At 35.0% G+C, this 72,089-nt stretch overlaps 7 protein-coding genes and 1 long non-coding RNA gene across 11 annotated transcripts; 6 read left to right on the top strand and 2 right to left on the bottom strand.

The window, feature by feature from the left end:
* The first annotated feature begins 519 nt into the window (after nt 1–519).
* Nucleotides 520–7,166, top strand: LOC148271412 (uncharacterized). The gene is made up of 2 exons (XM_088241423.1): nt 520–2,955; nt 6,939–7,166. Exons 1-2 carry the CDS (start codon nt 1,769–1,771, stop codon nt 6,946–6,948), a joined length of 1,197 nt encoding a protein of 398 aa, XP_088097549.1. The 5' UTR covers nt 520–1,768; the 3' UTR covers nt 6,949–7,166.
* An 11,577-nt stretch (nt 7,167–18,743) lies between these two features.
* LOC148271411 (uncharacterized) lies at nt 18,744–20,488 on the top strand. Its single transcript, XM_088241422.1, has 2 exons — nt 18,744–18,846; nt 19,974–20,488. The coding sequence occupies exons 1-2, from the start codon at nt 18,796–18,798 to the stop codon at nt 20,445–20,447; spliced, it is 525 nt and encodes a 174-aa protein (XP_088097548.1). The 5' UTR covers nt 18,744–18,795; the 3' UTR covers nt 20,448–20,488.
* Nucleotides 20,489–23,487: 2,999 nt separating this feature from the next.
* On the top strand, nt 23,488–37,070 carry LOC148271410 (uncharacterized). Its single transcript, XM_088241421.1, has 2 exons — nt 23,488–23,591; nt 36,522–37,070. The coding sequence occupies exons 1-2, from the start codon at nt 23,541–23,543 to the stop codon at nt 37,047–37,049; spliced, it is 579 nt and encodes a 192-aa protein (XP_088097547.1). The 5' UTR covers nt 23,488–23,540; the 3' UTR covers nt 37,050–37,070.
* Nucleotides 37,071–44,138: 7,068 nt separating this feature from the next.
* On the top strand, nt 44,139–46,336 carry LOC148271409 (uncharacterized). Of its 2 annotated transcripts, none has more exons than XM_088241424.1 (2): nt 44,139–44,660; nt 45,025–46,336. In XM_088241424.1, the coding sequence occupies exons 1-2, from the start codon at nt 44,297–44,299 to the stop codon at nt 46,293–46,295; spliced, it is 1,635 nt and encodes a 544-aa protein (XP_088097550.1). In that variant the 5' UTR covers nt 44,139–44,296; the 3' UTR covers nt 46,296–46,336. The 2 variants fall into 2 exon arrangements, with proteins under 2 accessions (XP_088097550.1, XP_088097551.1); XM_088241425.1 differs by having other exon boundaries at nt 44,533–44,746.
* A 7,048-nt stretch (nt 46,337–53,384) lies between these two features.
* LOC148271408 (uncharacterized) lies at nt 53,385–56,348 on the bottom strand. The gene is made up of 2 exons (XM_088241428.1): nt 55,930–56,348; nt 53,385–55,706 (listed from the first exon to the last, which is right to left on the bottom strand). Exons 1-2 carry the CDS (start codon nt 56,315–56,317, stop codon nt 54,793–54,795), a joined length of 1,302 nt encoding a protein of 433 aa, XP_088097554.1. The 5' UTR covers nt 56,318–56,348; the 3' UTR covers nt 53,385–54,792.
* A 192-nt stretch (nt 56,349–56,540) lies between these two features.
* LOC148271407 (uncharacterized) lies at nt 56,541–61,100 on the top strand. Its single transcript, XR_015825102.1, has 3 exons — nt 56,541–56,670; nt 59,711–60,895; nt 61,013–61,100. It is a non-coding gene; the product is annotated as an uncharacterized LOC148271407 (long non-coding RNA).
* Nucleotides 61,101–61,207: 107 nt separating this feature from the next.
* Nucleotides 61,208–64,417, bottom strand: LOC148271406 (uncharacterized). The gene is made up of 3 exons (XM_088241427.1): nt 64,327–64,417; nt 63,325–64,008; nt 61,208–62,526 (listed from the first exon to the last, which is right to left on the bottom strand). The coding sequence occupies exons 2-3, from the start codon at nt 63,968–63,970 to the stop codon at nt 61,619–61,621; spliced, it is 1,554 nt and encodes a 517-aa protein (XP_088097553.1). The 5' UTR covers nt 63,971–64,008; nt 64,327–64,417; the 3' UTR covers nt 61,208–61,618.
* Nucleotides 64,418–66,040: 1,623 nt separating this feature from the next.
* On the top strand, nt 66,041–69,650 carry LOC148271405 (uncharacterized). Of its 3 annotated transcripts, none has more exons than XM_088241430.1 (3): nt 66,041–66,092; nt 66,375–66,685; nt 67,627–69,650. In XM_088241430.1, the coding sequence occupies exons 2-3, from the start codon at nt 66,421–66,423 to the stop codon at nt 68,544–68,546; spliced, it is 1,185 nt and encodes a 394-aa protein (XP_088097556.1). In that variant the 5' UTR covers nt 66,041–66,092; nt 66,375–66,420; the 3' UTR covers nt 68,547–69,650. The 3 variants fall into 3 exon arrangements, with proteins under 3 accessions (XP_088097556.1, XP_088097555.1, XP_088097557.1); XM_088241431.1 differs by having other exon boundaries at nt 66,080–66,209; XM_088241429.1 differs by having other exon boundaries at nt 66,069–66,685.
* The last annotated feature ends 2,439 nt before the right edge of the window (nt 69,651–72,089 follow it).

Here is a 72,089-nt window from a genome sequence, read left to right as displayed (position 1 = left end):
CAAGTAGATTGATTAAGTCATTGACTTGTTAAAATAAAATAAATAGGGACAAAACAAGGAGATAGTGGGAAGGAAATAGAAGGAAAGTGATGAGGCGTGGTGGAGGATGAATGAAAGAAAGTAAGAGTGGAAATTATAAGAAACTAAATACTTAAATTTTGAAGATTTATTTATTTACCACTTTGTTCTTGGTGTTTTAAAATTGGTTTATGTTTCCCAAAATATCTTAGACAAAATTTAAAAGATTTTCAAAAAGGTTTTATCTAAATAATATCAGATATTACCGGCAGCAAAAATAATTAAATTTTAACAATGATAAATTTACACCGGTTGTTGCATTTTTTTGTAAGAGCAGAAAACGGTTCCATCAACTTATATAATTGCTTCGGTAAATTGTCACCTTTTGTAAAAACACTTTTTTGAGTTGATTTGACTCGAGTGACCTAATAAATAACGCTATTTGAAAATCGCTGGTACAGGACTGTGAGGAAAATAAATTGTTTCATAAACTTGTTTTTTTTTATTTATTTGCAGGGTGTCAGCGCTCGCGCTGTTCCATGTGGAGCTCCTCCACCATGCGGTGGTAAGGGAGGTTCATCAAGCGCCGCCAGCGCAAGCAGTGCAGCCAGCTCTTCTGGAAAGAGTTCCGCTGCGGCAGCCAGCTCAGCAAGCAGCTCGTCAACCAAGAGCGCAAGCGCTGCAAGCGCGAGCAGTTCTAGCTCCGCAAGCAACAAAGGATGCGGAAAGGGCGGTGCAGCTAGCGCAAGTAGCGCAGCTAGTGCTGCAAGCAGCGGAAAGAGCGCGAGCAGTGCGGCTAGTGCAGCTGCTGCCTCAAGCGCCAGCAAGAGCGCAAGCGCAGCAAGTGCAAGCAGTTCTAGCGCCGCAAGTAACAAAGGATGTGGAAAGGGTGGTGCAGCCAGCGCAAGTAGCGTAGCCAGTGCTGCAAGCAGCGCAAAGAGCGCAAGCAGTGCAGCCAGTGCAGCCAGTGCAGCTGCTGCCTCAAGCGCCAGCAAGAGCGCAAGTGCAGCAAGTGCAAGCAGTTCTAGCGCAGCAAACGGCAAAGGATGTGGAAGTGGAAAGGGAGGTGCAGCTAGCGCAAGTAGCGCAGCTAGTGCTGCAAGCAGCGGAAAGAGCGCCAGCAGTGCAGCCAGTGCAGCTGCTGCCTCAAGCGCCAGCAAGAGCGCAAGCGCAGCAAGTGCAAGTAGTGCTAGCGCAGCAAACGGCAAAGGATGTGGAAGTGGAAAGGGAGGTGCAGCTAGCGCAAGTAGCGCAGCTAGTGCCGCAAGCAGTGGTAAGAGTGCTAGCAGTGCAGCCAGTGCAGCTGCTGCCTCAAGCGCCAGCAAGAGCGCAAGCGCAGCAAGTGCAAGTAGTGCTAGCGCAGCAAACGGCAAAGGATGTGGAAAGGGCGGTGCATCTAGCGCAGCTAGTGCAGCTAGTGCCGCAAGCAGTGGAAAGAGCGCCAGCAGTGCAGCCAGTGCAGCTAGTGCCGCAAGCAGTGGAAAGAGCGCTAGCAGTGCAGCTAGTGCAGCTAGTGCCGCAAGTGGAGGATCTGGTAAGGGTGGATCATGCGGACCAAAACCCACACCTTGCCCAACTCCGGCCCCAACGCCTTGCCCAACTCCGGCACCTACTCCATGCCCAACACCAGCGCCTACTCCATGCGCAACACCAGCGCCCACTCCATGCCCAACCCCTGCACCGACACCCTGCGCAACTCCTGCACCAACTCCATGCGCTGCCCCAGCCCCTGATAACGGAGGATCTGACAATGGAGGATCAGACAATGGAGGATCTAACAATGGAGGATCTGACAATGGAGGATCTAACAGTGGAGGATCTGACAACGGAGGATCTAACAGTGGAGGATCTGACAATGGAGGATCTAACAGTGGAGGATCTGACAACGGAGGATCTAACAGTGGAGGATCTGACAATGGAGGATCTAACAGTGGAGGATCTGACAATGGAGGATCTAACAGTGGAGGATATGACAATGGAGGATCTAACAGTGGAGGATCTGACAATGGAGGATCTAACAGTGGAGGATCTGACAATGGAGGATCTAACAGTGGAGGGTCTGACAATGGAGGATCTAACAGCGGAGGGTCTGACAATGGAGGATCTAACAGCGGAGGGTCTGACAATGGAGGATCTAACAGTGGAGGGTCTGACAATGGAGGATCTAACAGTGGAGGATCTGACAATGGAGGATCTGACAATGGAGGATCTGGCTATGGAGGATCAAATGGTGGAGGATCTGACAGTGGATCAAATGACTCATCAAACTCTTCAAACTCTTCAGACTCCTCAAACTCTTCTGACTCTTCAAACTGTTCAAAGTCTTCAAACTCTTCAAGTTCTTCAAACAGTTCATCTAGCTCATCAAAAAGTAGCAAGAGCTCGTCTGCAACAGGCTCAGCATCTTCTTCAGCAAGCTCCAGCAAGAACGCTTGCTCATCATCCGGCGCAAGCAGCGCAGCTTCCGCCGCAAGTGCCGCAAGTGCCGCAAGCGCCGCAAGCGCCGCAAGCGCCAGCAGTTCTGGAAAGGGTTGCGGATCAGGCAAGGCTGCATCTAGTGCAACCGCCGCTAGCGCTGCAAGCGCAGCAAGCGCCGCAAGTGCCGCAAGTGCCAGCAGTTCTGGCAAGGGTTGTGGATCAGGCAAGGCTGCATCTAGTGCAAGCGCCGCTAGCGCTGCAAGCAGTAGCAAGAGTGCATCCGCTGCAAGCAGTTCAGCTGCTGCTTCAAGCGCCAGCAAGAGCTGTGGCTCTTCTACCGCAGCTAGCTCTGCATCTTCTGCATCTTCTAGCAAAAAAAGCGCCGCTTCTAGCTCATCTGCTGCAAGCAGTGCATCTGGTAAAAGCGCAGCCAGTGCTGCTAGTGCAGCAAGCAGCTCATCATCTGGTGGTAAACCATGCGGCTGCAAATAGACCATCTTCTACAAAACTTTTATCTTGGTAAGTCATTCTATCATATGTTCCTTTGTATTTATAAATAAAATAAGCAAAATGAAAAATAATTCAGAATATGTCAAACAAAACCACGCAGAAAGTTTGATTAGTAAGCGATCAAAATTGAATAGTAAAGAATCTGTTATTTAAAATAATACCTGTCAGCTTTTGGTGACTGTAATGTGCTCGTTTATTCAACCCATCAGGCTCATTTTATCGGCCCTACGGCCCTTAATTAATCTATACTCTTGGTATTAACAAAATTGGCCATACGGGCCTCAGTTTTATTAGGTAAACTAACAATATCTACAAAACATTTTGTCATTTTTTTTGTATTATTCGTGTACGATAGGACACCCATGCACACACCCAAAAAATTTTTTATTAAGGACATAATAATTCAAATTCAGTTAAGTAAAATTTAATATTCATTTAGAATATGCAGATAAGGGTGTGTCACGCTCCATAGTCACGTCACGTGTAATAGGTCTCAAAAATTGAAAAAGGAAAGCAAAAAAAAACTCCCAAAAAAATCCTCTTTGGCCCGCTAAAGTTAGCTTCTGCGCTATTAACATATAAGAGTATCTAGGCGTAAGAAAGTTGCCACTTTAAAAAAATTAGTTATTACATTTTTTCCGTCGGTTTTACATATTATCTTCGTTAACGTATCGAAACATTAAAGGGGCCGGCTTTGTAGTCGCTTGGTAAATAAATACAGACGATCGTTAAGTATAAAAGTCTTTTAAAATATTTATATATCTGAACTTATTACAACAGAGATGAAGAACATTTAAGAAAAGGTAATATAGAAGTCTAGGCATCTACAGGGCTTATGACCTGTCAATGGCTGGTTCAAGTGGCCACTTTACACACTGTGTAACATTCACCATTCTGCCTATATTTGAATATCTATATTCCTTAAATTCTTTCATCTGTTGATGTTTGTGAGGTTAAAGAGCTGAAACCTTTACAGGTCATAAGCCCTGTAGATGCCTAGACTTCTATATTACCTTTTCTTAAATGTTCTTCATCTCTGTTGTAATATGTTAATATAAACAGCTCCCCAGGGAGTCGAATCCAGTCCTTGTCTACAAAAATTTGGACAAACTCAAAATATTGTTGATTTATATATATTTTTATATATTTTTTGCTTGAATTGGGATTATTTGGAGTTTATTATTGCTTTGAAGGGGGCACTTTCTATCACAGAAGCCTTTTAAAAATATAAGATGAGAACTATTTTAAATGTTAATGAAGTCAGCAATGCGGACTACTTTTTGCTGTCATTCATTGGTTCGTTTCGATCATATGATGTCGAGATGACAAGTAGATAGAACATACCAAAATAGATACAGGTAGTACAGAAGTTAAGTTTACCGTCTCGATATATATCGAGACGGTAAATATATACAGATGAAGATAGCGTTCATAATTGAGGCCTGAAGGAGAAAAATGGCCAAGACAAATTGATCTCGGTTCCTGCACGAGAGTTATGTTCTCTTCATATAACTCTCGTGTACAAAATAAAAATCATTTATATATATATTTTTACATTGTTTGTAATGTTATGAACACGGCGTTTGCTAAAAACGCATAATGTAAGAACAGAAATGTTTTTGGAAAAATATTCTCAAATTGTTTATTTTTGCCCTTTTTCAAAACATAATAGATTGAGGGAAAAGTAATTTCGTATTTTCTGCTTTATTTTAATGCTTTATAAAAAGTGTAACAATCATCCGATTTAAATCAAGTATGCGCCATTATGTTAAATAACTTGTTGTTAACGAGAATTCTACTTGACAAAAGACTAAAAACTTTGACAATCAATTTTCACAGGCCAAATGTATATATATATTTTTTAATTTATTTATTAGTTTATACATACATTGTTACAAAAATGGCACAAAAAACACTCTGGCAAATTCTGCTGGTACTAGGAGTATTTATTTATTTATTTATTTATTTATTTATTTATTAACAGACATTGTCCATGTATACAATTTATAAGGTTTAAATATTACAATAAAAGAGTAGTTAAAAACATTTAAAGAAAAAAGAAAGAAGCATTGACAAACATAAGGGACATCGAGACAAGATCTGGACTATTTATTTAGTGCTCGTTTAAATCGTTGTAAACTTAAACCAAAAAAGTCCAGATCCTGTCTTGAGTTAACAATACGACAAAGGCGGGTCATTGGAGAATTAAGGCCATAGTTTGTTCTATGCTGATCGATGAACAGTACTTCATTGTTTCTCAATCTACGAGTCGGAATATTGAATTTTACTTGTCCCAGTAATGATGGAACATCGATTATACCATTTAGTATGCCGAACATATATATGGAGTCAATATTAGTTCTACGTTTTTGTAGACTAGAAATATTTAACATTGACTCTATTTCAGCATAAGAATAATTATCTCTCTCTAGTCCGAGCATCCACGCTATTTTTCGAAGCAAGCGATGTTGGACTGATTCAATGTGATTTATGCGATTGACATAGAATGGAGAGCAGACCACTGAGGCTCAGTATGTGAAGGGTCGGCAAGCCAGAAATATTAATATGCCTAATGTTGCGATCGGTTCCTATATGGGCAAATGCCTGTTCTAAGAAACCGATTTGTTGCGGCAAATATGGTTTTCGAATATGTTTCCTATAAATAAAAATAATATTGAAGAAATAGAAAAACAATTATAGCCCAAAGGAGAAGAAAAGAAAAAAAAAGTACAATTCACATTAAATGTCAAAATACAATTAAATATATAGCATACATACTACATACATACATATACACATACATACATGTATATACGCACTTACATACACAATATATATGCACATGCAAAAATATAATAAATTTAAAAATGATTCAATAGGATAGCATAATATTTAGATTACTATCCTCAATAAATTCTCAGATTCTTTACTTCCAATGTCTGTCAACCAAATTTTTAAATTATTATTCAGTACTGATGGTGTATCAGATTTCCAAAATTGAGGCCACATTTGTTTCCCTAAGCGCGTAGGTCATAGACCAGGACAGGTGGTAGTCACTTGGTGCCAGGTCTGGACTATAGAGTGGATGCATTAAAACTTTCCATCCGAGCTTCCGGAGCTTCTGGCGCGTCATCAGAGATGTGCGCGGCCTGGCGTTGTCCCGACGAAACAGGATTCCTCTCCTATTCACCAATGCTGGCCGTTTCTGTTCTATCGTCAGCTTCGAACGGTCGAGTTGTTCACAATAAAGGGCAGAATTGAGCGTTTGGCCATAGGCCACAGCTCATAGTAGAATATTCCCTGCCAATCCCACCAAACACACAGCAACACCTTCCTGGCCGTCAGTCCCGGCTTGGCCACGGTCTGGGCCGCTTCGTTGGCTTTTGACCATAATCTGTGTCACTTGACATTGTCGTAAGCGACCTATTTCTCATCACCAGTCACCATTGCAGCGATTAGCAGGTGGAAATTTGGTCCATGAGGTTTTTGTGCGTCAGCTTTTGTGGTACGCAAACATCGAGTGTTTTTTTTTAATCCAGCCTTCTGCAAATGATTCGAGATTGTTTTATAATCGAAGTTCAGCTCCTGGGCGACGCTACGACTACTAACATGATCAGCTAGCCTAAAGTGTTTAAGTTTGGCGTTTGTCTAGGAGAAGAGATCATTGCAGGAGACTGCTGCGAGACATAGCTTAGATTTTTGTGTTAAGCGTGTTGTCCAAATGTTTATTCAAATTTATGACATAATTTTTATTGGTAGTATTTTACAGGCATGCTTTTTTATGCATGCAAATGTGGATGGTTAACCATATAAAGAATGGTGAATGTTACAGTATGCATATTACCCACATAAACCAGCCAACGACAGGTCATAAGCCCTGTTTATGTAAAGACATTCATATTCTAAACGTAAATCCTAATACATTTATCCTTAGGGAGTAGAATCTGCGATGATTTTGAGAGTTAAAAATGTTAATATATTTTTTTTTTCAGGTTAATCTGATGGGACCCGGCATTGAAAACATGGACGAAAAAATATAATTTGAATTTTAAATTATAAACGAAATATACGGTAGAGGGATATAAAGATATATACATATTTATTTATATTGTATTGTATTTATTATTTTTATATTATTACATTATTATAATTTATATTTTATTATATTATTGTATATTATAGTTTGGCAGCATTTAAAAAAAGTGTTCGATTTTTCAAAACTAGTAATCTTAAATTATCGTTATCAATCCCGTTCCGCACCAAATGGTGCATAGGGTACTGTATTAATACACTGACCGAGCGGATTTGGATCATTTTTGTTGATCAATCATACGCTTCAGGTCCAGCCCAGGGACAGTGAAATGTTCCAGCGTTAAAACACCTATTAAACTTTACATTTTTTGGGTATAAAACGCTTATTATCATTCGCTGTATCGGTAGAGGTTAATCAAAATAATAACGTCTATCTAATTGGACTGGATAGTTATAAAATCGAAACAAAAAAAATAATTGTGTTTTATGTATGTATAGTATATATTTTATACGTTTTTATTTATGCATGTATTTATTTTGATAACATTTTTATAATATTAAATACATTTTATTAAAATGTTTCGTTTTTTCATTATTAAAAAATGTATTACTGTGCACAAGTATCACATTCACGTATAATGTGTTAGCGGTGTTTCCTTATCAGTAGCTCAATCACAAATAACTATCGACGCGCTAATAAGCGACGTGAAAACAATTTCTCACCATGGTTGTTGATCGTATTCGCGATCACAATGGAACATCCGTGAACACCTAATATTAAATGTCAAAATATTCTCGTTTCGCGACGTAAAATCCTGCTGCGCAATCACATATTTGAATTTCACCGGTGTACATAAGGAAAATTGTCAAAAATTGCTTTTTTTATTTATTTATTATCATGCTATTTATTGCATTTGGCCGATGATTGGCAAGCCAAATGTCAAGAAAATCAGTCGCCATAGTATTTTTTTGTAATTTCATTTTCACATTTTTGTGATACTCCTTACTATTTTGCAAATGCAATATATTGTGCAATCTTTTATGGTAAACGCCGATTTTTTGCCAGCGAACTGTATTTATTTACGAGGAAAACAAAAAACAAACCGACACGAGCGTTGACTTAGAGATTACACACGCGTTGACTTATGACTGCGATAACTAGTAATGGCTGTGGCCCGTAATGAGCAACGAATAAATATAGCAATGTCAGGAGCAACTCTGAAAAACGCGAAAGGGTTTGTGTGCCTTGGAAGCTGGATCACCTGGGATGGGAGAACAAAAAGAGAAGTCGACTGCCGCATACACCGAGCGAGGCTTGCGTTTAACAAAAAATCAAAGATAAATATATAATAAAACAAGTAATATCAAACTAAAACTCCGCAAGCAACTTGCCAAGGCATATGTATGGAGCATATTGATGTACGGTAGTGAGACGTGGCGCCTTACCGAAAGAGATAAAAAAAAGACTAGAGGCCCTCGAGATGTGGTGCTACTGAAAAAAAAATATTAGGAATTTGCTGGAGAGACCACATCACTAATGACGAGGTTCTTAACAGAATCGAAGAAGGTAGGCACCTAATCAAAAACATCTCAGAGAGACGAGCCCGATGGATCGGCCATGAGGGTCTCCTGCACGACATCATAGAGGGAATGGCTGAGGGGGCAAATTATAGAGGGCGCCCCCGACGGGAATATTTGGAGCAAGTGTGCGAAGATTTTAACTGCGCCTCATATGTCGAGCTGAAGAGGGCTGCAGAAAATAGAGACCAATGGAGGACGAGATGCAGGACTTTGCTGCAAACCAATCCCCAGGATTGAGACTGCAAAGAAAAACTTAAGCATGTTCACTATTGTTCATTGAGATCGCTCAAATGCTCAGCATGTTTTTAAGCACGTCGATTGTTATTTGTGATTGACCTACTGCACGGCAAAACCTGTAATACGCGGTTTTTCAGGGCCAGACCGTGGAACTTCAAAGAAACATGGTAAGCTTTTTAAAAAATCCTTAAATTTTTTCCAAAGACATTAAAAAAAAAAGGTTTTAAAATTGAGTAAATCTTTAATTTCTCGGACAAAAAAAATGCGATAAAAACGTATTTGACCTACAAAGCGGTATGCGCCAGACGCGGACAAGGGAAGCGGCTGGGTAGGAGAGAGGTAAGGGTTTGTGGTGGGACTGCTTGTCCAAGAAATTAAGGATTTACTACATGTTGATATTAATTATTTTTTTTAAATGACATTTAAAAAAAAAATATTATGATTTTTAAAATCTAAACGGCACGAAAAATTATAGTGGGTTGACATTTATTAGATTCGTAAGTACCTAATTAAATTTAAAAATGTTAAAATTTTTAGTTTCTTTTATAAAACTCCGTAGTTAAAGACTTAAATAGAAATATAAATAAAACCGCCATAATTGATAATTTCTATTAAAAATATTTTTTTGTTTTGATGATACACCCAAATATTTCAATTTTGGAGTCCATTTTCAATGACAATGTTTTGAGTTTGTCCAAATTTTTGTAGACAAGGACTGGATTCAACCCCCTAGGGAGCTGTTGATATTTACATAATACAACAGAGACGAAGAAACACACCTTGTCTAAAAAAAAATTCACAAACACAAAACATTGTTGATAAATCCACCTGGTCTAAGAAGAAGCATAGAAATTGAAAATTATTTTCAGGCGTTGCCTAGTATGTGGGTGAAATACTTCAATCATGTGAATCTCACCCACAGCAAAAAAGGTTTTAGCTCTTTAACTTAACAAACGTCAACATATGGAAGAATCGAAGGAATAAAGATGTTCAAATATAGGAAGAATGGTGAATGTTACACGGTGTGTAAAGTGGTCACTTGAACCAGCCAATGACAGGTCATAAGCCCTGTGGATGCCTAGACTTCTATATTCCCTTCTAAAAAATGTTCTTCATCTTTGTTGTACTATGTTAACATTTTTAATGAGTTGTAAATAACTCCCTATTAGAAAATGAAGATCAAGTTGGGGTGGAGTGGGGTTCGAACCTCGGACCTTTGATCCGTGAGTCCGCAATACTAGACCACAACACGATTCAAATAATACAGTAAAACAAAGCGAAGAGGTTTTGATGATAATTTTATCAAAATCATTATTTGAATTTAGCGAGTACTCTCAGGTAAAAATCCTTCAAAAGAAAATCGACTGGAGTTTAGTCGGTCTCATGGTGTACTGATTATTGCGTTTCTTCGGGCATAAAATAAGTATATTGTTTGCCTTTGGAGCTACAAATATTTGTTTTGGGGATAAAATTATAAAATATTCGCCTTAAGGGCACAATTTCAATCTTCGGGCATAATATCAGTATATTTGTCTTTGGAGCTACAAATATTTGTTTTGGGGATGAAATTATAAAATATTCGCCTTAAGGGCACAATTTCAGTCTTCGGGCATAATATCAGTATATTTGTCTTTGGAGCTACAAATATTTGTTTTGGGGATGAAATTATAAAATATTCGCCTTAAGGGCACAATTTCAGTCTTTCGGGATGAAATTATAATACACGTATATATATGTTTATTTTTATTTATATATGGTGTGTACAGCTGTGATTTTGAGATCTACCGTCAGAATTTTTTGTGTTCTCTTGTCAAAACTTTACGAAGTTAAATAAAACAGTGAAAAATATGGTGAAATTATAATTCTACGACTCATACTATTATTATTATTATGGATAACTTATATAGCGCCATTTTCGTAATAAAATACCTCAATACCTCAATGCTTTACATGGTGATTCTATTGTTAAGTTAATTTAATTGAAGCTTTTAAATTTGTAATTTAATTAAAATAATTTATTTTGTTGTCACGTGCTACGGATTTATTCAAATGATTTAGAGAACAAGTCGGTTTTAAGTTTTTTCCGAAACATCACTTCACTTTCACAGCCTCGCACCTCTGCTGGGAGAGCATTCCATGCCGTAGGGCCTGCGACCGCAAATGCGCGTTCACCAAATTTAGTGCGCTGTTTGCGTAGAGGTATAATAACTTTTCCTCTCGCCGTAGACGTAGCTGATCTAAGCGTGAGACGCCTGTCAGCTAGTTCATATGGAATGCATAGTTCCCTTAGATATTCCGGAGCCGAGTTGTGCAGTGACTTATACATAAGCCAACAGAGTTTGTATTCGACCCTCTGTGGAAAACGTAGCCAGTGTAGTTCCCGAAGTAGTGGAGTGATATGACTGAACTTAGAGATTCCGAAAATAAGTCTCGCTGCGGCATTCAATACAGATTATAGGCGAGTCATTTTGTTCATTGGTAGACCTGTATAGGTACCATTACAATAATCGACTCTAGACACTACAAACGCATTTATTAATTGACGGGCGGCATCAACCGGCAAATTTTTGCGGATGCCTTTAATTTGTCTCAGCTGGTAGAAGCATGAACTTATCGTTCTACTAATTTGAGCGTCAAGAGATAGGTCAGAATTGAGTAAAACTCCCAGTAATTTAACGGTGGGTAAAGCGGTACTCCCTACATTAGGTAGAGCCGTATCCTGGATCAAATTCTGTCGTCTGGCTGAAGCCACCCACAGTTGTTCAGTTTTTGATGGGTTTAATGTTAGTCTGTTTTCAGCCATCCAGTTTCCTATTTTCTTGATGCATCCATCAATTAAATTGACAAGCACACTTCTCTCGCCTGGTTTGCCCCCCCTCTGTGGGGAGTCTGTTTAAATCAATTGATATCGTATGAAAAAATATACTCATTCTGTATTGTCATTTGACAGGTAATTCAAACCAAAGCGCAAACCGTTTTTACCGACATGGCGTAAAGCCAAGTTTTAGACCTAATTATAAACAAGTTTATGATAGTGATCAACAGATGGCAGTTTGATATAAAACTATTTCGGTAATAATTTGTTTTTGAAAATGTCAAAGACGGCAACAAATAAGATGAAGAAGGCTGATGAAAATGAAGAGATTTTATTACACATGGACTATAAACTTAAGGAGATAAAGGATGAAATCATCAACATGCTAATGAAAGAAATAATGGATTTGAGAAAGTCTGCAGAATTTCGCTCAAGCAAAATTGATTAATATGAAAAAGATAAAGTACTCACCATCAAAAGGATTCCAAATTTGGAAAGGGAAAATATGATATATTATATATATTACAACAGGGATGGAGAATACCTTAAATAAGTGAATATGGAAGTCAAGGCATTAACAGGGCTTATGACCTGTCATTGGCTGGTTTAAGTGGCCACTTTACTATACACTTAAGTTTCACTTGCTGTTTAATAATTTTTTGACTATTTTTTTAAATGAAATTAGGTTTTTTCTTCACGATTTTTGGCTGGTATTAAATTGCACAGTTTTGGTACTACACTACCCAATGTTCTGTCATCATAGTAGTTTTTCTGTCGTGGTACCATCAGCTGCTGTGCCGATACTTGTCGGGTCATGATCTGGTGGTTTATTTTGGATTTAAAATTGCAATCGAGGAAATGATCTGTCATTGTCTTATACTGACACTGTTTGTTTATTGGCAAAACGTTAACAAAATCAAATAATATTTTATTGTTGTCTTTTGCCTCATTCTTTATTTTTACAGGTACGATAATTTTTAAAATTTGTACCTGTAAGTTCAAGACTCTATTCGTATAAGATTTAAAACTTAATCCCCATATTCTTAATCCATATTGAATAATTGGGTCAACTAGCCCCAAGTAAACTAGTCTCAGCACTGGGTATGGTATGAATGGTTTTAAATGGTACATGTTAAGTAGGCAAACTCTTATTGCAAACTGTTTTTATCTGTTCTTCCCAATTAAAAGTGGAATCTATAATAATACCTAAATACTAATATTTTGATACGTGGTCTATTTTTGTGCATTTGCAGTCTTGCAGATTGATACGCAAGCATCCGTGAATGTGTGCATATATTAAAAAATCTTCTTTTGGTCTATTATATGGGGACGTAATGTGTAACGCTTTCGTTTTTTACATATTTATTGTTAGGCTATAATCATGTGACAATCTAAAAACTTGATTAAAATCCGATTGCAGTTTTTGCTGCGCGTCTATTTGTGAGTCTCCAATAGCAACAATTGCCGTATCATCTGCAAACTGATAGCACAATGAGTGTTGTATGACATTTGCCGTAGATTTACAGTATATCAGGTATTCTAGGGGACCAATTACTGACCCCTGGGCTACTCCCGTTTTTACTTGTACTTTTTTGCCGAATATGTCTTGTATTTTCACAATTATATTTCGATTTTTGAGATAGTTAGCGAGTAGTTCTTTATACTTTCCTCTGATCCCAGCATCGTCCAAACATTCTACAAGGCGAGAGTGATCTAACGTGTCGAAGGCTTTAGCATAATCGACGAATATAACAATCACGTGTTTTTTGTTATTTAAGGCTTGGTTTATATTGTTTGCAAAGTCAGACAATAACTGTGTTGTGTTTTTCGTTTTTTGAAACCCATACTGTTTACAATTTATTATTGAATTCTTATCAAGATATTTTGTTATGTTATGTTATGTTATGCCCGCCATTACATGTATATTTTTTTGTATGTAAAATGTAAAAATAAATAAATAATATAATATTTAAAAAAAACTAATTGATACGCCATCGCACATACTGTCAGCTGTTTCTAAGAGTCCAATTGTTACCCTAATTATGTAATTGGTAATTGTAGGTATTCTTAATTTGATGAGAATTTTCAGGATGTTTTTACGATTTAAATATACTTCTTTTGTGTTCAAAGTAATTTAAAATTATACTTACGCAAGCAATAGTAAGGTACGCATTGTTCAAATATTATTTTGCGAAAATTCGGTGCCAGATGTTTTTAATGAGAAAATATATTTTTTATTAATTTATTTAACGTTTTTCAAAATGGCAATTTTTTCTAATTTACCAAAATGTGAAAAATATAGATGCTGCTAGTTCAGACCTGGGACTCTCAATAAATGTGAGCAAAACTAAGCTTATGCCATTGATCGAGCTAATAAAGTAGCGCCATTATCTTTACTGCGCAACTTAGGAAGAGTCGACAATTTCATTTATCTAGGTTCTCTCATTAGCTATGGCGGTGGGTGTGAAGGTGAACTACGGCGACGTGATGGTATTGCCAAAAGTGCTTTGAGTCGGCTGAGATCTGGAAGAATCGCAGTATAACCATTAACACCAAAAAGAGACTGGTGAAGGCCTTGGTTTTCTCAGTGTTCATGTACGGTGTGGAGTGTTGGACGCTGAGGGAATCTGAAAAGAAAAAAATCGAAGCTTTCGAGATGTGGTGTTGGCGGCGAGTGCTGCGGATTCCGTGGACGGCCAAACGTACGAATGCATCTATTCTCCAGGAACTGGACATAGGAGAAAGACTGATATCCATGTGCGAGAAAATAATCCTGCAGTTCTTTGGGCATATTTCCAGGGGAGACTCTGATAGTTTGAAGAAAACTATTCTCCTGGAAAGTGTCAAAGGGACAAGGTCGCGTAGACGTCAACCAACAAGATGGAGCGGCACAGTCACTGAGTTGTCAGAATCATCACTGACGAATGCCTATAGAAGAGCACAAGACCTTTCCAGATGGAGGGAGACTGTCCACAGACGAGCCATGCCTGGAGTCAGGCGTAATCACCATCTTCAGACATGAGGCACGGATTGAAGAGATAAAATATAAAATACGGAACTCGTCGATCGTCTCGAGCGTTTGCAGAAGCAAAGCAACCGCTTTATTTTAATTGTCGAAAAGTTTGACCATGTATTAGCGGCGGTCTTCGTTTGGAATTCGTAATCCATTGTTATCTTTCTTTAAGTCATATCTCAGTGAAAGAAAACAGTTTGTAAGGGTAAATAATTCCATCTCAAACAGCATTAATGTATCTTCGGGTGTACCACAGGGTGCTCACCTTGCTCCATCGCCATTCGATCTGTTCATTTACGATATAAAAAATGCTTTTATTACCTCATCAATTTGGCAGTTTGCTGATGACACTAAAATTCTCAAACAGATTGACAACCCTTTCGATTGTTCACTATTACAATCTGACTTATTGTCTTTTAGCACCTGGTGCTCATCCAATAATCTATATCTCAACTTCCATGTGCCAGCAGTTCGTACGAACTATGCCCAGAACTCTCCACTTATACGTTTTGCTAGTAAATATAATTTGAACTTTCCCCTTATTGATCCATTTGATTGTAAAAAAATAACATTTAAAATGCGCGTCTTAAAACATACTTTTTTGTCTTATACTTAGTTTCAATAATAAAGTTTTATTTTATTTTATTAAATTTTATCTCTATATCTTAATATTTTATATATATTTATATTTTCGATACCTGACACCCTCTTTCCAATATAACACCCACACACCCACCCTCTCACTCACTTACACTCACACAAACACACTAGTATGTATTGTACGTGTATTTAATGTATTTCTGTGGATATCTGTCATTGGTTTTATTCTCTGTATATGTTATTTGTTATATTTGTATTACATGTATTACTGTTGATATCCCCAATAAATATTAAAAAAAAAAATAAAAAAAAACTTAAGTAAGTGCAAGGTTATGAGATTTTTTCGTCTGGAAAATCCAAACATATACGACTAGTCACTGAACGATAAAATTTTATCATCTGTGTCTAGTATACGAGATTTAGGTATTATACTTGACACTAAACTTTCTTTTACAATTCATTCAACAAGTTGTCTTCTTTCAAACGATCACTGAATCAAATTGAATTTACAAAAACCTCTCTCCCGCTTTCACTCCCACAAAGTCCACTATAAACCATCGTGTCTTTCTACTTTTTTTATAATAATTTTCTATGTATAAATGTGTCCATAAAAATGCCCATTGGGCGTATATATAAATAAATAAATAAAATAAAATAAATAAATATACTTAAGAACCAAAATTTATTTACAAGTAATTCAAATATATCAAGTCAAAGAAGGAATCGTGTTTTAGAAATATCACATTGTAAAACGAGGCTTGCACAGAGACATGCATATTTTATAGGCCCAAAATTTTTAATTCTTTTTTTACTGATAATATTTTATTGATTGCAAACTTTCAAAATTTCCCTTCTTTTAAAAACACGCACTATCTTGGATACAAATCAAAGATATGAACTCTTTTTTTCTATGATATATTTTGTTGCCCTTTAATAATAAGGAATATTTTTATGTTTTTTTAAAATATTTTTTATTTCCTTTTTTAATTACTATAAAAAAAAATACCATGTAATCTTTTACAGAATATTTTATTTTCTCTTTCTTATGTTATACTCAAATAGTATAATTGTCTATTTAATAGAGGACCAAAAATTCATTGACATTTTCTTGTATCCCCTCTCCTCTCTTCATAGTAAAGTGTTATTTTTTTTATACATATATTTATTTTTGTTAATCTTTGCTATTAATTTTTGTTTAAAATTGTAAGATTCAATATGTCCATGTATTTATAATTTTCTCAAACTGAGCGGTTTGGGTAGGTAGGAAGAAATTGCCTGAAGGCAATATGCCCGCCCTTATATGTATATTTATTGTTTATGTATATAAAGTGTCAAATAAATAAATAAATAAACAGGTCAACCTTTGTGGGATTTTTTGTTTACCATTTTTACTATTAATATGCATTTCATTGGTGTGTAATTATCCTTTTTTTTATAATATACTGTTTTACCTGTTATATATTGTAAAAAAAAAACAAAAAAGTTTACTTTAAAAAAAATTACCATTGGTTGATTCATATTAACAAGGCCTAGTAGTAGGACTTGCATATTTTATTATTTTTTATTTTTTTTAAAAAAGAAATATTTGCGTTCTTATGATTTACCCAAATATTTAATTTTGAGGGCCATTTTCAGCGAGTTGTAAATAACTCACTATTAGAAAATGGAATCGAGTTGGGGTAGAGTGGGATTCGAACCACGGACCTTTGGTCCGTGAGTCCGAGACACTAGCCACAGGACCACAACCCGATTGAACTAGTGACGTCGTTCGAAGCAGTTTTTCGTAGATTTTTAGGAAACTTTGCCGAATAATTTAATGCTCTAATTTTCCCCGCGCGCAAGAAACCATTTTTTGGATATAATTTCCCGTGGGCTGAAGTTCCTCATTGTTTTGGCTCCGAAAACCTTCAATGCCATCCTTTTCTTTTTTTAGCCCATTCATCGGGACAAATAATTAATATGATAATAGAGCATTTAACATAATATTATGTTGTACAGTACAAATAAACATATTTATGTATAATTTAACATCAAATTATATTCATCATTGTTTTCTTAAAATAATTAATTACTGACGTCTATAGGTGTAAGATTTTGTAAATTCTACTCAACCAACATTTTTTTTAAATAAATTTTACTAGGGAAGTAAAGAATGACGATGATATTGAATGGATGGTGAGTGCCGGGAACAGGGTGAGCGGTACACTCAAATCAACCTCGGCAAATGAATGTTTGTCGCAGGAGCTAAAGTTAGTATCGAATTTTAAATTAACAACAATAACAAACAACAAACCATCACGCCGATTCCCCGTAAGGATAGGCAGATAGTATAGAACGCCACAACACTCTATCTTTGCATACAGATCTCGCTTCCCCTACATTCATACATCTTCTCATGCACGCGCGCCGATTATTCCAACTTTTGACATGTCCATCTTCAAGTATTTGTTGGATTCGGTCATGCCATGTCTTTCTCGGTCTTCCTCTATTTCTGGATCCATCAACATTCGCATTGTAAATATTCTTAGCCGTTCTTTCGCTGTCCATTCGCTCTACGTGTCAAAACCAGCGCAAAGCTCTTTTCTTGATGTTGTCGATATTTTTTTTATAAAAAAAACATTAGTTTTCTATAATCTACCCAAATATTTCAATTTTGGTGGCCATTTTCAACGAGTTGTAAATAACTCACTATTAGAAAATGGAAATCAAGTTGGGGTAGAGTGGGGTTCGAACCTCGGACCTCTGATCCGTGAGTCCGCAACACCAGCCACGGGACCATAACCCAATTCATGCTTGTCTCAGTCTTACATAATGTACGGATCTCAACATTTGTGCATCTATCGTACACAGTTTTATTTATTTATTTATTATATATACGGCCTAAGCCAATAACAACAGTTACATGAAGAAACATAAATGCAAGAAACTGAACAAAAAGAACATAAAACTATTTAGCAAAGACAAACAAGGGCAAAACAATAATTGTATCCCATATATTAAAATAAACGAAAGACCTAAAACTTCGAGCTAAACCATGCCAATCCAACTTCATCCCACACTGTTTAGTCGCGAAGAGATCTACGAAAAGCTGGAAGATCTATCCCAAAGAATTCCAAGTCGTGTGATGAATTGACTAATCTACACATTCTGGACATTGGGGCATAAAAACCAAAGTTGCTCTTAGAAGCTCTTGGTTGCTCTTTACCGCACATTTGCCTGTTACCTCAATAGTGGTATATATTTTTTCTTATGTATTAGTTGCCGATAGATTATTTTATTTAGTGAAATTTGCAACGGGCGGGTTAAAATACCTACTTGGCGTAAGATCATTTTTTTTTTGCAGCATCCCTACTAACTATAGTCACCGCACGCCGCTGCTATGTACCACCGCACCGGGCGCGGACAGGCGAACGAAGATGTTGATGATTTTAATATGTGGCTTGGATTGAATTTGCGCAACTAGAGTCACGCGGGACTGAATAATTAATATGAAATAATCTGTTGATATTTAAAAACCTTAGTATAATTATAGCAACGGTCGTAATTGGTACGAAATTTTTGATACATAAAAATGTTTGTTCCTAAAAAGGAGATATTTTTGGGGTTATTTATTCTACTTTTAGTAAGTACTTTCACCAATTGTTTTCAATGTTTTAAATTTATAAAATGATTTAAGAATTAGGGTGTGTAATTTTTTTTAACATTCGACTTCAGAAATTCTCAAAAATTGCATTTAAAAAATAAAAAAAAAAACTAAAAATTAAAAATATAAACAAAATTGACTCGTCAAAATGCCGCAAAGTTTTGAAAAAAGATAAAAATATTTTTGCAAAACTTTTCTGTGTAACTATTTTATGTTTTTTTAGCAAACAACGTGTTAAAAAAACAATGCAAATTTAGTCATAAAAAAAAACTTTATTTCTTTCACAAGTAAATAATCATAAAAAATTGCATTATTAAGGGTTTTTCGATTGTATCTATGTGTGTCACAATTATTTTTTGTTTTACATTTTTAATTTTAGTTATTTAGCTTTTAAGATTATCAACAATATTTTGAGTTTGTCCAAATTTTTAGAGACAAGAACTGGATTCAACTCCCTGGGGAGCTGCTCATATTAACATATTACAACAGAGATGAAGAACATTTAAGAGAAGGTAATATAGAAGTCTAGGCATCTACAGGGCTTAAGACCTGTTAATGGCTGGTTTAAGTGGCCACTTTACACACTGTGTAACATTCACCATTCTGCCTATATTTGAACATCTATATTCCTTCATAATAAATTACCTGGTCCATGAAGAAGAATAGAAATTGAAAAAATAATATTTTCAGGCGTTGCCTAGTATGTAGGTGAAATAATTCAATTGGATGAATCTCACCCGCATAAATAAAGGTTTCAGCTCTTTAACTTCACAAACATCAACAGATGAAAGAATTGAAGTAATATAGATGTTCAAATATGGGCAGAATGGTGAATGTTACACAGTGTGTTAAGTGGCCACTTAAACCAGCCATTGACAGGTCATAAGCCCTGTAGATGCCTAGACTTCTATATAACCTTCTCTTAAATGTTCTTCATCTCTGTTGTAATATGTTAATTTTAAGATTATTTTAGAAAACAGCCAATGACAGGTCATAAGCCCTGTAAATGCCTAGACTTCCATATTCCTTTCTCAATAATGTTTTCCCTCTCTGTTGCAATAAATTTAATTTAAATTATGTTCATTAATATTTCATTTTTATTACAGGGATGTGATTCTGGCAACTCTTCACTTCTTAGCGATCTTCTTTCCAAATTTATTCCCACCACAGCTGCTCCTACAACCGCCGCCGCAGCTGCGACAACAGCAGCGGCTACATCCGCAACCACGGCTTCAACCACGGCCGCAACCACAGCCGCAACCACGGCTTCAACCACGGCCACAACCACGGCCGCAACCAAGGCTTCAACCACGGCCGCAACCACGGCCGCTTCAACAGCCGCCGCAACTCCAGCGCCGGGGAGCAGCACCACAATAGCGACCACAACGCCAAAGCCTTCGTTGCTGGTGGGACTTCTTAGGAAGCTCATGGAGCCGAAGACAAAGCCGCCGACGCTTCTTGAAAAGCTCGGAGAGCTGGTGAAAAAGATCGGCGAATTCAAACCCACCGTTGCTACGACCCAAGCCCCGAACATTTTGGAAAAAGTTGGAGGGATATTCTCAAATATATTGCCCAAGTAAAAAAATATTTATTTTTTGTAAAATAAAATTGAATGACTAACTTTGTCGTTTTTTATTACAGGTATAATTAGAATACAAACATTTTGTTTTTAACCACTAATTACACTGAATGACTAAACTAGACTTTTTTTATGTTACAAAAACTAAAGAAGGTCAAACAAACAAACCATTTTCCCGCAGGGGTAGGCAGAGATGATAGAACGCCAGATCTTTGCATACAGACCTAGCTTCCTCTACATTCATACATCTTCTCGATAAATTCGATTCCCGGGAACTCATTAATCAACTTGCCTACCGTGTCCCCTCCAGGCCGACTAGACTCTCTGATATTTTCTATATTCGTAAATTTAAAACTAATCATCGGAAACATTCTACGATCCCTCGTATATGTAAAACATTTAACAAAAAATTTAATAGTCTCGATATATTTAACACTCCATACAATATGTACAGAAAAGAATTAATAGGCTTGATTCATGCTCTTCATTCATAACTCATTAAGTCATTAAATCAAACGCAATTTTCCACTCTCACTTTCCTTCAATCATCCTTTACCACTCCTTATCAATTTCCTTCTTTTCCTTTCCACTCTCCTTGTTTTGTCCATATTTATCTTATTTTAATATATAGTATTTTAACAAATTACAACAGAGATGAAGAACATTTAAGAGAAGGTAATATAGAAGTCTAGGCATCTACAGGGCTTATGACCTGTCACACTGTGTAACATTCACCATTCTGTCTATATTTGAACATCCATATTCCTTCAATTCTTTTATCTGTTGATGTTTGTGAAGTTAAAGAGCTGAAACCTTTATTTATGCGGGTGAGATTCATATAATTGAATTATTTCACCTACATACTAGACTAGGCAACGCCTGAAAATGTTATTTTTTCAATTTCTATACTTCTTCATGGACCAGGTAATTTATCAACAATATTTTGAATTTGTTCAAATTTTTGTAGACTAGGACTGGATTCGACTCGATTGAATTGAAGGAATATAAATGTTCTAATATAGGCAGAATGGTGAATGTTACACAGTGTGTAAAGTGGCCACTTAAACCAGCCATTGACAGGTCATAAGCCCTGTAGATGCCTAGACTTCTATATTACCTTCTCTCAAATGTTCTTCATCTCTGTTGTAATATGTTAATATGAGCAGCTCCCCAGGGAGTTGAATCCAGTCCTTGTCTACAAAAATTTGGACAAATTCAAAATATTGTTGATATGGTATTTTTATTCTTTATATAGTTTAAACTTCAAGCCGTCGTCGCTTTATTACAGTATTATTTAGTGAATACATATAATTGGATGGCAGGCCCTACTATGTATACATTTTATATAGTTTTTTTTTTTTTTAATATTAATTTAACCGGTACATCTGTTAGTATTCGAATAAAATAAAACAAAATAAAATCTTCTCATACACGCACGCCAAACGGAGTAAATATAATACAATCTATAAAACAAGATAAAAAAGACACGACTTTTCGTGCCACCTAAATTAACAACATCGTTTGGTCAGAGTCACGTGTACTTTGCCCCCAAAATTTACAACACTACCTCTTGATCTAAAATTTAATACAAATAAACATGAATTTAAATTATTTGTTAAAAAATGGCTTCTGGATTTGGGTCCCGAGAACTGCCTCGAGATGGTCACCCCACCAAAACAGTAGTATATTTGAACTCGGAATTATTTTTGCATGTCTGCTATTTATATTTTATGTTTATATCCATACAGTGTTTTTTATTGTATTATATTTATTTATTATGTACTGGGACATAATATAAAAATAATGTAAAGGAAATCTTATGAGAAATAAATAAAATTAATTATTTCTCTTTTTTTTTCTTTTTTTTATTTATTTACAATTTTCAAAAAACCCGTTAGGGTTACATTAGAAATTTTATATTGTCTAGTCATTTTATGTCTCGTCTAGTCTAGTTAGTTCAGTCATCATGTGCTTTTTCAGATGGATTTTAAATTTGTCTCCAGTAAAAGTTTTCAAGTAGTAAGGTAGGTCGTTGTAGTGTTTAAGTCCATTATGTAGTATTTTTGACTGTCCTGTGTTTGTCTTTGCTTTTTCAATATGATAGTGTTGTTGTTGTCTGGTGTTATATTTGTGTATGTCAGCATTTTTCACTAATATTATGTCGTCGTCTTGTATGTTTCCCAGTGTTATTTTGTGCACAATTTTTAAGGTCTCAATTTTAGTCAAGTAGTTTATGTCAAACTGGTGTGTTTTTTTGTACAGTTCAGTCGTAGAGGTCAGGTAGGGTAGGTTGTATGTTAGTTTAAGAATTTTATTTTGTTGTCTTTGTATTCTTGTTATGTCTGTCTTGTTACCAGTTCCCCAGAAGGTGATCACGTAACTCAATTTACTTTTGACATAGGCTTCGTGCATCATAATTTTTCCTTTCTTGGTGTAAAATCTTTAATTTTGTAGAAGAGGCTATGTAGTGATGCCATTACTTTAGTGAGTCCGTCTACGTGTTTTGTCCATTTGAATTGTCTGTCCATTGTGAGTCCTAGGTAAGTCACATGTTCTAGTTCTTTAAGAGTTTCGTTGTTTATTTTTATGTTCATGTTATGGTTCTTCTTTTGTGTTTGGAAATGTATTATATTGCATTTCTTGGCATTTAGTGTTAAGAAGTTTTTGTTTGTCCATTCTAATAGTTTTTGCACGTCATTGTTGATGGTTTTAGTCGTTTCAATGTCATTTTTGTTTTCATATAAAATTCCTAAGTCGTCCGCATAGATTGTTTTTTTTCTCATTATGTCACTGTGTATTATGTCGTTAATGTTTTGCTTTGAAACCGGTCGGTGAAAAATAAAAATTAGCGGTTAAAAACAAAGTTGTTTTATTCATTTTATTATTATGAAGATAAATCAATTAACTTCCATCGTTATGCTGACGGTACAAAAACCAAAGATAACTGTTGATAAAAATATATGCATCCTTGATTTTCTTTAGATTGAACAACTGTGTAAATATGAGGTGACAGCTGAAATAAAGATGCATGGTACTGATTTAGTGGTAACTCTATCACCGACTAAATAAGAACTACGGCGAAATTGGCACCAAAATGATCATGTCAAAAAGAAGCATCTTCTTTGCGTTATTTTTCATCCTTTTGGTGAGTGAAACATTAATCAGCTGATATATATAACAAGAGTTTGAAGGATATAACTGATATAAATCTGTACGATAAAGAGCCGGGCACACAGAAACTTAGGTTTTGTTATCTGCACTTGCCAAGTTTTTAATGATATTGGTACTCGTAGTATCAAATTGATTTATTCCGCTTTAATTCGCAGTCTCCTTGAATATGCCTCCTCTGTGTGCTGTGTGGTCTCCTCAGTATTCCATACACAAGATAAGGCTTGAAAATATTCAGAAAACATTTTTGAGACGTTTCAATTGGAGATCCAGATTCACGGACCTTAACTATAAAACTTCTTGTCATAAACATAATATTAGATATGGGGATTTTCCATAATATTCTTCATGGACGTCTTGATAGGCCTGTCCTGGTTTCTGAGTTGGCCCTTAACGTACCCGGCTACCGCACCCGTCACACGAATCTATCTCTTTTCCATGTACCTACAGTTCGCACCAACTATGCACAGAACTCTCCTCTGATTCGCTTGACGCGTAATTATAATGTATTTTTCAATTCAGTCAGATGAATCTCTTCACAACAATAAAGGTTTCAGCTCTTTAACTTCACTAAAATAAACAAATGGAAGAATTAAAGAAATATGGATGTTCAAACATAGGCAAAATGGTGAATGTTACACAGTGTCTAAAGTGGCCACGTAAACCAGCCAATGACGGGTCATAAGCCCTGTAAATGCCTAGACTTCCATATTCCCTTATTTAAGGTTTTATCCATCCCTGTTGTAATTTGTTAATCTTAATGACTCCCAAGGGGGTGAAATCCAGTCTTTTGTCTACGAACATTTGGACAAACTCAAATATTGTACTGTTTACTTATTTATTTATTTGACGGACTTATGCAGTCTTTTCTAACAATGGTAAATACAATTTCTTTTAATTAATACAGGCACTAATTAAATAAAATTTAATCTAGGACAAAAAAAAATAATTCTACCTCAAGACAAGATCCGGTCTGTCGTAGTGAATTTTCAAATCTATAAATACTTGCACCAAAAACGTCCAGATCTTGTCTCGAGTTTACAATACGACACAATCGGGACATTGGTGCACGCGAGCCATAGTTTGCGCTGTGCTGATCGAGGAACAGCGCATTATTATTTCGCAATCGGCGGATCGGAACATTGAATGCCACTTGTTCCAGTAACGATGGTACATCAATTAATCCATCCAGCAAATTAAACATAAATATGGAGTCAATGCTATTTCTACGTTTTCGTAGACTTTTGATTTTTAACATTGACTCCATTCCTTCATTGTCATTAAATTTATAATTACCAGTTATTTTCACAAATAATTAATGTTTTAATTAATCCCACGTAATTTAATGTTTTTTCCCAAAGAAAGTTTTATAAATACATTATTTTTCATTCAATATTCTACATTACTTTTTATACTATAGTCCGAGGGGGAATAAGGGCTAGAAGAGAACAAAATACATTAAAGTCCCATAGTTATTTGATAGTCCATATTTTAAAAGTTTTTTTCTTAAATATTCTTATCAAAAGCTTATAAATCCTAAAAACCAGCAATAAATTGCGTTTGGACTTGGAGGTATTGGAGCAAAAATGGATAATTTTTCAGTAAGCTGCTTGTTGTATGCTGATGATGCAGTTCTGTTAGCAAGCAGCAAGGGTGATTTGAAGCAAATAGTCTCTAGAATGTATGATGTATGCCTGGATAGCGAACTGGCGATGAACGAAAGTAAGTCAAAAGTGATGGTATTTGAAAGGGGAAGTGAGGTTACTGACTGCATAATAAATGTAAACAACGAATGTCTCGAGCAAGTAGAAGAATTTGTGTATCTGGGAAGCATGTTTTCAAGAGATGGAAGAGTAGAAAAAGATGTTGAAAGAAGAGTGAATGCTGGCAACAAAATGAACGGAGCACTAAGCACAGTAATTTCTAATAAAAATATGTCGATCGAAGCTAAACTGGCAGTGCACAACGGAGTTTTAGTCCCAACACTTATATTTGGAAGTGAAACATGTAACTGGCAGAGGAAGGATGAATGGAAATGCGATCTGTTAGACGAATGTGTGGGAAATCAATGTATGACAGGGTTACGAATGATGAAATCAGGCGAGAGTGTAAATCTGAGTCAAGTATAATTGATAAGATTAAGAAAGGGTCTCTGAGATGGTTCGGTCACGTAGAACGAATGGACGACGAAAGAATGGTAAAACAATTATATATGGCGAAAATGAACGGCAACGTGAGACGAGGACGACCAAGGAAGACGTGACATGATCAGATAAACCAAAATCTTAAGTCTGGTCATGTCAAAAGCAGACAGAACCGAAGGGCATGTATGACAAGATGTATGAATGTGGAAGAGGCTAGGATTGTATGCTAGAATAGACGTGTGTGTCGGTCCATTGTCTCTGCCTATCCCTACGGGGAAATGGCGTGATGGTAGTAGTAGTAGTAGAGATACATTTGAAACAGCTTTACAATTTCAAACCGTTCTCCTGAACAATTGACCAAATGTGACTTCCAGCATTTCAGCTTGAAGGTACAGATATTGCATCGCGATATATGGCACCTCCTCCCGTCAAGGGTGCCATAAGTAAAAAAAATGTGTTTTTAATTAAGTACAGCATTCAATAGAATTTGGAATGTCCAAAGTGTCAATCTCCCATAGCTGGAAGTTATTATATATTTATTATATTGTCGGCATCGTGGTGTACTGGTCGGCGCGTTTGCCTACCATGCAAGAGGTCTGGGGTTCGATTCCCGGCGCGGTTGACATGAAATATTTCTTCAAAAGTGTGTAAGACTGATCATCTTACCTTCATGTAACAAAAATGATCAAGTTTGGGTTGCAAAGATTGGGTTGTGGTCCGGTGGCTAGTGTCTCGGACTCACGGACCGAAGGTCTGTGGTTCGAATCCCACTTTACCCCAACTTGATTCCATTTTCTAAAAGTGAGTTATTTACAACTCGTTGAAAATGGCCCTCAGAATTAAATATTTGGGTAAATCATAAGAACGCAAATATTTCTTTTTAAAAAAAAAAAAGGCAAAAAAGTTACTCTTCGATTCTGATGCTGATTCAATCAAAAAAGTGAAATTTAAATCTTAAAGTAGGGCACACATATCATACATATTGTTATGTGTGTTCTAATAATAACATTGCAAATATATTTAATTTATAAATTGTTTATCACATATGTCTTGACCATTATTTTAAATTTTGATACTCGTATGTTTTTTTCTTCATAAATATTTTTTTCCATTTCTTAATACTTTTTAATTGCTTTAAATAAAATTGAATATTGTGACTTTGCCTTTTTCCTAAATGGAAGTCTAATTTTGTTCTTTTCTCTAGTATTGTGATCGTGTTCATGCTGGTTCCGATCAATTTTTTTCCAAAATTCTGTTTTTTTTATTAGAGTTTATAATTTTATGAACAAATATCATTGTATTGTAAAATATTCTTTGTTTATATGTTAATAATTTCATTTCATTTACCATCGACTTTACCCTCGTGTATCTGTTTTTTTTTCAAAATGATTCTAAAGGCTTTATTTTGTAATACAGTTAGATTATCTATGTTTTCTTTGTTTGATAAAAATAAAATGCTACTACAGTAGTTAACGTGTGGTTCAATAATTGCTTTGTAAATAGTTTTGCATTCTTTAAGAAAGCTTTTTAAAGAAATGAACATTACGACGGTATAAAGCCGGTATATTTATGATAATATCATGCATTTGCGTAAAACTATTTCTCTCTTTCAAAAAAATAACGACAAACATAAATATAAAACCAAAAATAAAGACAAATTCTTCTTCTACAGCCTTATTCTCTCCAATGCTGGATGGCGGCCTCTTCCAAACGTCTCCATTTCTTCCTATCACCCGCTTTCATCATCCACGTTTTACTGGCGATAGAGGCAATGTCGTCGACCCATCTTTTCTGTGGCCTTCCAACACTTCTTTTGTTTGCCCACGGTCTCCACTTTATTATTCTGGGTGTCCACCTGCCATCATTTTGTCTCGCCGAGTGTCCTGCCCACTGCCATTTCAATTTCGCTGCACGGTCCATGATATCCACGACTCCGGTTCGGCGCCTTATTTCTTAATTTCTTATAATGTCTCTTAGACATACACCGAGCATCTGTCTTTCCATGGATCGTTGCGTGCATTTAAATTTCTGTCTACTTTTTTGTGTTATAGACATGGTTTCTAGTCCATATTTTGTCACCGGCAATATGCACGATTCATATTTTTGTCTTTTCAAGCATATATGGATTTAAGTTTGCCGAAAGCAGCCCAACTTAGCCCTATTCTTCTTGGTAACTCCACTGTCTGGTTATCTTTACCAAGTTTGACTTTGTGTCCTAGATAAATGTATTCATCGACCACTTCGATTTTATTATCGTTAAAGAAAATGTCTCGTCCTGTTGGACTCATAATCTTTGTTTTATGAATATTCATTTCCAAACCAATCCTCTTTGAAGCCTCACGTAGTTCCATAATCATTTCGCCTAGTTCATTCATGTCTTTATTTATGACTACTATATCATCTGCGAATCTGAAGTGACTCAAGTACATGCCATCTATCTTAACACCTTTATTTTCCCAATTAAGTGTTTTAAATACATCCTCTTAGGCTAGCGTAAAGAGTTTTGGCGATATTGTGTTCTCTAAGACAAATTAGTAATCCCAAAATTAAAAAGTTAGGTAAGCACATCGTTTGTTGGACCCGCGTACGCTTCAACAATAGGATTCCCGACAGTGTCCGAAATATGACGGACAATAAATTCAAAATTTGTATAAAAGACGTACTTCTAAAAGAGGCCTATTATGGACTAAATGAGTACACGGAAGACAGCAGTATATGGAACTGACAATATTATTTTATTTGTGTTTATTTTTTTAATTATTTTTAGAATATGTATTTATATTTATTTATTTGTGATATACGGCCTAAGCCAATTACAACAGTTACACAAAGAAACATATAAATACAAAAAACAGAAAACAAAGATCGTAAAACTATATAGCAAAGACAAACAAGGGCAATACAATAATGGCATACAATATATTCATAAAAATGAAAAACATAAAACTTCGAGCTAAACCATGCCAATCCAACTTCATCCCACACTGTTTTGGTCGCGAAGAGAACTACGAAAAGCCGGAAAATCCATCCCAAAGAATTCCAAGTCGTATGATGAATTGACTAATCTACACATTCTGGACATAGGGGCATAAAAACAAAAGTTGCTCTTAGAAGATTTAATAAATAGCAGATTTTGACTTCTGGTGACACGGTTGGGAACATGAAAAGAAATTGATCGCAACAGAGATGAGACATCACTTAAAGCATTAAGTATTTTGAAAATGCATATAAGGTCCATCTCAGTTCTATGTCTCTCCAATGAAGACAGATTAAGATATTGAAATCGATTATATATTGAAACTTAACTGTCTCTTTGTGTTGTTTCGTTTATCTAAATACCGGGTGTTCATTAAACCTTGTCACATCCAAAACCACGGTGATCAGTATGAGCAAGAAGACATATTGGCACTTAAAAATAAATTTTTAGAACGAATAAAATTTCAAATAATAAAATATAAAAAAAACCAAATGGTTGCTTACCTCAGCAGGGGAGAAACGAGGAAGGGAAGGGGGGAGTCTGATACACCACCGACGGCGCTGCCACGCCCCCCTCGCTTCTCCCCTGCAGATGTAAGAAACCATTTGTTTTTTTAGACTAGACTTCTATACTGCCTTCTCTTAAATGTTCTTCATCTCTTTTGTAATATGTTAATATAAACAGCTCCCCAGGGAGTTGAATCCAGTCCTTGTCTACAAAAATTTGGACAAACTCAAAATATTGTTGTTAGTAAATTTGACGATTTTTAGCACTTTTTGCTTCGTTCTTATGTTATACATTTAATTTATATGTAACAGATTTTCAATGTACGCTAAAGGAACTTTAGTATCACAATATTTTAAGTATGTACAAATGTTTGTAGACGGGCGGGAGGAACCCTTAGAAGTTTGGACATACTCAAAACATTGTTGATTAAACTAAAGTCTGTCTGTTTCTTTTTGAAGCGATACCGTGTGTGTTGGATTTGTTCCGACGTTTCGGCTACCATTGCAGGAGCCATCTTCGGGGTAAACTTTAGGGTAAACACGTTTGCCCTGAAGATGGCTCCTGCAATGGTAGCCAAAACGTCGGAACTAATCCAACACACACAATATCACCCAAAAAAGGAAACATATTAATTACAGTGACTGAAAACCTTCGCACCTATTAATCTCAAGTCTGTTCATTATTTCAAGAACGTCCAAGTAAACAAACCAGCCGCATGACATCCTAGGGAGAATGGTCTATTTTACACATATCATCTTAATCTAAACGGCTCGGTAAATTTATAGTGGATAGACATTTATTAGATTCGTGTGTACCTAATTTGATAATATTTTTAGTATTTTTTTTTTGAAAACTCCATATTTAATGATTTTAATAAAACTAGCAATATAAACGCCAATATCAATTATAAAAAAAAGGAAATTGGCGTTATTATAATTTACCCAAATATTTCAATTTTGGTGACCATTTTCAACAAGTTTTAAATAACTCACTATTACAAAATGGAAATCAATCTGGGGTTTGAACCTCAGACCTCTAATCCGTGAGTCCGCAACACTAGCCACGGGACCACCACCCGATTAAAATAATAAAATAAAAAGAAAAAAGATTTTAATGATAATTATATCTAAATCATTATTTAAATTTAGCGAGTACTCTCAGGTAAAAATCCTGCCAAAGAAAATTGACTGGAAATCAGTCGGTCTCATGGTGTACTGGGTATTGCATTGGCCAGGCATTAAATAAACAAATAATTGGAAAATAATAAATATCGATCGTCCGTATATTTTATCATGCCGTGTAGATTTTTGGCGCGGTGTGAAATGGGCCAATAATTCAATATCACGCAGTAAGTTCGTGGTTTTCCCGTGAAAAGCGGTCCAGTCTCCGTGAATGTATTTTTAACACTTAAAAACATCCAGCTTATGTCTGGATGATTGGCTTCTAATTTTTTTTATTTTTTTTATTTAAATTTTTCATTGATAAACCCTTACGGGTTACATACATTCAGCGTTGCCAGATCTACCGATTTTTCGGTAGATCTACCGGTTTTGGGAGCAATCTACCGATCTACCGAATTCGATTTAAATTCTACCGATTTTTATACATTTCCTTGTTTTTTTCCACTGAACAAAATTTCAATGAAAAATAAAACGAATTCATATTATAATAATTTATTGCTTGTTTGCTTACTTCTATTGCCATCAGTTGCTTATTTAAAAAACGTACATAAGTATACAATGAATGATATATTAACTATGGAATTGGCTAGTATTGTTGAATATAATATGGTAAAATAAATCATGGCATAGAATTTCATGACATTATTGAAAAATGTAAATATGTCTTTTTTATGAAGTGAAATGTAGAGGGATCACTTTTCATTTGAAAATAATATAAATGGTTTCATCTTCAGTTAAATATCTATTTAAATTTAGTTGATCATTGTTTTAATAATTTGTTCAGTACTTCAGCAATTAGCAGTTTTTATTAAGTTTTAAATTGAACTGAAAGAACTTTAAAACGTTAATTATTTCTTTGTTTGACAATAAAAATACTATATATTTTGATAAAATTGTGTCATTCATTCGATAAAATAATATTTTGAATTTTAATCTATGTATTATATTTTTATTTTTTATTAGAACCAACTCAAATATTCCTTTTCTTGAATGAATATTTGAGTATTGAAATGAAATATTGTATTTACATTTTTCTGTAAGAAAAAGAAGACATTATACTATATTTTGGTGATTCACTTATTGCGGTCCTTTTGGTTTTCAATTGTTCATTTACCAAGCGTTTTCAACTATTTAAAGCAACGGCCTTAGGCAAAACGGCGCTTTAATTTCGAACAACTGTCAATTTTTTTTTTGCCCCCATCTCCCTTCTTACCCCCTCTCCCGAATCTACCGAAATCTACCGATTTATTTTTCTGAACCTACCTTTTTTCGCTTGATCGGGTCTAGCAACGCTGCATACATTCAACAAAATATTTTTACTTTTAATATTCACATTCTACTGGTAATAATAATATTTTTAACGTATTTTGTAAAGGTTGTCCGAGTCCTTTGTTTAATTTTGTCTGGTAGTTTATTGTATAATTTCAGTCCATGGTTTATTAGTCTCGATTGTCGTTTTTTCGTTTTAAAAGATTGTACATGATATTTTTCACGTTTTTGTGTTCACGTTTACTACAGTTTTTTTCAAGCTTAAATTCTTCGTCTACAATTACATCAATGGCTAATTTATGAATCAATTTTAATTTTAATAGCCCGATACTTTACGAATCTGGACATGGAGGGGGAGATTTAGCAAAATGTAAACTCTAGCCTTTCACACAATAGCCGGGTTCTTCATTGACCTAGGTTTGGAGGGCGAGAACTGTTCACGGGGACGCGTCACAATATATCGTCACAGGTCGCGGTGACGTTAGGACCTTGCAAAGCACTGACCCCTGCCTCTAAAAATAAGAATGCGGTGGCTGATGGTCAGGCTGATGTTGGACACAATTAAACAATGGCTTGTGAATGCGAATTTTCTTTATATTTATCTTTATGCATACAAGAGTACAATTGAAAATATTATTTATTACTGTTGAAACAGCTGAAAAAGTAATATTTTTACAAAAAAATGATATGTTGACTTACATCATTATTTATTATTTATTATTTAATATACCAGGGCTGGTATTCCGAACGCGTTTACAGCGCGCTATAATCCGTATTTAGTACGTAAAAACGCGCTATACCGCGCTATAATTTCGTTTGGAATACTAGCCCAGGGCCTTACACGGTTATGTTCAATAGTCTATTAAATATAATCGTCTTTTCTGTATAAACAATAGAACATTCTAATCAAATATGTTTCGAAACATGTTACCAGCAAACAAATTTCAAATTTTCTTAAACATTTCGTACAGAAAAATCAATTTTATTTTATGGACAACGAGCTGAACCCTGCAATGCTTTGCTATTGCTAGATTTGAGTTCTTGCTAAATTGATTAAATAAAAACAATCGAAAGTTTGATATCAATTATTGTATTTAGTCCAAATTAGATAATATGTACGTATACTAACTACTAACTAAAAAATACTTCCCTTTCAATGGTTTCGTCAATAAATGATCTTGGCATTACTTTAGATAGTAAACTCTCCTATCGCGAACACATTGATAATATTCTAAACAAATCTCTCAAACTTCTCGGTTTTATCAATAGAGTGACGGCGGACTTCAAAAATATTAATACCATCAAAACACTTTATTGCTCACTAGTTCGACCCCATCTAGAATACGCTTCTCCTATTTGGTCTCCATTCTACAGGACTCATATTGACCATATCGAGTCTGTCCAACACCGTTTTCTAAGAAAAGGGCATGGTTGCTCGGATTACAAAGGGGTCATTATTCCTATTTTGAAATAGAGCAATCTCTTAATCTGTCTTCATTGGAGAGACGTAGAACTGAGATGGGCCTTATATGCATTTTCAAAATACTTAATGCTTTAAGTGATGTCCCATCTCTGTTGCGATCAATTTCTTTTCATGTTCCCAACCGCGTCACCAGAAGTCAAAATCTGCTATTTATAAAATCTTCTAAAAGCAACTTTGGTTTTTATGCCCCAATGTCCAGAATGTGTAGATTAGTCAATTCATCACACGACTTGGAATTCTTTGGGATAGATCTTCCGGCTTTTCGTATATCTCTTCGCGACTAAACAGTGTGGGATGAAGTTGGATTCTCATGGTATAGCTCAAAGTTGTAGGTCTTTCGTTTTTTTTAATATATGGTATACAATTATTGTTTTGCCCTTGTTTGTCTTTGCTAAATAGTTTTATGTTCTTTTTGTTCAGTTTCTTGCATTTATGATTCTTCATGTAACTGTTGTAATTGGCTTAGGCCGTATATAAAATAAATAAATAAAATACTTCGGTTTAGATAAATTGTGAGGACAGAGAAATTTGATAAATAGGTGTTCGAACATTATTTTCCTGTCACTGTCTTGCAGATGCCTTCCCTATACTGTGCGAAAAAGACAACTGCATGTCAGACCTTTTGTTAGAATAGACAAAATCGACTTTTCGCTCTACCGTTTTCCGCGCCTCAAAACTGGACAGTTTTTGTTTTTTTTTTAGACAGAGTATCAGAATAAAATTGCGCGGGGCGCCTGAAAACAGCAAATAAAACTGTGCTTTTTAACAGCTTTGGGTGGTTCTAGTTCCCATAATAAACCATTTTTAAAAAAAAACGAAACAATATAGAGTCACTCCAATTGTAAATATCTATAATGTGTAAAAAAGAGCTCTGCGCTGGTTTGGACACGTAGAGCGAATGGACAACGAAAGGACGGCTAAAAATATTTACAATGCGAATGGTCATGGATGCAGAAATAGAGGAAGACCGAGAAAGACATGGCATGACCAAATCCAACAAATACTTCAATCGAGAGTTTATATATGAATAATAGCTTAGGTGTAAACATTTTAATTTTTCATATATTTTCTTGTATTTAAAAAATAAATTTATACATTATTATTTGTATAAACATGTTTATTCTGATCTTTCCGGCTGTTAATTTTGATCTGTTATTCATTGTTTTTATAAATGTAAATAATATTATTAAGTCAGTATAAATATAATCTTCACCAACAAGCTACAAAAAGTGGCTTGGTGGAATTTTAGTTTTAGTAAAAATATAACAAGTGATTTTTTTTTTTAATTGTAAAATTGTATAATTATACTATTTAAATAAAATAAAAAAAAACTAAAAGATAGATATGCCAAAAGTCTGAATAATCGGCGCGCGTGCATGAGAAGATCTATAAATTTAGAGGAAGCGAGATCTGAATGCAAAGATAAAGTGATGTGACGTTAATCCTCTCTCTCTATATTTACGGGGAAACGGCGTGATAGTTTGTTGTTGTTGTTATTGAAATACCATAATTCAGAGAGAAAATACGTGAATACGTTTGTATGAAGAAAAGTCGGACCGCGTTTTCTCTTAAGATTAAACATAATTAAGTGTACATACAAAACTTTACTAAAAAATATTTAGTAAAAGCCGTTCGGATAAACGTAAAAATATGTTGAAACTTTTCGTTGGTAAATAGGTACCTACGTATTCGTAATTCGGGTTTTCATTGGATTTATGAGAAGTCCATTTTTTGATTCGTGGAGAGATATGCTCGAGTGCAAGTGACATTTCTTTATGTGCTTTAACAATGCCATTAGGTTCGAAATAAAGATATAATTGAAGTCATGCAAAAAGCAGCTAGTCCACCATTTGAAAAAAAAATATATCGGTGGTATCGGGTCCAGTAAAGTCAATTCTATGTTTTGCTAAAAAGAGCCAGGTCGCTTTTACATAAAAAACTGTGACAATTTCCTTCTAAAAATAATGTTGATCTCAAAAACGGCATTTCTCAATTTGAAACACCCACAGTTCTAGAAAAATCTTACGGTACTTTGAAACTTCTACTTAAACTAGTCAAATACATAATTCAATATTTTTTAATATAAAAAAACTAGTGTATTACTAGTGTATTATTTATATATCATTTGAAAAAGGCAAAAACATTCAGACTGTTGTGTAGATTTGATTATTCACACTTTTTACAAAAGTGCCATTATATCAGTGTCGCTTTTCTATGGCTGGCTGCTTCCTGCATTACTACGTTCAATTGCAAATCATCGGCATATAAATGGTGCGAACAGGGGAGGTTTTTTGTTATTGGATTCATAAAAAGGGAAAATAAAAGTGGAGAAAGTACCCTCCCTTGTGGCATACCGACGGTAAGATCAATTTATTTTTAAATGGCATCTGCCATTTTAACACATTGCTGACGGCCACGCAAATATATTAAGAACTAATTTATCGCGTAAGGAGATAGAAGGACTTAAGTCTGGCAAGAAGCAGGTCAAAATCAACAGAGTTAAAAGCACTACGAAAATCAAGTCGGACCAAAAGCGTTAGACGTTAATTATTGATTGATTGTCTAATATCGTTATTTTAACTAAGACGGAAGTAGTGTTTTGTCCAGCCCGAAAACCAGATTGCAGGGGTTCAAGTTGATTATGGAGTATCAGATAACAATGAATTAGTTTGTGGGGTATACGTTCAATAACTTTGAAAATGAAAGGCCAAACGCAAATGTGTCTATAATCTTTTTTGGATGCTGGGGAGCCGTTTTTAGGAAGTGGAATGATGTAAGCAGATTTTTATTGGGTTGGAAAGTAGCCAGATATGAAGGAAAAATTAATAATATTAGTAATAATGGATAAAATAAAAGGTAAAGGCTTCCTACAAGTCAACAAAAAATTAATTGAGGGTATGAGAATCAAACTTAAAAATCTCCATTGAAGGAAGTACTAAGATATTTGAAAAAAATTAATGGAGAATGCTAAGTTTGCGGTGTCAAGTAGTATAATTGAATTCCGTTTTTGCGAGATTAAGAGATGGTTTTTAATTACGCTATTATTTAGGTAGGTAGGTTTTTGAATGTAGTTTATTTTTTGGCGTCAATAACTAATTTTCTGTTTTTGGTAAAGATGATTTAGTTTGCTTCTAATACCCTCAATTACATAAATGTCCAATTAACCCGTCTTTTAAAAGTTATAAACTATTTCAATTGGAATTCCACGGTGAAAGGATTTTTAGCACAATAATATTTTTTGTCAATAATTATAACACTAAGAGTTAGAAAATCAAAACTACTTCCCTTTGATGGAAATGGACATAACGAATATTGTGTATCAAAACCAATATTCTTTTTTTTTCAGGGATGTTCTTACTGCAGTCCATCAATCATTGGTGATTTATTTAACAAGCTGTCGCCGACAACTCCAACCACATCAACTACTTCGACAACACCAACGACTACTACCACATCCACAACCACGACTTCTACCACAACAACGACTACCACCACAACGACTACTACTACCACGACAACGACTACTCCTGCTCCGAAAACAACCACAAAACCAACTCATGCGCCAATCATAGCAACGCTCCTCAAGGGAATTTTCGAGCCGAAGACCAAACCACCGACTCCGTCATCCACGGTGGCAACAACTACTCCTGCCCCGAAAACAACCACAGAAGCAACTAAAGCACCGGTCCCGACAACGCCCATTGAGCCGAAGACTAAACCGCCGACTTTTCTAACCAAACTTGGTGACGCAGTCAAGAAAATTATTGAAAAAAAAACGACTCTTCCTCCGACCAAACCTCCGACTAAACCTCCGACCAAACCTCCGACAATCCTAGACAAAGTTGAAGGAATGTTTGCAAATATACTCCACTAATAAAACTGTTTTATACATTAATACTTTAGTTTATTTTTGCCCAAAGAACACGCCTTGTCCCGTCGCATAATAAACAGACAAGTTATTTCCTTTTTTTTATATATATATATATATTTTTAAATATATTAAATTTACTTCAACGAAAAACTTTATTTGGTTATTTTATGTAAGGATCGGTGGGATGTTTCGAATGTGACCTGTTTCAAGAGCTTCTCCGCATTTTCTCTAGTGACGAGGAAACCACAGAAAACTCGTCAATTCGTAATTCGTCAACAGATCTTCCGATCCACTTGAAGAGTGTTCGGCATTTGGTGTCCCGCTATCATTGATACCTTTTATTGCCTTTACTTTATCTGTCATGTATAATGTTACCTCTCTTGACAAGTCCTTATGACTAATTACTACATTCACATCGTGTAAATCCTCATTTAGACTTCCGCATCACGCCTCCAGTTGCATTCTCTGCAGACTAAAAAAGGGGCAATGCATCAATAGATCGGAGACATCTTGGAGAGTAACATCATCGCATGGGCAAGTGTTGATCTCAGATATTTTGAATCTGTGTAAATAGCTTATAAATCCACCATGTCCTCTCAGGATTTATGTAAGTTCGTATCCTGCACGCTGCGGTTTCCTGAATTCAAAAGCACGGTAAATAGATGGAAAAAACATTTTTGTTACCATTACTGTGGGTTCTGCTAAATAGCGATCATTCCAAAGCTGTAAAGTTCTGCTTCTTATTTTTCTCTTAGCAAAACTTATTGCACTAAATACCTCGGCAGCATTCTAACAGAGACCTCGACCCAGATATATAAATTAAATGCAGAATTGAAACAGAAAGAGCTGCTTTTAATAAAATTAAATCCCTCTTCTGCAATGCTAATCTCAACTTGAAAATAAGGCAAAGATTGGTAAAATGCCATGTGTGGTTTGTATTGTTGTATGGCTGTGAGACTTGGACTCTGAAAGCGAACACTATGAATAGGCTGGAAGCTTTTGAGATGTGGTTGCATCGCAGAATGCTTAAGATATCTTGGACAGACCTAATAACGAACTCAGAAGCCTTAAGTCGAGCTAAAACGAACAGAGAACTCTTAACCACCATAAAAGTTCGTAAAATTTCATATCTGGGGCATATAATGCGTGGAGAAAAGTTCCACTTGCTTCATTTAATTCTGAAAGGCAAGATTGAGGGTCACAGAGGGGCTGGAAGAAGACAGATGTCCTGGCTGCGAAACACACGAGACTGGACTGGCTTCAGGACTGTGGAGCAGATTTTCCGGGCAGCACAGGACAGGGAGACTTTTGCCAGAGTGATTGCCAACGTTGGGGATACCTGACAGGGAACTAAGAGAAGAAAACTTTTTGAAAAGTCAGCAAAATCAGGAACTGTTTTTTTGAGAGTTGCTTCCCGAGCCTTTTCGTCAGCTCTTTCTTTGCGTTATTTCCTTACTAGCTCATAGTTCTGGCGCATCTTAGATAAAGCAAACATTGCGTTACAATACGGAAACAGCGATACGTTTGAGAAACGGATAAACATATTTTCTTATAAACCTGTTTTTTGGGTGATCCCGTGTAAGTTGGATTCGTTCCCACGTTTTGGCTGCCATTGCAGGAGCCGTCTTCGGAGAAAACTGTGAATTTTCATAGTAAAAACATATACATTAGGGTGGGCTGATAATTTTTTGTTCCGAATTTTGAAATGAAAGAGGTCTAAAAAGTTGTCTTTTAGATTACTGAGAATGCGAAAAATATCAAAAAAAATATTTAATACTACTTTTGGCCCTCAATCAGGGCTAGAAGTTTTTGAAAAAGTCGATTTTTTGCACTAAACCGGCTGTCGTTTCGTATTTAGGTAAGAAAATCAGTCCAATTAAATTTTTAATGTGCATTAAACCTTATTAAATAGGCATCTAAGGGCGTGAGTTGCACTTTGTTGTGTAATAAATGGGTAGCATTGTTTTAATGAGCCATTGTTTTTGTCAATATTCGCCGGGCGCTCAACGGAATCAGTTGCGCGGAGTGTAAACTTTTTTCATTTCGGTAGTTTTAAAACGTGTTCGAATTTGTAATGCGATTAAATTATATCTCAACCAACAAAAAAATAATTTTATCAATATAGATAATTAACAAAATGTTCAGACAGTGATAAACTTCAAACCTCGGTTGTGGGCCAAAAGTAGTATGGAATATTTTTTTTTAAATTTTCACGTTCAATGTGATCAAAAATGCAACTTTTTAGACCCCTTTCACTTTCATGTCTAATAAAATAAAAAACTTCATACATCATGGGCCCATTCTAATATACATAGGATTTTTTGTAGTGTTTAATGCCGGGATTATCAGAATTATCACTGACAAATACCTACAGAACAGCACACGACCGTTCCAGATGGAGGAAGACTGTCCACAGATGAGCCATGGCTGGGATGCTGTTCTGAATCTTCTCGATCCCCTAGAGAGTGGTTAATTTATGCATGCACCTAAAATTTGTTTCATTTATAGTCACACTGATGATTAAACGTCAAACAAATACGAACACGTGAAAATTTTTTTTTTAAATCATTTGTTGCAACAGGAAGGGAAAACATTTTTGAGAAGGGAATATGGGAGTCTAGGCATTTACAGGGCTTATGACCAGTCATCGACTGGTTTTAGTGGCCACTTTTCACACTGTGTAACATTTAAATCTGAACAACTCCCTAAGGAGGAAATCCAGCCAGTCTGCAAGCATTTGGACATTTACGCGTTGCCTAGTAGGTGATTTGGCGCAGCCGGATGAACCTCACCCACATAATATAGGTTTCAGCTCTGTTACTTCACAAAAGTCATCAGATGGAAGAGTTGAGGAAATGTGGATGTTTAAACAATATAAAAATGAAATTAAATATTTAGGTGTAATGTTGGATTCAAAACTTACATTTCACCAAAACGCTAAGATGGTAATAAATAAGATAGCAAAAAAAATATCAATTTTGGGAAGAATCAGAAGATTTATTGATAAGGACTCCTGCAAAACTATTTACAAAGCAATTATTGAACCACACGTTAACTACTGTAGTAGCATTTTATTTTTATCAAACAAAAAAAACATAGATAAACTAACTGTATTGCAAAATAAAGCCTTTAGAATCATTTTGAAAAAAAACAGATATACGAGGGTAAAGTCGATGGTAAATGAAATGAAATTATTAACATATAAACAAAGAATATTTTACAATACAATGATATTTGTTCATAAAATTATAAACTCTAATAAAAAAACAGAATTTTGGAAAAAAATTGATCGGAACCAGCATGAACACGATCACAATACTAGAGAAAAAAACAAAATTAGACTTCCATTTAGGAAAAAGGCAAAGTCACAAAATTCAATTTTATTTAAAGCAATTAAAAAGTATTACGAAATGGAAAAAAATATTTATGAAGAAAAAAACATATCAAAATTTAAAAAAATGGTCAAGACATATGTGATAAACAATTTATAAATTAAATATATTTGCAATGTTATTATTAGAACACACATAACAATATGTATGATATGTGTGCCCTACTTTAAGATTTAAATAAAATAAAATAAATAAACATGGGCAGAATGGTGAATGTTACACAGTGTGTAAAGTGGCCTCTTAAACCAGCCAATGACAGGTCATAAGCCCTGTAAATGCCTAGACTCCAATATTCGCTTATTTAAGGTATTCTCCATCCCTGTTGTAATTTGTTAATATTTCAAAGTAATTATACAATTACAAAATACATTTACCAATCAAATTATAATCATTTTAACTTTATCTCCTGAAGTTGATTTGCTCTTTTTAATAAAAATATGTTGGTCACTTTATTTTTTAAGTTAGGCAGAGATAAACTAAATGTCAATATCAAAATATGATGCATATTCATTTCCTGTATTCTGTAATCTAAAAATACGTGAGTTATATTGAGCTACCGTTCGACAATTTTGACAATAAAATATCGTAAATGTTCGGCTTAACCTAGGTGGTACATAGAATGAAATCAACCTCAGTAGATCGGGGGTATCAAACATTGGTTTCATTATTTTATATAAAGTCGTAAAATCGGTCGATGTTCTTCGTTCTTGCAATTTAGTTAATTTAAGAGAGTCTAGAATTTTGTTATAATTTAATTGATTACTAGAAAAACCCATCTTAAAATTAATTTATCTAAGAAACTTATTATGAATTCTCTCAAAAGAATCTGAGTTAGTAATTTGATAAGGTGGCCATATTGGAGAATTATAATCCAGTTGGCTGGCTCCTAACTAGAGATGTGCAAAGATATTTTAATGTATTTATATTATTAAAATCTTTTCCGGTTCTAAGTACAAATCCTAATAATTTTACAGCTTTGTTAGATTTTTTAATAATGTGCTCTTTAAATAATAATTTCGAATCGAACAAACCACCCAGATCGCTCACGGTAGAAACATCAGTATTTTTAATTTGATTTAATAAATAATGAAATAAAATAGGTTTTTTAATTCTATAGAATCTCATAGCTTGAAATTAGCTTACATTGAGTTGCAATTTATTTTGTTGGCACCAGATGTTAAATTTGGACAAAATATGGGACAAAATTTTGCAATCGTCATGTTTTTTGTACTCTCGCATACATACAATACTCACACACCCATACACATATACACACATCCTCACACACCCTAAATTTATACATATACTCACCCCCACTAACATGTACAATAATAAAACGGATACACTCAATTTTTTGTGACTAAAACTAGTACTTAAGAGTAAATATTATTGTCATAATATAAGTTATACTCATAATGTAATTGAGACACATTTAATGTATATATTTCTTCCGACATATTGTAACTATTGTATAAATGAGATAATGTGTTATGTTTTTATGAGAAAAAAAATAAAAAAAATAAATCTCTTTGAATATTTTCATATCATCTGCAAATATGAGAACATGTACACTATCAAAGATATCATAAACATCATTTATAAATATTAAAAACAACACTGGACCAAGATGCGAGCCTTAAGGTACTCTACTAACTGATTTAAATTTATATGATAATATAAAGAAAGAAAGAAAGAACTTAAAGATTCAAGAATGGGAGCAAAAATGAGTGGTATGACTGTAAACTGTCTTCTGTATGCTGATGATGCCGTGCTTCTTGCAAGCAGCAAAGGAGACCCGCAATTCTTGGTAACAAAAGTCTACGATGTATGCAAGAAAAGCCATTTGGTTATGAATGTTGATAAATCGAAAGTGATGGTTTTTGAAAGGGATGAAAATATAACTAAATGTGAGATCAGTGTGAACGGAGATATTCTGAATCAGGTAGAAGAATTTGTGTTCCTAGGAAGTATGTTTTCTAGGGATGGAAAGACCGAGAAAGATATTAAAAGGAGGGTGAGCGCCGGGAACAGGGTAAACGGTGCACTGAAATCTACTTTGGCGAACAAATGTTTATCGCAGGAGGCTAAACTAGCAGTTCACAACGGAGTTCTAGTGCCAACTCCAATGTATAGGAGCAGTATAGAATTGGAAAAATTATTATGAAAGTAGGTTGAATGCTGTTGAAATGCGATCCCTCAGGCGAATGTGTGGTAAAACGATGTATGATAGGTGCACAAATGTCGAGATCCGTGAAGTGTGTAAGGCTGAGACATGCATTATCGACAGAATCAAGAAAGGGGTGCTGCGTTGGTTTGGACATGTACAGCGAATGGACAGCAAAAGAACGGCTAAAAGGATCTACGATGCGAATGTTGATGGATGCAAAAAACGAGGAAGACCGAGAAAGACATGGCATGATCAAATTCATCAAATACTTGAAGATGGACATGTCAAAAGTAGTTCTGTATGCCAAGATAGAGTGATATGGCGTTCTATCCTCTCTGCCACCCCTACGGGGAAACGGCGAGATGGTTTCTTTGTTTATTTGTTTTTAATAATATATAATTTATTTTCTCTGACAGGTTTCTATCGAACAAGTATGTTTTAAACTAATTTAGCAAATTACCTTTCATTCCAGATTGTTATAATTTGTTAATTAGGATTTGATGGTTTACTTTGTCGAAAACCTTGCTAAAATCTGAGTAAATAGAATCAATTTTGTTTTTTTCGGATAGTGCATCAGATAGAATATTTTGATATAGTAATAAATTAGGAAGTGTCGATTTATTTGAAACAAATCCATGTTGGGCGTGTGTTATTGATTTAGTTGTTGTAAATATTATTTTATCCAGCAAAAGCTTTTCCAGTATTTTGAAATCATGTTTTTTTTCACTTAATTTACAATGGACATCGACTCACCTATGTAGAAGTGTTCTCCCTCGCTCCACCAGATATTATGTGCGGGAATGATGCGGGTGTTCGGCTTTTTCTTTATTCGGCTTTGTGTATCAAGATTTTTGGATATTGGATGCGGTGATGATAATCACTTTATCGGTAACTATATATAGATAGCGGTAGAAATATTATTTTTCGTTGTTAGTTTATCGCGCCGATCACAGAAGCTATTCATTTGTTTTTCAGAAAAAAAATACAGCTGTCAGTTTTATATTTAAATATGTAATTTGTGAATTGTTGCAATGCGGTAGGTACTGCCAGGCTGCTCAGGTTCCTACTTCTCAAGGAAAAGCCGACAACCAAAACATATAAATGGCAGTAAACATTCACGCGTAACCAAATCTTGTGGCCTTTTTTGGAATCCACACATTGCAAAACCAATAATTTTTTTGCTGTAACGATCGGTTAATTTGTTTTGTTCAAAAAATTCTTTGTTTACAAAAGATTGCAGTTTTTCAGTTTTTTTTTTTATTTATATACACTGTTTTAACGATAAAGCAACCTAAGTAAAACAGTCTATTTTTCTGTCACCCTCAATTAATTTTTTCCTATTCTGACGGCGATAGGGTATATTAATTCATTAGCTTGTAAATAAACTGGAAGAAACAAGTGCAATCGGGAGAACCAGAACCGTTAACCTATAGTTAGCATGTCACACACCAGGTATATATTAAGACTTTTTCTCTGGCAACATTGTATTCTGTTCGTTTATTTAGCATTTTTTCCTGATGGCCGCCATTTCGTATTCTGACAGTTACCATATCAGTTAGAAGATGAAATAGTAAAAAAAACAACTAAGAAAAATAAGTGTCCTGATAACGTATTATTGTATGTTTAAAACAAGCGTGTAATCCACAGTAAAGTGTACATTCGCTCGCTACTAATAAATAACACAGAAGACAATGGAACTGGTGAAATTCGCTTCATTCAGTGTTAAGTCTGAACCGGGAACTTGTGATATAGGAGGAGATATTCTCCATAATGGGGAAGAGACGCCATGTCCTCACAGGAGCGAAGAACTGGGTGTTGCTAACCTGAAGGCTGAACCGGAGACTGATGTGAAAGAAGATATTCTCGATACTGGGAAAGGGATGCAAGGTTCCTGCAGAAGCAAAGAACCAGGTGTTGCTACCATGAAAGCAGACCCAGGAACTAGTACTGAACAACTGTATACTACAGAGAGAGATTTACTGATTTTTACTAAAATTGACATAGATTATTCTGATATAAAACAAGAATGTTTGGAGTCCTCTCGCAACACTGAAGGTGAGAAAACTGTTAAAGTGTCTCCTCTCATATCCATCTGATTTTAATAGTTGACCGAGTTCATTTTTAGAAGATTCATGATCCAGGTAAAGTTCTGTACCCGTTAGGTCAGAAAGACATCTAAAATAAATTTGCTTTTGTGTTTAAAAAAGTATTTATGATTAATTGAGACACGAACATTGGCAGACCGGGTTTCTGAAGTATAGCCAGTAACAATGTAAATTTATTTATGAATCTACTCAATCAAAAAAGATTTCGTCTAATCTACGCCAGGGAATATAACAAATACGCTGATGTCCCTGCTATCCGCTAAATTGTGACCCATGTTTACCACCGGGTTAATATTATAACTTTTACTTTTCAGATATTACTAAGTCCCCAACTTTATCTCGGGAGAGTATCAATCTACCGTCTCATAGTGCAGAACCACCATCTGTGGGGGCTAATAAAACATGGGAGGAAAACACTTGTACGGAGTGGGTGCTGCCGAGTACTGGGGAGAAACCTTTCTCTTGCTCGCAATGTAGTTATGCATGTACACAAAAGGGCCATTTAACAAGTCACATGTTGATACATACTGACGAGAAAGCGTTCTCATGTTTGGAATGTAGTTTCAGATGTTCACGTAACAGTGTTTTAAAACGTCACATGTTATCGCATACTGGCGAGAAACCATTCTCATGCTTGCAATGCAGTAATACGTTTACGCAGAGCTGCGATTTAAAACGTCATTTGTTAACACATACCGGCGAAAAATCGTTCTCATGCTCACAGTGTCGTTTTACATGTTCACAAAAATGTAATTTAAAAAATCACATGTTGATACACACTGGTGATAAACCGTTTTCCTGCTCACAATGTCGCTTTACGTGTTCACAAAAATGTAATTTGAAAAGTCACATGTTGAAACATACTGGCGAGAAGCAGTTTTCATGCCCGGAATGTAGTTTTACGTGTTTTCGAAACAGTGTTTTAAAACGTCACATGTTAACTCACACTGGCGAGAAACCGTTCTCATGCTCACAATGCAGTTATACATGTGCACTAAAAAGTCATTTAAAAACACACATGTTGACACATACTGGCGATAAACCGTATTCGTGCTCACAATGTAGTAATGCCTTTGCTCATAACGGTGATTTAAAACGTCATTTGTTAATACATACTGGAGAGAAACCGTTCTCATGCTCCTATTGTCGTTTTACATGCATACAAAGAACTCATTTAAACTACCACATGTTAAAACATTCTGATGAAAAACCGTTCTCATGCTCACAATGTAGTTTTAGATGTTCACGAAACAATATTTTAAAACATCACTTGTTTATGCACGCTGAAAAAAAACCGTTCTCATGCTCACAGTGCAATTTTACTTGTACACTAAAGGGTAATTTAAAAAGTCACATATTGAAACACTCTGGCGTAAAACCGTTCTCATGCTCACAATGTAGTTACACGTCTTCACGGAAGTATAATTTAAAAAATCATTTGCTAATACATAATGGCGAGAAACTGAATTCGTTCGCATGTTCACAATGTATTTTTAGATGCACACGGAATTCCGTTTTAAAACGACATATCGCCTGTGAACATACAACTTCTTATAACCCTCAATATTCAGTAGACAAAAAATAATTGTATGATCCCACAACTTCTATCAAATAAATTTTCCACTAGATTTCCTTGGTTTTTTGACATTTTATTACATGTTTTTTTGAGATAAAAATGTGTTTTACGTGTTTAATAATATACCTGTGGGATACGAGGTTTCTCCACCAAAAATTGCGATGTTACGAAGTATTGCATTGAAAATATTTCAGAAATAATATGAATTCCAAACATTGGAGTTTGATACCAATTTATTCAAGAGAAGACCTACATTTTCTTTGAGTTCGAAAATAAAAATTTGGATTGCAAAAATTGAATTCTGAAGTATTAGGTGTTAATATAAGTTATGTCCGTTTATTTTCAAATTAAAAAATGAGTACCAAAAGTTTAAAAAATGGTCAAGGTTGTTAAAAAAAATTGATTGCTGTACCTCTTCTTTTAATAAAATAAAAAGGTCATCATCGACGGCCTTCCAGGACGGCGTGATGTAGGTTTAAATAAGATGCAACTTGGATTTAGGTTCTCCTGAGGCATGCTCAGCACGTGTCCAAGCCAGGACCACCGCCTCATCCTCAAGACGCCCGTTATAGAAGGCTGCTGCGTCCGCTATCGGACCTTTTACCTAATATTCTTCTCAAGCACTAACTCTCTAAACTCAGAAGTTGGGTAAGGTGTGCCAAGATTCGCACCCATATAGAAGCATTGACATTATACAATTGATTGCTGTTACGTTACATACATTATTTTAGTTGATTACAAGTCTTAAAAATGACATTTTGTGCGCTTTTAATCGAGGAATAAAGCTGCTCGAGGTATTTGCGTAGTGTACGATGATTGCGCCACTCGCCAGATAGCAGATGGACACTCGAATATTGCGTTTTGTGCTCGTTCGCAGATTTGGCGTTGCTATTGCAATTACTTTGCCACCGAGCCCCAATGCAAATTAACGCAATGACCTACCTTTTCATTCAAGGGTCATTTAGACCCTTTACTTATCTACTCTGTTGTGTCCAATGCTTTCTTGTATACAATAAGATTTTAGAGAAATAAGCAAATTGCTTTTTTTTCAATATATTTTTTTTACATTTGTCTTATGGTAATATTTTTCGCGATCTGGCAACATTTCGCGGCGACTTCAAGCATGCGCGCGGTGAAAGCGTAGCAAAGGGGGGAGATTTTTGGGCACAGGCCGATGTATTAAAATATAATTCTACGCTCATTCTGGACTATTCTTCATTCTATGGTGTGGCCATTATTTGATGCTAAGTGTCGTCACATTAAGAAAATAAAAATATTCTAATTAATCACTCTCTAGGGGGTAGAGAAGATCCAGAATACCACCACAGGGCAGTTAAGTGTTGATATTGAAAATCACAGAGTTATGGCTTCAAATACGAATTTAATTTATTGATTTTATTTTTTTAGTTTGCAACGCAGGTCAACACACCAATTCGGTAGGGTTGATATTCGTTTGTTTTCTTTGAAGGATTTTGCTAGTTGATGCAGGGAGCTCCTTCTCCAGTTAGAGATGATATAATGAAACGACGATATGCTCTGATGTCCATTTATTACAATATATTGAATAAAATACAAAATCGGCAAAGCGACAATTTATCAAAACATTTTTACACAATACTCCTAACTTTGATATTTTAAAAACATCTCTACTAAAGTGATTAAGCTTTGTATTATAATTACATATTTTTCCAAATACTGGACGTTTCCATATATGCATCATTGTAGGTACGTATTATTTTTTTATAAATGTACGCAGAAATGTGGCACGGTCGAGAAATAAATGGAATAAGCTTAGTATAATTATACTGGTTCTTAAATATTTAGTAACCTTTTTTATACCGGATATAAATAGTTACACCAGGTATAGTTATTCCTTGTTGTAAGGATATCTAATAGATATATAATAATTTATAATATGACCAGACTTAAGATTTTGGTTTATCTGATCAAGCCACGTCTTACTTGGTCTTTCTCGTTCATTCTCGTCACATATACCTGTTATAGCCAGCGGATTAATTTACGCGATATTGTCCTCGTCAAGAAAATAAACTAAAAAAAATATAATAAATCAAATCGACTCATAGACATTAATTGCATTCGTTAATTAATGTGTGGTTGAATGTCTCGCCGAGAGATGGCGGGATCGTTTTCGCTCGGTCGGCAATATCGCATGATTTGCGGCCGACGAGATCCGGTGTGTTTTTTTAAACGGGACAGAGTTTTTCTCTCGGGCTTAGACATCTCAATATCATACGCATCATTATCAAATCATGATACGGACTGACTATGTACAGTAATCTCTGTAGTACTATTGCATGGCATAACGGAACCTGTTCGATTTATTACATCAAACTTTCCATATAATAACATAATAAGCAGTGCGCTCAATCTAAAAATTCACTGAAAACACATCCCAACAATTGAAACGGGTGGATTCCATAAAATATCCTGGCGTAATCATATTAAAAGGAATCTGCCATGGGAGGCTCAGGTCCAGCCACAGGCTTCTAGGTCGAGAATGCTGTCATCTATGCTGCTCTATTGGCGCTTTTAGAAGCGTGCACCGATTAAATGCAAAATTTATTGCGAGCATGAGGTCGATTTCTCACCAGTATGTTATAACGTGTGATTTTTTAAATCAGTTATGGTGTATATGTGAAACAACATTGTGAGCATTAAAACGGTTTCTTACCGGAATGTACTAACATGACGTGATTTTTTAAGCGACTCTTTAGGAAACATGAATAACTACATTGTAAGCTTGAGAACGGTTTCACGCCAGTATGTATCAGCATGTGACTTCTTAAATTACATTTAAGCGAACATGTAAATTTACAATGAGAGCATGAGAATGGTTTCTTGCCAGTATGTACCAGCATGTGACATCTTAAATTACTCTTAAATGAACATGTATATTTACATTGTGCGCATGAGAATGGTTTTTCCCTAGTATGTATCACCATGTGAATTCTCAAACTATTTTTCCGTGAACTTGTAAAACTACATTCTAAGCATGAAAACGGTTTCTCACCAGAATGCGTCATCATGTGACTTTTTAATCTATCCTTCAGCCCACATACATAACTACATTTTGAGCATGAGAACGGTTTCTCGCCTGTATGTATTAACAAGTGACGTTTTAAATCAGAAATTCGTGAACATGTGTAACTACATTGCGAGCAAGAAAATGGATTTTCGCTACTTTTTTTAATCGAGTAACATTTCAAACTACCCTTTTTTGAACTTTTACAACTACACTGAGATCGTGAGAATGGTTTTACCCCAGTACTCGGCAAAACACATTCATTACAAGTATTCTTCGGTATTGTTGTATGTTTTGACAGTGGTAGAGGTTTTGCACTGTGAGACGGTAGATTAATACTCTCCGGAGGTAATGTTGGCGGCTTAGTAGTTTCTGAAAAGTAAAAGTTATATTTGAAAACATGAACTATACAAATATCACTCTGCCAGATTTAAAATTGACACTTAAAATGCATTGTTCCTTTCAAAGCGGGATTCGTTGGATATGGCTGTCGTCCCAATCTAAGACTAACACTGAATTCATTCAAGTAATAGGTATCATAATTTGTATAATTTAAAAGTACCAAATTTACCGAAATCAAATGGAAACATGTTTTTTAAAGGTTGATCATAGATTAGACTGTTTGGGCAATATATCCATCCAGGGCAAAATTGGACGGTTTCGCGGTAGGTATATGAAAACTAGGCAATAAAAGCTTTTACGGCTTCTAAATTTTGTTGATTTTTGCGGAAACTTAAAGTGATCGAGATGTAAATAAATGAAATTCCATTGAAGTTCTGCTCTAATGATTAGATACAAAACCAAATATTAGTGATAGCAATGAACTCAATACTTCAATTTTGAATAGAAATAGGGGGAGACAATATGACACTTTTCTCACCTTTGTTGTTGTGAGAGGATTCCAAGCATTCTTGTTTTATATCAAGATAATCAATGTCAATTACCGTTATGATCGGTATGTCACTCTCAATAGTACACTGTTGTTCAGTACTGGTCCCCGGTTCAGCCTCCACGATAGCAACACCTAGCTCCTCGCTTCTGTAGGAATATGACACCCCTTTCCTAGTATTGAGAATATCTCTTACGCCGCATGCCCCCGGTTCGAACTTAATCTGTTGCATAGTCTTCAGTTCAGACTTCACGGTAGCAGCAACTGGCTCCTCGCTTCCGTAGAGACATGGCGTTTCTTTCCCGGCATGGAGAATACCTCCTACATCGCCAGTCCCCGGTTCAGACTTAACAATGACTGAAGACACCTCCATCTGTTCCATTAATTTTTAGCTCGATTACAAATCTGAATATCAATCACCAGAAAACAAACCCGATGCACACCTAGATTTTATGATAATAACAGTTATAAAGAAGGAACTAGAAATACCAGGATCGTAAGAGATTATAGATTTTGTCATAGCCTTAGTTAAGTTGGCCACACCTCCATAACGTTATTTTATAATCCAAGTAAATATTTTATCTATGGGTACAAAACATTAGAATGTTACGAAACATTAGGGTTTAAAGTTTGTTCTTAATTTATTTAGAACGGTGACCGAATGTTTACTTTATACAGATAAAAAAAGAACTGTCAGGACACGAAATAGCAGCCATTACAAAATGTACTGGTCTGAGCAGACAATGTTGCCTGTCTTAAAGTCTGATAATGAATACTTATAATGTGGCATGTCAACTGCCGGATAAATATGTTTGTATGATATTCCACGACACTTCACTTGATAAAAAATTACCATCATTTGTGGAAATTCGAACATTCGATTTCATTTTATTCAATTCTCAGAATTTTAGCCAGCAGCATTTATGGAAAGCCACTGACGTAAAACATATAAACGTAAATACTTAGACTTCCATATTTGCTTATCTAAAATGTTTTCCGTCATTTTTATGCATATTTCCCAATTTTAGTTTTTTGTTGCATCTATCTATTAAACCCGTTCCAATATAGATGTAAGTTGTATCTGTATGGTGTGGTATCAGTAGGGTATCACACACACGGGCAGCACAGCAGGAAGCTACAGCAAGGCGTTTTATGGTCACTCGCTCAAATATTTTTATATTAACCTGAATGACTGCGGACCACCATGCTATCACCGCTCACCATACCTGACACAATTATTTAAACATTTATACATATCTGCAATTTAAAAAAAGATACGTAAATAATATACTGTTTCAAGGGCATTGCGCCTTGTCCAAGAGCCACATCGGTACAGCTCTTGAAAACATCTCTATTTGATGTGCTAATCCATTAGGGTTTATTTCATAACCTGTCGATTGGCTTAAATATATATATATATAAAAAAATAGTGATTGTAAAAAGCATAAGAACAATTCAAATTGTTGGTTTCACATTTGTTTCAATAAGTTGCGTGCAAAAAAATATTACTTATACGCAATATTAAAAAAAAAAAATACTAAACAAATTTCCAGTGGGGGAGCGTACTAGATTTTTAAAATAAAAACTATTGTTTTCCAATAAAAATGCGACATATTTATTTATTTATCAAAGAAAACAACAGAAATTATAACAAAAATACAATGTTTACACATAAACCAAAATTACAGGCCAATTAAAGATTTATTTATACAACTAAATACAATGCAAAAAAAAAGCGTACCTGAGTCACTCCGAATCATTCACTTATAAAAATATACATACAATATATCAATAATAACGAAATAAATTAATTTCGGGTCATGAACAAATATATTGATTAGGTATTTTGATAATAAATTCAATTTGATACAATTTATATTTCCCATCAAAACTGTAAGGATACGATCTCCTGTAAAATTACCCATTAGTTATTTACAAGTTGTAATCAAATAATTTTCCCTTTTAATGGTCCAGGGTTAATTCTAATTCCCAAAATAAAATACCCTGGTGTTATCATAAGATGTTATACCAATTTATTATCCTATGCACCATTAGATGCGGAAAGGGAATGGTTCCGAAGATGAATCTAAATACCTTACGTTTATCGAAAATAACAGAACATACCAAGCAGCTCGCATAGTCAATTTTTGACACGGGCGGATTCCATAAAATACTTAGGGGTAGTCATATTGATAAGAATATGCGATGGAAGCTTATGTCCAGTCACTGGCTTCTAGTATGAGAAGGCTGAGTCATGTATTCTGCTCCCTTAAAGACATTCTGAAAATTGGCACTATCAGAAGTGTGTACTTTGCTCTGAGTCAATCCACTGTTTCATCCATATCAATAATATATGCAGGAGTCACCCAGAAATCAATTCTCGGTGTCAGCACCGGATATCGTATTAAGCACTTGCAGAAACAAAACCACACATTTTCAGTTTGTAAACAATTAAAAAAACATTCAATTGTCTACCAATAAATAAGATGACTCGCCTAGAGTCTGTATTAAATGCCGCGGCGAGACTTATTTTTGGAATCTCATTACTACTACTTCGGAAATTACACTGGCTACGTTTTCCACAGAGGGCAGAATACAAACTCTGTTGGCTTATGTACAAGTACACAACTCTGCTCCGGAATATCTAATAAAACTTTGCATTCTAGAATAACTAACTACTTACACTTAGATCAGCTATATCTAAGTCGAGAGAAAAGGTTATTATACCTCTACGCAAACAGCGCACTAAATTCGGTGAACGCGCATTTGAGGTCGCAGGCCCTATGGCATGGAATGCTCTCGAAACGAGACTGTGAGATTAGTGATGTTTCGGAAAAATCTTAAAACCCACTTGTTCACTAAATCATTAGAATAAATAAGTATCATGTTAACAAATCACAACAGGGATGGAGAATACCTTAAATAAGGGAGTATGGATGTCAAGGCATCTACAGGGCTTATGACCTTATGGTTTAAGTGGCCACTGTTGTGATTTGTTAATCTTAATGACTCCCGAGGGGGTGAAATCCAGTATTTTGTCTACGAACGTTTGGACAAACTCAAATATTGTAAGTAGCATGTGATAACAAAGTTAATTGTTTTACTTAAAGCACAAATTCAAAAAGTTAAAATTTAATTTATTAATTTATAGAATCAGTTTGTAAAGCGCCCTTGAGGCATTATATTTATTTATTTATTAAAGGACATTGTCCATGTATACAATTTATAAGGTTTAAATATTACAATATAAGAATGGTTTAAAACATTTTTTAAAAAAAGAAAGAAGCATTGACAAACATAAGGGACATCGAGATAAGATCTGGACTATTTATTTAGTGCTCGTTTAAATCGTTGTAAACTTAAACCAAAAAAGTCCAGATCTTGTCTTGAGTTAACAATACGACAAAGACGGGTCATCGGAGAATTTAGGCCATAGTTTGTTCTATGCTGATCGATGAACAGTACTTCATTGTTTCTCAATCTACGAGTCGGAATATTGAATTTTACTTGTCCCAGTAACGATGGAACATCGATTATACCATTTAGTATGCCGAACATATATATGGAGTCAATATTAGTTCTACGTTTTTGTAGACTAGAAATATTTAACATTGACTCTATTTCAGCATAAGAATAATTATCTCTCTCTAGTCTGAGCATCCACGCTATTTTTCGAAGATAGCGATGTTGGACTGATTCAATGTGATTTATGCGATTGACATAGAATAGAGACCAGACCACGGAGGCATATTTTAGAAGAGGGCGAACAGTTGAGCAATAGTTTTGATTGTACGGACATAAGTAAAATCAGAGGATATTCTGTTAATGAAGCCAAGTAATTTCAGTGATTTATTAACTGTATTATCTATATTATGAAAATGACGCTATATAAGTTATCCATAATAATAAATTTTGTGTTTTTATTTTTTTTTTAGTGTTATATTTTCTCAATCTTTAAAATTGTTTAATTTTTTATTTTATTTTATTATTTTGTTTTGCAGTTTTTGTTTCTTTTTATGTTATTTCGTAAACTTGCCAAACACAAGAACCAGAATATTTTTTGGCAAGTTCAACGAATGAATTGTTTATTTATGCTAATAAAGGTTTTTATTTAAAAAATAATAATAATGTTAACGAACTGCTGATACGAGCAAATGTACAATCGCTGAGAAACAGACATTAGTAAACGACCTCAAAATCTCATCAGGAAATAAAATGAACACTGAACTGAATACCTATATACACTGAGTTCCATCATGTACTCCAGTTCAGTGTTCAGTGACATCAAGTAAAACGTTCACACAGTTACTATCTCCGGTAAACTATTTATTCAATGTGTAAGATATACAATTCGACCCTCAACATCTCTTCTATCAACCTCCAACTGGGTAGGAGCTCCCGTGCATTAAATACTACATATATATTCACAACAACAAACTATCACGTAATTTCCCGGGGTAGGCAGAGAGGAACGCCCTACTACTGTGTCTTTGCATTTACACATCTTCTCATGATGATTATCTCAACTTTTAATCTGTCCATCTTCGAGTATTTAAAAATCACAAATCCAGAATTCATTGTGAGCATGAGGTCGATTTATTGCCAGAATGGATCAACATGTGACTTCTTAAATTACCTTTAAGTGAACACTTATATTGACACTGTGAGCATGAGAACGGTTTCTGGCGAGTATGTATTAACAAGTGCCGTTTTAAAACACTGTTCCGTGAACATCTAAAACTACATTGTGAGCACGAAAACGACTTCTCGCTAGTATGTATCAACATGTGATTTTTCAAATAATTTTTACGTGCACACGTATAACTGCATTTTGAGCATGTGAATGATTTCTCGCCAGTATGTGTCAACAAATGTTTTCTTATAGAACATTTCAGGGCACATGTATAACTACATTGCGAGCATGAGAATGGTTTCTCGCCAGAATGTGTAAACATGTGACTTTTCAAACTACTTTTCCGTATACATGTAAAACTACATTCCGAGCATGAAAACGCCTTCTCCCCGGAATGTATAAGCATGTGACTACTTAAATTATTTTTCCGTGAACATGTGAAACTACATTCTGAGCATGCAAACGGTTTCTCGCCAGTATGCATCAACATGTGACTTCTCAATCTATCTATCTGTGAACATACATAACTACATGTTGGGCATGAGAACGGCTTCTCGCCGGTATGTATTAACAAGTGACGTTTTAAATCATAGTTCCGTGAACAGGTATAACTGCATTGCGAGCAAGAAAACGGTTTTTGACTACGATGTTTGTTGTGACGTTTTAAACTACCCTTTTTCGAACTTGTTATACTATATTGAGAGCATGCAAAAGGTTTCACTCCAGTACTTGGTAACACCCATTCGCTACAAGGATTATTCTGTCTTATCTTATATTCACTCTCAAGTAGTATTTCTGCACTATGGGACGGTAGAATTTTCTCCGGAGATAATGTTGGCAGCAACTTAGTAATATCTAAAAAATAAAATTTTCAGAATTAATCTAGTGGAAAGCATTGGGTTACCTACCGTTAAACAGATAGCAGGGATATGGGGGTACGTCTTACAGATAAACTAAGCGATAGCAAAATTTTAAGTTTCTACGTTTTGTTATTTTTTATGGAAGGTTGATGTGCCAGAGAAGTAAATGTTTGAAACTCTATGGAATAGAACAAGATACACTCTAACTCCTTTCTCACCTTTAGTGATGCGAGAGGGTTCCAGACATTCTTGTTTTATATTAGGATGATCAATGTCAATATCTTTAAAGATCTGTATATCGCTCTCTATAATATATTGTTGGTAAGTACTGGTCCCCGGTTCAGCCTTCACGGAAGAAACACCTGGCTCCTCGCTTCTGTAGGTACATGGCGTCCCATCCACAGCATGAAGAATATCTGCTTCTACATCGTTAGTCCCCGGTTCAGACTTAACAATAACTGAAGCGAACTCCATCTGTTCCATAGTGTTTGGTTCAACCTTCACGATAGCAATACCTGGCTGTTCGCTTTCATGGGGACATGGCGCAATATCTTCTACATCGATCGTTTCCGGTTCAGACTTAACAACGACTGAAGCGAACTCCATCTGTACGAGCTCGAATAAAAAGACCTCGATTTATATGAAGATTGATCACCCTTCAATGTGATAAAAACACGATAATCTATGTATTCTATCTACGGGAGATACAAGTATCGTTCGTAATGATGGATTTAGTCACAGCCCTGTCGACATTGGACAAACCCCCATAACGTAATATTATATTCCAAGTAAAGCTTTCATTTATAGGTACAAAGCATTAGGATAGTTTCGAATAGTTGTTTTTTATTGGTGGCGAGCGAATGGTCACTTTACACGGATAAGAATAGGAACTGTCATGACACGAAATGGCGGCCATTATAAAACGCTCTAGCTGTGGAGACAATGTTGCCAGTGTACAGGTATGGTAATAAATGCTTAGAGTGTGACATATCAACTGACATATAAAAATCTCTTGTTTTATACATTTCACGTAAAAAGAATTACCCTAATTTGCAAGAATTAGAAGACTCAATAAATTTTATATTTTGGACAGCAGTATTTCTACAAACACACTCATATTTTTCAATTTAAAAATTTAAGTGTCTGTTTCTTCTGGGCGCTACAAAACGCTACACCAGTCTATATATGTGTTTTTACATAAAAACATTATTTTGTTAAATTCTGTTAGGATTTTAAAGAATTTAACAAAATGAAAAATTTTCTTTGTGACGATAATAAAAGCCTTAAACTGAGGCAACAAATGATCAAATGTTATAAAATATGGTTTTTCTTTCTGAACGGTGTAGAGACGTGGACTCTTCATTAATTAGTTAATATTATAAACCGCCTTGAAGCATTTGAAATGTGGATATTCCGTAGAATGTTAAGAATATCTTGGACTGATATGATAGCCAACAATAAAGTATTACGTAGAACCAATACTAATAAAGAACTGTTCACCACTGTTACGCTCCGTAAGATTTCATATTTTGGCCATGTGTTAAAAGGTGGTAAATATGCCATACTTTAGCTTGCCATGAAGGGGAAGATCGAGGGACGTAAAAAAAGGGGTCAGAAGAAAACAGCTTTCTTGCCTTTGAAACATCCGAGCATGGACCAGGATTAATATTGTGGAGGAGCTGTTTCGCACTGCTCTGTGTAGGGAAGCTTTCTCCCGAGTGGTTGTCAACGCCGGGGAGACCCGACATGACACGCGAAGAAGAAGATACTAACCTCGTTTCCCCCTCATTTATACATCTTCTCATGCATACGCATATAATATTCCTAAAACCTCTGCATTACTACCTACTGTTTTTCCACGAGAAATACAACAATTTTTAAAATACATTTAGAACATAAAAATAATAAAAACATGAATTGAAAAAAAAACAATTACTTTTTTCCACGGTGAATCACATGTTTTATTTATTAATAACAAAAACAATATAAAGGTACCGACCCGTAATGAAATAAAATCAAAAACATTAGGAATTGAGAAATTGCAATTTCAAATACGTAAAAAATACAAATTAAACGAAAACTCTATAAAAAGAATTGTTTGCTTCAAATACATAAAGACAAAAAATACATAGTGTTTCTAGGTCACAAAACGTTAGTACGCGACCTAGAACAGGTGGTAATATATGAATTCCCAAATTAAAAACAACTACGCATATCATCATTATACTTACAGAGGATTTTTTTTTTTATGAAATGAACAAAGATAATAAAAAGTACAGTCAGGAATACAAAATATTTAAGAAAGAAGTGAAACGTTACATTTACAATTCTTCTTTATGAAGCACTGATTACAAACACCGTTTATTTATTTTTTTCTAATTTATATATGTCATACTAAAAATATTAATTATTGGTTATCATATCAGTAATTAAAAATAAAATTAACAAACTATTGTAAGACGTCACTCTCCATTATGTACGCAAGAATTGTTTTTTTCTTTTACATAATGGGAAATTTATAAGGGTCCTTGAAATACTGTCGAGAAGAATTTTTTTTTGGGCTTCAATAAGTAACAAGTATTTTTTAATTTATAAATTTTAATTCCCGTGAAAGCGGTCTATTGCATTTGCCACGCCCCTAATACTTAAGATTTGGGAAAATTTTGAACTTTGAGACCGTTAAAATTTAAATAGAATACCGTCACGAATTTTGTCACAATTATCAAGGCCAAACATGTCGCGTTTTTGTAGGGACATATTATTATTTTGTTTTTTTTTTTTATTAAAACCTTTTTTTCACAGTTTCCCTATTGTTTCGGTAGTTATCAAAATCGGTAAAAAATGTTTTTTTAAATGCAAAACTATGAAAGTATTAGGATTACAAAAATAGGTTGTATATATATCTAAAGTAAAAATGTCTAACGTTTTGCTATAGCAATATTCAAATATGAAATTTAATTTTGTACCAAAATCGGCAATATCCATACCCATGTATTATTTTTAAGCCGGTAACATCCGATGTGACCAATCGCTGTAGTGCATTTTTTTAGTGAGCTTGTAACGACTCATTGCTTTTGATTTTATTTCCAACTCACAGACAATAAATGACAGAATGAATCAAAATTGGTATATTTACTAATATTTTTTTTCGAAACTACTTAAATACACTTAATTATATCAAACTCGGTTACATACAAAACAATTTTTCTTTTTTTTGGATCTTGTTTAATCTTTTAATATCTGAGTTTGTCCAAACGTTTGTAGACAAAAGACTGGATTTCACCCCCTTGGGAGTCATTAAGATTAACAAATTAAAACAGGGATGGAGAATACCTTAAAGAAGGGAATATGGAAATCTAGGCATCTACAGGATTTATGACCTGTCATCGGCTGGTTTAAGTGGCTATTATACACACTGTGTAACATTCACCGTTTTGCCTATGTTTGAACATCCATTTTTCTTCGATTCTTCCATTTGTCGATTTTAGTTGATTAAAGAGCTGAAAGCAACTGACTAAAAGAGTGGTATTCCAAACGCTCTCGCGGCCGTATAATCTCGCGTATTTAAATACAAAATACACGAAAAAAACTCTCGTGCCCCGAGAGCGGTTCAAAATAGCATCCTTAGCATAAGTATAAAAATTTGAAATTTTTTTTAGGCGTTGCCTAGTAGGTGAAATGGTTCAGCCGGATGAATCTCACCCACACGATAAAGGTATCAGCTCTTATATTTCACACAAGTCTACAGATAGAAGAGGTGCAAAAATGTGAATGGTGAATGTTAAACAGCGTGTAAAATGGCCACTTAAACCAGCCAATGACAGGTCATAAGCCCTATAAATGCCTAGACTCCCATAATTTCTTCTTTGAGGTATTCTCCATCCCTGTTGAAATTTGTTAATCGTAATATTTTATTTATAAATATTACATTTAAATCGTTCTTAACAACAAGGTCTTGTCCATTAAATAAATTAATCGAATTGCAATAATCTGTTACAGAAAAATAGTCAAGATTAAATAAATAGACAGGAGGGGCCGAAAGAAGACAGATGTCCTGGCTGCGAAATATACGAGACTGGACTAGCTTCAGGACTGTGGAGCAGATTTTCCGGGCAGCACAGGACAGGGAGACTTTTGCCAGAGTGATTGCCAACGTTGGAGATACCTGACAAGGCACTAAGTTTAATGTTTTAAGGGCATTGTGCTTTGTCTAAGAGCCACAAATACCGTCTTAGTACACACGGGGCTTATGACCTGTCACTGGCTGGTCTAAGTGACCACTGAATACACTATGTAACTTTCTCCATTCTGCCTTGTTTAAACATTCACATTTCCTCAACTCTTCCACCTGTTGACTTTCGTGAAGTAAAAATCTGAAACCATTATTGATATGGGTGAGATTCATATGCCTGAATTATTTCATCTCCTGAACGCCTAAAACACATGGCGTAAAGCGGCCACTTGAACCAGCCAATGGCAGGTCATCTTCTTCTTCCTCTTCATCCTTGTTCTCTCTACTGCTGGATGGCGGCCTCTTCCAAACGTCTCCATTCCTTCCTATCACCCGCTTTCACCCACATTTTACCGGCAATAAAGGCAATTTCGTCGACCCATCTTTTCTGTGGCCTCCCAACACTTCTTTTGTTTGCCCATGGTCTCCACTTTATTATTCTGGGTTTCCACCTGCCATCATTTTGTCTTGCCAAGAGTCCTGCCCACTGCCATTTAAATTTCGTTTCTTACTGTCTCTTAGACATACACCGAGCATCTGTCTTTCCATAGATCGCTGAGTGCATTTTAATTTCTGGCTACTTTTTTGTGTTACAGACATGGTTTCTAGTCCGTACGTTGCAAGTCATAAGCCCTGTAAATGCCTAGACTTTCATATTCCCTTCTCAAAAATGTTTTTCCTCTCTGTTACAAAAAATAGATCAATTTTGAAAAATATTGCATGATTAACATTTATTCGCTGCATTCATTTAACGTTAATTTAAAAACAAACTTGTTAAAATAATATAACTTATAGAATTAATAGTATCTTCGAGCAGGCAGAGTGATTTTTTTACAGTTCACTTGGTCAGCGGAGAGGATGTGACCGAGTTTAAAAAATGGTGGGTTCAACATTTCAAAAAGACTGCACTATCCCTTGAAACAAAGGATCGGCGGGTTCCGAGAACGGAGAAAGTAAGCTTCCGTATCTCAAAGTTCCATCACCTCACATTAAAAAAAATCGGCAGTGACGTGCCGGTAAAAACGTAGGAATTTATTGATGGAATGATAAAGCATACATTTTTGTTGAAGATAAGGCCACATATTACCACATCGCTACCAGATGAACCTGCGTATGGACCAAGGCAGCTCTTCATTAATGCAAAGAAGATGCAAGACCTGAAAAATTGCGTTCAGTTTGTGCCTGAAGATGAAAAAATTAAGTTCTGGGACAAAATATTGTAATGGCCAACAGCCGAAAATGTCGAAGAAGAAGAATTAGATTAATTCAGTTAATTCTTTATGAAAATAAATATTATTAAACATTCGTACAAATTGGACTTTGATTGTAAAAACACACCTTCTACAAGATGACTGTAAAAATCCACCTCATCCTAAAATTTAAAAAAATAAAATAAAAAAATCCATGAATATATTATGCAACCACTTTTTAATATACCATATATTAAATATTTTTCAACATAAATAGTAAAAAAAAACATGCGGTTCATTTTTTTACACCTGACAGTTTTCATTAATTTTTTGAAACTTTTGCTTTTGGTCCGAGGTGGGTTTTTACAATCATGCATTCAATGGCATAACATAACGGAACATGCCTGATTTAATACATATTAATTTTAAAATGTATTACATTATTAATAATTCATTTGATTAATATGGATGGTACAAATTTCATTATTAGGATGAGGCCGGTTTCTCGCCAGTGTGTTTCAACATGTGTCTACTTAAATTAGACTTAAATGAACATGTATATTTACATTGCAAACATGAGAACGGTTTCTGGCCAGAATGTATCAATATGTGACATCTTAAATTACTTTTAAATGAAGATGCAAAATTACACTGTGAGCACAAGAACTGTTTCTTGCCAGTATGCGACAACATGTGACTATTTAAATTACTTTTAAATGACGATACATAGTGACATTGTGAGCACGAAAAGGGTTTCTCGCCAGTATGTGTCAACATGTGCTTTTTAATATAACCGTTCACTGCAGATTTATAACTGCATTGTGAGCATGAGAATGGTTTCTCGGTGGTATGCAATGACATGTGTCTTAGTAAACTATCTTTCCGTGAACATGTAACACTACATTGCGTGCAAGAGAACGGATTCTTGCCAGAATGTTTAAACATGTGACTTATTAAACTGTTTTTCTGTAAACATGTAAAACTACATTCTGAGCATGAAAACGGTTTCTCGTCAGTGTGTATCAAGACGTGTCTGCTCAATCTACCCTTCTGGGAAGATGCATAACTACATTTTGGGCATGAGAATGGCTTCTCGCCAGTATGTATTGTCATGTGGCGTTTCAAATCGAAACTCCGTGAACATGTATAACTACATTGCGAGCAAGAAAACGATTTTTTGCTACTATGTTTAATCACGTGACGTTTTAACCCCTTTTGCGAACTTGTATTATTATATTGAGAACATGAGAACGCTTCCACCCCAGTACTCAGCAACACCTTTTCATTACATGTTTTCTTCTGTCCTGTTTTATATTCACTCTCTGGTAGTGGTTCTGCATTATAAGACGGTAGATTGATACTCTCGGTAGATAATATTGGAGACTTAGTAGTATCTGAAAAGAAAACTTTGTCATATTAACCTGGTGGGAAGTGTTAAGCCACCGCTAAGCGAATAGCGGGGACATCAGCGTACTTGTAGTATTTATTTATTTATAAATTTATTGCAAAAATATAGTATACATACTTAATAACAGGGAATCTATATAAAACCAATTAATGTAAAATGAAAACGGAGTGTTCTCTGTTTATGATAGTTATATAAAGTACTACGTTTTTTGATTTACATATATTTTTCAAAAAAATCTCTCGCTACACTATTTATATGTGCAGTTATTTTTATTTAAAAATTAGTTTTACATTGCGAGTCTTTTATATTTGGCAATAAATCATTAAACATTTTTGGAGCAATTACATTGTATTGCTTTTTACCAAAGGCGGTTGATACAAATGGGACAATACAGTTAATTTGTGTTGCTGAACGAGTGTTTATATTTTGTTGGGTTCTTTTGATCTCACTTAATTAATCATAAATTTATAAACGTATATATTTATTAGGTATACCCTTATAAGTTTATTTCAACAGAGAGGGAAAACGAAAGGGAAAAAAAACAATGACCTGTCATTGGCTGGTTTATATGACCACTTTACACACTGTGTAACATTCACCATTCTGCCCATGTTTGAATATCTACATTTCCTCAACTCTTCCATCTGTTGACTTTTGTGAAGTAAAAGAGCTGAAATGTTTTTTTTTTCAAAACTTTTACTTTTACATTGAAAGAAAAAGTTATACCTCCTATAAATATTATAGTAAAATGAAATAGGGGAAGACAATACGACACTTTTCTCACCTGTATTGTTGTGAGAGGATTGTATACATTCTTGTTTTACATCAGTATAATCAATGTCGATTTTCGTAAACATTGGTACATCACTCTCCATAGTAAACTGTCGTTTGGTGCTGGTCCCCGGTTCAGTCGGTTTCTCGCTTCTGTAGGGACATGGCGTCCCTTCCACAGTACGGAGAATATATCTTTCTACATCACTAGACCCCGGTTCAGCCTTCACGGTAGCAACGTCTGGATCATCGCTTTTGTAGAAACATGGCGTTCCATCCCCAGTACGGAGAATATCTCCTACATCGCCAGTCCCCGGTTCAGCCTTCACGGTAGCAACACCTGGTTCCTTGCTTATGTAGGAACATGGCGTCCCATCCCAAGTACGAAAAATATCTTCTTCTACATCGCCAGTTCTTGGTTCAGCCTTTACGGTAGCAACACCTCGTTCCTCACTTCTGTTGGAACATGGCGTCCCTTCCCCAGTACGGAAAATATCTCCATCTACATCGCCAGTCCCCGGTTCAGCCTTCACAGTGGCCACATCTGGTTCCTCGCTTTTGTAGGGACATGGCGTTCCTTCCCCAGGATGGAGAATATATCTTTTTACATCACCGGTCTCTGATTCAGCCTTGACACTCACTGAAGCGATCATTTCCATAGTCGAATACGAACACTTTAATTCTGAAAATCAATCACCTGAAAATGAAAACGATACACATCTAGAGCGATTTATTTATAATATGATTAAAGCATGATAATCTTTCACATCTAACTACGAGAGATACTTGTACCTACGTTTAGAGATGGTGGATTCACTCCCGGGGCTGGTATTCCAAACGCTCTCGTGGCTGTATTATCTCGCGTATTTATGTACAAAATACACGAGAAAAACTATTTCGTACCACGAGAGTGGTTCAGAATAGCACCCCGTTACGTTACCCAAACATCCAAAACGTTATATTCGATTCAACACAAAGCTTTTATTTGTAGGTTTAAAAAAATAAGATAGTTAACCTAGTTACTTCCTAATATCGGTTCCGAGCGAATGTGCAACTTTATAGAAATAACTATAGAAGCTGTCACGACACGAAATGCACCTGACTGTGCAGACAATGTTGCCAGTCTTATGATCTGGTAATAAATACTTAGAGTGTGACGAGTCAACTGCCGGCTAAAAACTATCGCATGATATTCTATGATTTCCCGAGAATTTCAATATTCCGTTTACTTTTTATTTATAACGCAGAATTTTGGTGAGCAAGTATTTATGGTGGCCCTGTGACGTAGACATGTAGATACGTTATTAACTAATCAACCGCATATTATATTTTTCTATCCTTGGCAATCAATGAAACATTTAAAGTATCTAGTCAGTACGTAGCTGAAAATTTTTAGTCAGATGTACATTCGTGAGAGAATCACTCGCGGCGATAAAATAATGTTTGTATCAGTTTCCTTATTTTCATTTTAAAAAAACCTTAATATTAATCAACGGAAAAAGAGTTTGTCTGAGGTTAGTTTTTAAAAATTTAAATTAAGTTTGCAATAATTTTTAAAATGAAAATCATTATGTTCGATCTCACGTGTTTCTATTTATTTGACGTCAGTGTGACCATATATGAAGTAAAGTGAAGCCAAGAAATATTTTTTTTCAAATCGACCGCTCTCTAATTTAGAGTAAAAAGAAAAAAATTAGTCTCTTGATAAAGAAAATTCAAAATGGCGCCCGTTTGCGTGATTGTGGTAACAATGAGTGACGGATTCTTCTTTTGAAGACTTTTCAATCGCTCCGAATCATAAAAAATAAATTGCGGGGTCTGGGGGGAAGAAATTTGAAAGTTTCTTAAGTTATCCATTAAGTGAGTAATATATTAACGTTTAAAACTGTTCATTTTAACTTTTTTATTTTTAAATATTCATTGGGATTTATTTTAAATTACAAAAATAAACAAAAAATCTTCTTTTTGCGTCTCTTTTTCGCCTTTCTCAGATAATTCTACTAATTTTTATTGATAAACCTTCGCGCTATTATTTTGAAAGCTACATTCCTCCATGTTCTATCAATATCTGATTAAAGGTACCATTCTCATTAGAACAATACAATAAATAGGTCTTTTTAAAATATTTTTATAAGGGAGTTGCTTTATTATTTACCTTGCTTATAATATACAAGATTTATATATATAAAGGTGGATTTTCGTGTAATTAAATTTCTTTATATTTATCTTAACTGTTAAGATCAGGAGAGATATACTTATGTGAACCAATCGAGAACTTCTCAGCATTTGCTTATGTGGAGAGGAAACCACTTAAAACTCTTCAGGAGAAGTCGGCCTGTTAGCAGTAATCAACAGGCCCCTACCGTTCCACTAGAGAAGTGTTCGGCATTTTGTTCCCTACTTTGGTTTATTTTACCAATTGCCTGCAATATATTGACCATGTATGCTACTACCTCTCGTGTGAGTTCTTTATTACCTATCACCGATGGGATGTAGCGTAAATCCTCACCCAGGCTTTTGCATCGTTTCTCCAGCTTTTGCCTTTGAAAGCTGAAAAGGGGGCAATGCATCAACAGGTGGGGGACATCTTGAGGAGTTTCATCGTCGCATGGGCAGCTGTCTATCTCGGAGAGCTTGAAGCAATGCAGATAGCTAATGAACCCACCATGATAGTTAGCGTGTCACATTCTAGGTACCTTTACCCTGGCAACATTTCCGGTATTCTGTTCACTTGGCAGCATTTCCTAATGGCCGCCATTACATGTTCTGACAGTTTCAAAGGTATTGTTATCTTTATAAAACGAGCGTGTAATCCCTAGTTAACGGAACGTACGCTCAGAGTAAAACAAATAAGTGATTTCGCATAATACTCCTAATGTTTTATACTTACAAAAAAAGGTTTATTTTTAATTTAATATTACGTTACGTTGAGCGTTTATTCAACGGAATCAAAGCTGTGACGAAATTCATAAACATGGCTATAAACGATTCGATATCCCTCGTAGTCATAAGAAATGCACTATTCTGTTCATTTTTTTAGTAGTGCGTCGTGAACATTTTCAGGTGATTGGCCGCATAAAGCGTGGTTTTTGTGTTCAAGCAAATAACTATGGAGCAGATAAAATTCGCTTCGGTCTATGCCAAGTTTAAACCAGAGACTGGTGTTGTAGAAAGAGACATTCTCCACACTGGGGAAGGGACGTCATCTCCCTTCAAAAGCAAGAAGCCAGGTGTTGGTGCCGTGAAGGATGAACCTGGGACCAGTACTGTTCAACAATATACTATAGAGAGCGATCAACTGATCTTTAAGGAAATTAAAATGGATTATCCTCATATTAAACAAGAATATTCGGAATCCTCTTGCAACAAAGAAGGTTAGAAAATGTTTACATTGTCACATCCCATTTCCATTCTGCCTGTTCGAGGATTACTGTGGCTTTGCATCATTTTAGAACAATTTAATCGTAATACATTCAAGTTTCCTCTCAAACATAACCACAATACACGCTTCACGTCTTATGGTGGTTTGATAGTACCAAAATTATGTAATAAGTATGGTAATAGAACTCTCAAATATTTAGTACCTAGCATTTTTAACTTATTGCCGAAAGACTTAAATTTAACTCACATTGTAACAAGAGCAAAATTAGGAAGTGGCTACTCGATCAAAATTTGTATTAATAAATAGTAGCTTATGTGTAAATATTTTAATTTTACATGTATTTTATTGCCTTTAAAAAATAAATTTAAATATTATTATTTGTATCTACATGTATATTCTGATCTTTCCGGCTGTTAATTTATATCTGTGATGCATTGTTCTTATAAATGTAAATAATATTATATAAGTAAGTATAAATATAATCTCCGCCAACAAGCTACAGAAAGTGGCTTAGTGGGATTTCAGTTTTAGTAAAAATATAACAATTTTAAAAAATTATAAAAATATATAATTATAACTATTAAATGAAAATAAATAAATAAACATAATTTTTGACTCAGTTAATTCTACCCATTAATTCAGAATTTCATATACTATAGAATTTTACACATTTTAATCTAGCAGAAGTGATTTATTTGCCTAACACTTTCTTGTTTTATAAAAAGTGCCATATTTATGGTTAATATGGACAATTACCTACGTTGACCGTTGTCGAAAGTATTGCCAGTCACAATAATAATTATAATTTTGATCAATCAATAGAAGTTTCACTGAAGCCCTCACCAGGGTATTTCAAGTACGCGCATGTCCCAGCTGCCCGCTAAACGATGGCACAATGCTTTTCCCCAGGCTAATATAACGTTTACTTTTCAGATACTACTAAGTCGTCAACCTTATCTCCGGAGAATATCAATCCACCGTCTCGTAGTGCGGAACCACTACGAGAGTGCGAATATAAAACAGGACAGACGAATCCTTGTAATGAATGGGAGTTGCCGCTTACTTGCGAGAAACCCTTCTCATGCTCCCAATGCCGTTTTACATGTACACATAAAAGTAGTTTAAAAAGACACATGTTTGCACATACTGGCGAGAAACCGTTCTCATGCTCATTTTGTAGTTTTACATGTGCTCTAAACTGTGACTTAAAACGGCATTTGTTAATACATATAAGCGAAAAACCTTTCTTATGTTCGCAATGTAGTTATAGGTGTACACAAAAAAGTCATTTAAAAAATCACATGTTAAAACATACTGGGGAGAAACCCTTCCTTTGCTCGCAATGTAGTTACACATGTACACAAAAACGTGATTTAAGAAATCACATGTTTACACATACTGGCGAAAAACCATTTTTATGCTCACAATGTAGTTGCACGTTTACACGGAACTGTGCCTTAAAACGTCATTTGTTAATACATTCTGGCGAGAAACCGTTCTCGTGTTCACAGTGTAGTTATACATTTACACGAAACTGTGACTTAAAACGTCACTTCTTAATACATACTGGGGAGAAACCGTTCTCATGCTTACAATGTAGTTACACATGTGCGCTTAAAAGTAATATGAAAAAACACGTCACGTCGACGCATACCGACGAGAAACCCTTCTCATGCTCACAATGCAGTTATACTTGTGCACTTAAAGGTAACATAAAAAAACACGTCATGTCGACGCATACTGGCGAGAAATTATTCTTATGCTCACAATGTAGTTATACCTGTTCACGCAACCGAGATTTAAAACGTCATATCGCCAGTGAACATGCAATGCCTCGTAACCCTCAAAAGTAGGAGCTTTATAGCTCTATTATTTTCCCCTAAAAACCTATTACTTTTATGTGGGATGCGAGGTATCTCCAACGAAAAATGTGATGTTACGAGGTATTACTTTCAAAATATGTTCAAAGGAAATATTAAATCCAAAACGTTTTTAAAGTAGGAAACATATATATTCAACAATAGATCTACATTATATTTTATTTTTAAATTGAAAATATTGAGAGCTGTGATAAAAAAACACAACCATGGTTAATACAAATTGTTTTCTAAAATTCATCTGCTGTCGATTGCGGTTTATTAAAATAATGGTGCCAGATTGTAAAATCAGATGCAAATGTTGGTAATTCTGTGTCTTTCTCCAGCATCTGAATACTGATCCTTTTTCTGATGCAGTGGTCGGCAAACCGCGGCTCGCAGGCCGCATGCGGCTCTTTAGTTAGACACTCGAGTTCGGCTCAGCGCATGTTACACTTTTTGTTCAAATTATTTAGTATACGGATTCTATAGAAGAACTTCTAGGACTATTGCCTTTTAATTTATTGAGGATATTGCAAATACTGTAAGTGAATGCATGGAGAAGCATCACATTAAACTTTATGAAATTATTTCAAGTTTAACATATGGAGCTTAAATTATGACCGAAGTGAGATTTTTTTTTCTATTTTCGAGAGATATTGACAAAAAGGTCATTTGAGTTAAATGGAGGGATCCCAAGTGTGTCACCATAGCCTCTACGTGCTCAGGGATAGCTCCAGTATCCAAAGTGGAGAGATGGTGCAAAGTTCAGAAGAAATATTTTAAAGTAGGTACCTTGTCCAGCTGTAATCCGTAGATACAATCAAAATACGAGGTGTTGATGTCCATGAATAGATGGTTGAATATTATAGAACATCGTTCAAAACTCGAAAGTGGACTCTAAAAGTTGCTCTTGACTTTCTTGATCTGGCAGTAGCTAATGCCTGGATGGAATACAGGTTGGATTGCCGGAAGAATCTGTTTCCAAAACGTCAAATCATGGCCTTACGGAGTTTATCTCGCAATTAGGAGAATTATTCTTAAATGTTACAAAAAAGAGGTCGCACCAATTACAGAGTGCAGATGATGAACCAGCAAAAAGAAGGAAAATCCAAAATTATAGTCAAAACCTTCCACCAATTGAATTTGGTAGAAGGTTTTGACTATATATAAAAAAAATTATGAATATCACCATTGGCCCGTGGTTTATAATTTAAAAACGGCCAGAATGTGCCGTTACTAATCTTGCAATAGTCGGATCCGCTCAAAATGTGAAAAGTGTAATATATATTCGTGTATTTCTAAAGATTAAAAATGTTTAAAAAATTTCAGCATGTAATATATTCATTATTTTTAATCGAATAAATTTGTACGAAAATAATGGTATTAATTAATGAATATAAACCCAACCTACGCAATTGCGTGGGTCATAAATGTGCTAATTGCAAAATTGTTTTACTATTTGTTTCTTTTCATAAAACGACCTCAATTTAACACAAAAATAAAGAAAATTTAGAATAAATATCTCAAAAGCGAAAGGGTAAAAAACATATGTTGTTAAGGATGAAATATGAAATTATTTAAATCCGAATTTAAGAACCATAATTTAAAACCCATTATATTTCTATTTCCGTTCTATATTGATCAATTTTTAATATTAAATAATCACCACCGTCATTTCATGTCCGCTCCCAAAGAGACGAGGCCAAAATAAGAGGCTGTTCGATCAGTAGCTCGATCACAAATAACTATTGACATGCTAAAAAACGTGCTCAACATTTGAGCGATCACAATGAACAGTAATGAATATGCTTAAGTTATCGCAGTCATAAGTCATCGCGTGTGTAATCTCTAAGTCGACGCTCGTGTCGGTTGGTTTTTTGTTTCACTCGCGAAAAATCGGCGTTTACTATAAAAAATAATACAATATATTGCATTTTCAAAATAGTCGGAAGTATCTAATACAAAAAAGTGAAAAATTAATTACAGTTACTATAGCGACTACTTTTCTTGACATTTGGCTTGCCAACCGCCGGATAAATGAAGTATCTGCCTAAATAGCATGATAAATATTAAATTAATAAATAAAAATAGCAGTTTTTGAATATTTTCCATATTTACTCGGGTGAAATTCAAATATATGATTGCGCAGCAGGATTATATGTCGCGAAACATAAGTATTTTGACATTTAATATAAGGTATTCACTGATGTTCCATTGTGGTCGCGAATACGGTAAACAACCATGGTGAGAAATTGTTATCACTCCCCTTACGTCGATAGTTATTTGTGATTGAGCTACAGGTGTTTATATATGAATAAAATATATGTTTGACTCTCGTGTGTTTATTATGTAACACGAGTCTACATATTTATTTATTTATTTATTTATTTATTTATTAACATACACGGCATAATTGCCTTTTACAAATTTATAATATAAACATATAAGGTTTGATATTTTTTAAACTACATATTTGCACTCAAAACTAAGGAACAATAATCAAGCCTAAAAATTATATAACATAATATTTAAAAAAAAAAAAAGTTTAAATAAAACAAAAGTTTGAAATAAAAAGTATACGAGAACTTTAAAAATTAATATAAAAAGTAAATCAAATTTTAAACATAATAAGGTTTATAATAAAAATATATATAAAAAAAAAAACAGAAAATCATATATGAAGTAACTACATTAAATATGATTACTGCTCATCTTTGAAAAAATTTATAAGGTTTGTTCTGTAAGAACAATACCCCACATTAAATATATCCGATATGTGGGAACAACTATTGCCGAGTTCATGAAGTCGGCTCAATACGGCATTACAATCATACACTGTGCGTGAGTTAAGATAGAGTTATGATACAAGACTTGATATAGGTACCTATCTCTCTTATTCATTGAAGTGATGAAGTTGTATTTTTTGTAATCTTCAAATGGCTATTTTAATATATTTAGAAAGTAAAATTTGTACAAATATGCTGGATTTTTATACAAAAATATTTATCCTTACTATGCGTAGAATAATTATACGAATAGAAGTGACGCCAATACCACAAAATAACGGTTTTGCTGTATAAGAAAGAGCATGAGAACAGAACTTATAACAAAGAAGACAGAGATGCCGTTATATGGCCGGTGTTTGTGTGAAAGCCAAAAACAATAGAAGAAATTCTTTCCATCAGTTGGAAATAAATGAAAGATTACGCTAGATTGAACGCTAATCGGCGTATTTAAATTTTAAATTTATTTTGCTATACAAAACGATATAACCATAAACATTAACAAAAACATAAAACAAAAAATTATATTTGCAGCACTTATGGTGGTTTTAGCATATCCCGCCATCGCTCGAACAACGGTGAATGGATACACCCTGCAGTGGCTTGGAGAAGTATGTTGTTAGAGCTTTTCAGACGTTACCATAGGCTCCAGGCTCTTTGGCGAAGTAGGGCAGCGAAAGTGTTTACCCGTCCAGCTGTAAACATTTCGGAGGCACTGCAGTACCTAGGCAGTCCGAATAATTGCCTGTATGAA

This window comes from Micrasema longulum, unplaced genomic scaffold (genome assembly GCF_059751315.1).
Source record: "Micrasema longulum isolate JH-2025_06_02 unplaced genomic scaffold, ASM5975131v1 h1tg002892l, whole genome shotgun sequence".
NCBI lineage: Eukaryota > Metazoa > Arthropoda > Insecta > Trichoptera > Brachycentridae > Micrasema > Micrasema longulum.
Note: the sequence above shows the minus strand (reverse complement) of the source record. Positions and strands in the feature narration are given on the sequence as shown.

Coding starts and splice junctions, on each gene's coding strand:
- LOC148271408 (XM_088241428.1), bottom strand. CDS start 56,317: ATGGAGTTCGCTTCAGTCGTTGTTAAGTCTGAACCGGAAACGATCGAT. Junction 55,707..55,929: donor ACCCTCTCGCATCACTAAAG/GTGAGAAAGGAG, acceptor TTTATTTTTTAG/ATATTACTAAGTTGCTGCCA.
- LOC148271411 (XM_088241422.1), top strand. CDS start 18,796: ATGTTTGTTCCTAAAAAGGAGATATTTTTGGGGTTATTTATTCTACTT. Junction 18,847..19,973: donor GGTTATTTATTCTACTTTTA/GTAAGTACTTTC, acceptor TTTTTATTACAG/GGATGTGATTCTGGCAACTC.
- LOC148271405 (XM_088241430.1), top strand. CDS start 66,421: ATGGAGCAGATAAAATTCGCTTCGGTCTATGCCAAGTTTAAACCAGAG. Junction 66,686..67,626: donor ATCCTCTTGCAACAAAGAAG/GTTAGAAAATGT, acceptor TTTACTTTTCAG/ATACTACTAAGTCGTCAACC.
- LOC148271406 (XM_088241427.1), bottom strand. CDS start 63,970: ATGGAAATGATCGCTTCAGTGAGTGTCAAGGCTGAATCAGAGACCGGT. Junction 62,527..63,324: donor ATCCTCTCACAACAATACAG/GTGAGAAAAGTG, acceptor TTTTCTTTTCAG/ATACTACTAAGTCTCCAATA.
- LOC148271412 (XM_088241423.1), top strand. CDS start 1,769: ATGGAGGATCAGACAATGGAGGATCTAACAATGGAGGATCTGACAATG.
- LOC148271410 (XM_088241421.1), top strand. CDS start 23,541: ATGATCATGTCAAAAAGAAGCATCTTCTTTGCGTTATTTTTCATCCTT. Junction 23,592..36,521: donor CGTTATTTTTCATCCTTTTG/GTGAGTGAAACA, acceptor TTTTTTTTTCAG/GGATGTTCTTACTGCAGTCC.
- LOC148271409 (XM_088241424.1), top strand. CDS start 44,297: ATGGAACTGGTGAAATTCGCTTCATTCAGTGTTAAGTCTGAACCGGGA. Junction 44,661..45,024: donor GTCCTCTCGCAACACTGAAG/GTGAGAAAACTG, acceptor TTTACTTTTCAG/ATATTACTAAGTCCCCAACT.